This window comes from Esox lucius, chromosome 6 (assembly GCF_011004845.1).
Source record: "Esox lucius isolate fEsoLuc1 chromosome 6, fEsoLuc1.pri, whole genome shotgun sequence".
In the NCBI taxonomy this organism is placed as follows: domain Eukaryota; kingdom Metazoa; phylum Chordata; class Actinopteri; order Esociformes; family Esocidae; genus Esox; species Esox lucius.
Genome location: NC_047574.1, coordinates 13,674,992 through 13,731,453, shown reverse-complemented (window position 1 = coordinate 13,731,453; position 56,462 = coordinate 13,674,992). Strand labels below are relative to the sequence as shown.

Here is a 56,462-nt window from a genome sequence, read left to right as displayed (position 1 = left end):
CTCAAGTCTTTTACTTTCTTGACAATGTATGAATCTTGATCATGAGCCATACTGAATGCATGTGGCATCTAGCTTTGATCTTAAACATGATCCGTACAGGACAGAATTCACAGGTTGCGACCTATTCACTTTCCTCCAGAAGATTCTTTATTTAGTAGGTATTGAAAAAAAGTTCCTGAAAGACTGTGATACAGGACAATCTTTACATTTGTAGTAAATACTGAAGTATCTGCAGTAGGTGATTCAATGTTGCAAGCAAATCTTGCTAAATGGAGCACTAGCAACTCAATTCAAGTGCAAACAAGAGCAACTTAAGTACATTCTGCTACATGTACATACTGTCAAGTGTACTATCAGCCCAGCCCTGCATAAACAAAGTTACAACATGTGTGTTACATTGTCCAGTAATTTTCCCCCCCTTTCTTTATACATAGGAAACACCCTGTTTGACTTTAATATACAAGGCATATCAACAAATAGGCCTAGAAGACTGTGGCAGTTTTGATGTGATTTTCATTTGGTTTTATAAGTGTGAGAGAACGTACAAAGAATGGTAAACATTTTATTCTTCTTCTGACTTTTTCACATTAATTGTGTGACTGAAATAGATTGTTTGGATCAACAATGTCCACAAAATGTTTTAATGTAAAAGTGTATCAAAAACATTATTTAAAAACATTAAAACATCTTTGTAACCTTGCAATAACTTTTCCTTTATCATTTAGGCTCTATCAAGGTGTTAGACAGGGTTAGACAGCAATTTTTTTATGTTGTGCAATTTATATTCGTACAAATTAAAATTAACTCTATTGATGTGGCCTTGCACTGTTGGTTATTGTCCTGCTCGAAGGAGAGTTCCAGTATCTGATGAAAAGCAGAATAAAGCAGCTTTTTCCCTAGGATGTTGTCTCTGCTCATGCATTACATTTTTTTTCATTAGAAAAACTTTCCAGTCTTGGCAGATGATAAGCATACCCTTACCATGATGCAATCACCACCATAAAGAGGCAGTTACTCAGTAATGGTTTGTTGTTCTGTACCAAACATAAGGCTTAGTATTTAAAACCAAAAGTACTCCTTGTACATGTTTTCCAGTATTAATTTGGAGCCTTCTTTCAAAATTCTTGCTTGTTTTGGAGGAAGTGATTTGTTAAACTGGGCTACATTAATCATTGAGTTTAGCTAAAACATGAGTCCCCCAAAAAAACATTTTATAAGGTGTATTTACATATTTTAAATGATGACTGTTTTTATGTATATATCCTATTCATTCAAGGGAATTTCTTTAGTTTTACTATTTTCCACCTTGTACAATAATAAAGAAGACATCGAAACAGCACAACCAAAAAAGTGCTGCTACCTAAACATAAAAAGAAGTGTTGCTACATCAAAAAAGTGTTGCTACAACAGCTCAGGGTGTGAGTGTGTGTTGGTGTAAATAATTAATTTAAACTTTCCACACAGGAGAATTAGAGGTGAAGGACAAAAACAACACTTGAGTATTGGATGACTAAATAAGCTCTCAACACGTGAATGGAAAAACATATTTAAAACTTGGTCAAGCTCAAAAACATTACACCAATGAATCAAACTAATGGGATGTTCACAAGAATAATGAGATGAGAGAGTTTCATGAGTGCTTTATATATTGTTGGTACTGTTTGCTAAGTAACCTGTTCAAAAACTTGAATCCACTTCTCTAGGGCTTCTCTAGTCATATCAGACTGCATTCATAATTTCCTCCGGTGTTAATATCCTTTGACTTGAATTTGCATTACATGTCCCTGCCAGAGTTCTCTCAATGCTTGGTTAAATGAAACAGGAAGTAGCACCTGCTATCTTATCACTGGCTCAGTGACTGCTATTAAAAACAGGACAAGTGACACTATTGCAGTGGCTTTGGGATTCTTGGTGGACTAGCACAGCTGTGTCAGACAGGCTGACACCATCAGTCTTACTGCATATCAGTCATGTCAGGCGGGCTATGCTTGTACAGGAGAATGAAATAAATATGGCTTACTAAACTGCCCCTTAAGTACATCTTTATGAGTCTGGGCTTGTTTCAATGCATGCCCTCTGCTGTGTTTTTCCTAGTAGCAGCTTCCTATTTTGGAGGTGTTGAGTCATGAGAGAGCAGCAACAACAGTTTGCATTCAAAGCCACTTTCCACTGTTTCCCACTCACGCTAGTGTTTATATTTAACTTCTGATTGAGCAGCTTAACCACAAGCTAAACAATATTTGATGTTTTAATGATATTTCATAGTTACTGTATTTAGATGGCACAATGTTTCCCTATTATATTGAGTGCTTGGTTTCTCATATAAAGCAGGGAGAACAAGTATTTGATACACTGCTTATTTTGCAGGTTTTCCCACAAGTCTGTAATTTTTAGCACACCCTTCAACTGTGAGTGATGGAATCTAAAACAATAATCCAGAAAATCCCATTGTATGATTTTTAAGTAATTAATTAGCATTTTATTGCATGACAAAGTATTGCAAGTATAGTATAGTATAGTAAAAAGTCTAGTAATAGTTAATTGGCCATTTGTAAATGACATAGATAGAGTTAAACTGACTAAAGTTTCTTACTAAGTTTACCTCCACCACAAATAGCATCCAAGTATGTCGTTTGCCACTGGCCGTTTTAACAGCGTATTAGCCAGTAATATGTTTTACCGGTATCTACTCGCTTGCTGGAATAGTCATAAGCATTGAGCAATTGCTAGCGAGTCTGTCAAAGCTACAGTGGGGAGAATAAGTATTTGATCAGGTTTTCCCACTTACAAAGCATGTAGAAGTCTGTAATTTTTATCATAGGTACTCTTCAACTGTGAGTGACAGAATCTAAAACAAAAATCCAGAAAATCACATTGTATTATTTTAAAGTAATTAATTTGCATTTTATTGCATGACATTAGTATTTGATACATCAGAAAAGCAGAACTTAATATTTGGTACAGAAACCTTTGTTTGCATTTACAGAGATCATATGTTTCCTGTAGTTCTTGACCAGGTTTGCACACACTGCAGCAGGGATTTTGGCCCACTCCTCCATACAGAACTTCTCCAGATCCTTCAGGTTTCGGGGCTGTCGCTGGGCAATATGGACTTTCAGCTCCTTCCAAAGATTTTCTATTGGGTTCAGGTCTGGAGACTGGCTAGGCCACTCCAGGACCTTGAGATGCTTCTTACGGAGCCACTCCTTAGTTGCCCTGGCTGTGTGTTTCGGGTCGTTGTCATGCTGGAAGACCCAGCCACGACCCATCTTCAATGCTCTTACTGAGGGAAGGAAGTTGTTGGCCAAGATCTCGCAATACATGGCCCCATCCATCCTCCCCTCAATATTGTGCAGTTGTCCTGTCCCCTTTGCAGAAAAGCATCCCCAAAGATTGATGTTTCCACCTCCAAGCTTCACGGTTGGGATGGTGTTCTTGGGGTTGTACTCATCCTTCTTCTTCCTCCAAACACGGCGAGTGGAGTTTAGACCAAAAAGCTCTATTTTTGTGTCATCAGACCACATGACCTTCTCCTATTCCTCCTCTGGATCATCCAGATGGTCATTGGCAAACATCAGACGGGTCTGGACATGCGCTGGCTTGAGCAGGGGGATCTTGCATGCGCTGCAGGATTTTAATCCATGACGGCATAGTGTGTTACTAATGGTTTTCTTTGAGACTGTGGTCCCAGCTCTCCTCAGGTCATTGATCAGGTCCTGCCGTGTAGTTCTGGGCTGATCCCTCACCTTCCTCATGATCATTGATGCCCCACGAGGAGAGATCTTGCATGGAGTCCAAGACTGAGGGAGATTGACCGTCATCTTGAACTTCTTCCATTTTCTTATAATTGTGCCAACAGTTGTTGCCTTCTCACCAAGCTTCTTGTCTATTGTCCTGTAGCCCATCCCAGCCTTGAGCAGGTCTACAATTATATCCCTTATGTCCTTACACAGCTCTCAGGTCTTGGCCATTGTGGAGAGGTTGGAGTCTGTTTGATTGAATGTGTGGACAGGTGTCTTTTATACAGGTAACGAGTTCAAACAGGTGCAGTTAATACAGGTAATGAGTGGAGAACAGGAGGGCTTCTTAAAGAATTACTAACAGGTCAGTGAGAGCCGGAATTCTTACTGGTTGGTAGGTGATCAAATACTTATGTAATTCAATAAAATGCATATTCATTATTTAAAAATCATACAATGTGATTTTCTGGATTATTATTTTAGATTCCGTCTCTCACAGCTGAAGTGCACCTAAGATAAAAATGACAGACCTCTACATGCTTTGTAAGTAGGAAAACCTGCTAAATTGGCAGTGTATCTAATGCTTGTTTTCCCCACTGTATACAGAAAAATTGCTCCTTTAATTCTCATTTTCACATTTTCACTTGCCAAGAACTTTCCACTATTTGGCTCTGAAAAACTCCATAGAGTTTGCTATAGCGGTAAGTTTGGGTTCACTGTCTTCCGGTGGGATGAAGCACCATCCTGTGAGCTTGGAGGGATGTGCTGGTACTTTAGCAGACAAGATGTTTCTATACAGATTTGTTCTTCTGCGATCATCAATTAAGTGAGCCAGTTCCAATGGCAGCCATACATGCCCAAGCCATGACACCTCCTCCATCATGTTTCACAATTGAGGCAGTAGGCTCTGGGCAGTGCCAGCTCTAACCTTTTGGGGGCCCTAAGCAAAATTTCATTTGAGGCCTCCTCTCCGCTACGGTCAGGGGCTCCCTAGCAGTCAGAGGCCCCCTTGTAGTCGGGGGCCCTTAAGCGGCTGCTGCAGGCCCTGGCTGTGGGTTTTGGTCAGTTCCTACATTTCTCCACCCTCCACTTGTCATCTTTCTGGTACATTTCCCATCTGATTCAGCTGGCACGCATACCTGTTGGTTGTTCCTGATATGTCATTATGGTGAGATTTCTTTGGTAAAAGCTGAGCTCATAATTCTCTCATAAGATATTTCAAACTTTTCTTTTTGGTAAGCTTATGTTTTGGTTGACTAATCAGATGCTTATTACACTTTTAAATAAGAAAAAACATAAAAAAACAAGGGTCTCAAAGGAAAAATAAATACAAACATAAATATATTTATTAAATACATCAATATATTTAATATATTTAAATATATTAACACGGGCATTTTTGTAATAGACATGTTACATTTAAATATAGTCCCCTAATTATGACTTGAATGTCAATGCCTGCGCAGCCAATCACCACCACCGTCACGGCCTTCAAAACGAAAGCAGACCAGTCTCACAGTTTTTTTGTTGTTGAATGAGTTCACCAGCGGTTAACAAACAACTGTAGGGGGTTTGGAACAACATGTGCCAGCAGCTTCCCAACACGTTTATGACAATGTAAGTCAATATGTAGCCTACTCCTTTTACGACCTCTGACAAAATATAATTGTAGCTTGTTTTGCTGAGTTGTACGCTTACTTAAAAATATTTTAGATGCACAGGTTTTGGGATTTCATGTAACAAATCAGTTCACCCAAAAGCAGTACATTGATCGTATAAATCAGACAGCAGGTTTTATTGCTGAGGGTCGAATGGTCTCAATGGGCTACCTCGAAATGACAGGTGCACGGCTGTTGTCGTTGAAGTACGGCCAGAACACATTATTAACTGACAGACCGTCAATTTTGTTTCCGTAAATCATTGTTTGTGTGCAGCTGTGTGTGTGTGTGTGTGTGTGTGTGTGTGTGGGTGGGTGTGTGAAAGAGGGAGAGAGAGAAACCAGGAAGAATGTTTGTTTAGGATGTGGTTGTGGGGTTCTTATAAACAAAACTTTGTACAGGGTCTGTGTCCAGTAGTAGGCGACAGGGTCTGTGTCCAGTAGTAGGCGACACAACCCAATACCATAACCCCATACTGTGTGCGTTGGACTTTGAAGCCTGAGACCTCTCCAAATAGACCCTTTTGAAAACATACCCAGTCTTCCTACCTAGTAGGAAGACTGTAAATACTAAGTCAGTCTAGGGACCCCCAATGGTGTCTCATGTAACTCACTGTTGGTTTGATTCCCATGGGGGTCCAGTATGAAAATGTATGGCTAAATGCTGTTGGTTTGGATAGATATTTATTTTTTAATAACAAAAATCACTCAGTGTAATGTTTCAATTCAGTAGGGTGTAGGTCTTTTTACGTTTTTTCACATGACTGTAGCAAAGTCAAATGTGAATAAACTATATTCATTTTTAGACAGGTAGAAACATAAATGAAACAGTCACAGACATTAAGTAGCTGTTGCTAGCACATTTGACTCAGTTAAATATTGGCTCCCATTTTTTTTAAACCTGAAATGCATATTCCTTTTTCATACTGGATCTTTGTGGACTGTTGACATGGAGTAATAATTAATCATGTGTTACTCTACTCCGAGGATTAACCACAAATAAAAGGTGAGACAAATACTGTTTTTTAATGAATATCTTCGAATAATCCCTCTTTATTCATCCTTCAGCAAATGGAATTGAATGCTTGTGTCAACCAATGAGAGTGGGACATCCTGTGCATCAACCGTCTCAAATAGAACCTGATTGCACATTCCATGGTTAAGCTATGCAGTCGTCAGCTGAGGCAATACCCTGCTGAGAAAGCTGCCAACTGCCGAATGCTTCACGAAATGTCCCCATTATCAAAACCACGCTGCCAGGATGTATCTGCTGAGTTGTTTGAGTGTTTACTTTACAGATGGTTAAACGTCACGGACCTCTTAAATGTGTTGTGGTGGATAGCCATGGGATTCAAGGTTAACCTATAATATTATTTTCTAATTCCTAAGGAATTGTTTTGTCCCGCGCCCCACCTGACACTGCAGGTTCACTGAGTCTGATAGTGGTTGGAGAGCAATGTCAGCAACCCCAGCTAAATCCTCAGGGTCCAGTTTTTCAAATGTTATCTCACTGAATTTTGGTTGTAACACACAGTGGTTTAAGTATTCAGACCTCTTAACAGAACAAGAAAGATCTGTGATGTAGTGAATGTGTTTGTTTATCCTGACCCAAAACGCATGCACGGATGCGTACTTCAATAATCCAGCAGAAACAGTCGCAATATAACTGTAAACTGTTTTATTTCAGGCTTAGTACAATGTTGATACTGAAATCGATACGGAATCATTCATAATCCGTACTTCGCTTTGCTTGTGAAGAGATATGAACGCGGGATCTATATCTATATCCGCTTCTCTAACCACTATGCTATTTAACAAGGGGGACTTGTCACTCACTCACTCAGACATTCGCTCTTCTTGGCTGGCTAGCCTTACGCGGTCCAACAAAAACACACTTGCTTAATTAAAGCACAGAACTACCACACCCATTAACTAGCCAACTAACTTTAGCCAGTTTCTAGCCTACAAGTCAACAACAAACTGTTATACATGGATTTAATTACGAATGTCCAAATTGGCACAACAATTAGCTAGCCAGCTATTGTAAAAGAGCCAACACTATGAGGTTGTCACTTTTAGTTGATAGTTTTTGCATCGGCACAACTTAATGATAATTACATTATATTCACAATGCTTGCTTCCAAGGAGGCCCCCAGGCATGTGGCCCATTTGTCCATTCTGTTATCTGATCCTGTTTTGTCAAGGCAAATGAAATACCATGACATACAGTATGTTTTACATTAAACAGTTGGGGCATAACTTTTCTATTGCCATTGAGAGAAGTTGTATGAAAGACTTTGAAGTGACTTCTTTGTCACTGCCTTTAAAATGACAGGATTCATGTAGTATCGTGTTTCTGTTGCCCTTTAGAATCAGAGAGAGACGAGAACAGTCTGTCATGATACCACTCAGTCCTTAGGCTAACAATGCAGATTGGCTATGTGGATACCTTAGAGAGATGAGGTAGTTGTAGTGGTACTCATAAAGTACTGTGTTTCTGTTGTCCTTCTGACTAAAAGAGAGACCCAGAACATTGTCAGGATACCACCTTTAGTCCTAAATTTAGCAATGCAGATTGACTTTGTGAATCACACAGGCTGGATGAAATTAGATTTTGTGTTTTTAACTGTTACAAGGCAGAACAGATATTGCACAGAGGATCAAATTGCTCCCATCGGCTCCGCTTGATGCGTTACATTCACACCATCCCAGCCGTGTTAGTGTCTGTGACGCAAATCGGTAGCGCTAATTAGCGGACACCGCAGATCTCGTCAGAGAATGCTGAGCTTACACTGGGAAAATAATACATATATTTTCCCCTTAGGAATTCCAATGTATGAGATTCCTTCAAGGGTCTGAAGCCATCTGCTGCCTCTGTTCAGAATGATGGCACACTGCACCCTCCCTATTACAGATAGAACACTTGAAATTGTCTTTCATGCTATTGCTCCATGCTTATCTTCCGTCTTTTGTCTTGATTACTTGAGCAGATGCTTTCTAGGACCAATGTGAACAATTACAAAATGGTTACAAACAACTAAAGCTAATGGAATATCATTGTGCTTTGGCAATTCCCTTGTTTTCTTTCGTGCCAGAACACGAAAATGATAGGAAAATAACAATTGTGTAATTACTTCGGAACAAGGTAACAGGATGTAAAGCCTGTTGACCCCTGAGTTTTTTTGTGTCCTTGATTAATACAGCCACAGATGTAGCTTTCAGCAAGGAGTGTGGCTATAGAATTCAGACCATAATAAATGTTATTATGGCTTCATTCCTCTGCCAGTTGTGTCACAAAAAGCACAATCATGACAAATATACTGTCAGTGTTTACAGGGGCAATCAACAGTTGCTGAATTCATGTTGGACTTAATAATTAATTAAATGTAGCCATTGATTCTTGACATATATAACCTTGTATCTCTTGAACTTAATTCACTGGTTGACCGCCATCAGAAGCTAAAATATAGGCTACTGATGAATTACTTGTTTGAATGTTTGTAAATAAATAACATTTAATCAAACACTATATAGGTTGAACATGGTTCAATCTATAAAATGTGTATCATGAATAGTCGCTAGACAGTGTCTTCAGCTCTATTTCTCCAGCTCTATCTAGTATAATTTGACTGAAACAATTTTGGGAAATAAAACTGGCGGCCACACAGTTTAAACAACCACTCTGTGGATTTTAGTTGGAAGCAGATTTTGGAATGCTATGATAATCGTCAAGGGGATTTTCCTCTTTTCAACCCCCTGGTGCTGTCTTTTTCATTTATGCTTTTTTAGCAGTTCAGAGGTTAATCCACGGAGTTACTGACAGTGTTTTGTTCCCAGCAAACCTCTTAATCCAGAATCGGGTTTAGGTCCCTCTCAAACTTAACAGTGTATAATGGAATGTGTTTCTGCCTTGTCAATCTTAAATCACTGTATGTGGTCAGAATCACCACTCCCATTCCTATTTGTGAATGTGTTATTTCTTCGTTTTCTATGACACAAAATCAACAGGATGTTCTAGAACAGCCTGCTGGTACTCAAATGGCTGGATGACATCAGCCCGAATTTGAACCCATTTTAGCAAATACATACACAAAATTGAAAAGAGCTGAATTTTACATCTGATATTGAGTATAAGCTGGTGTTACTAAGCAGAATACAATTTGCTGACTTGTCCAGTTGCTGGAGAAATGGAAGTACTATACAAAGGAGTGGGATGAAAGTCTGTTCAAAACTAGACAGACCAAACAGGTCTTACTCTGTCCTTTCCAGTGCTGTTTTGTTCTGTGGGCTGAAAATGTTTTCCCTTCTGGAGGAAGCCCAAAAGTAACGCAGCCATGCATCTAGAGGTAGTTACAAACATTTTAGTTTTTAGGCTAGATTCAGATATGTAATAAATTCTACTACTTTAAAGAATAATATAGAGTTGGACTAAAAGCATATAATAGTTTAAGTTGCCAGACTTTAAACCCTATGACGGTCTCTGTCCCAACCACAAGAGTCTAATTTTAGACCAGACAGGGTGTGAGTGAATATAGTTGAACCATAAGAGCAAACAGCAGTCTCACAATTAATGTATCCAGACATATACTTTCAAAGCCAAACATAAACACCCAATATCATTCCAAATGAACAATTTTACAGCCTCAGCCAGCAAGTGTTTGGAAAATAACTCGGTAGTGTTGTACAAAGAAAAGGGAAGTCATTGTGCTGCGTTTAGACTTAAGCTATGTCACTTGACTTGCTGGTCTCGTGATCCAGTGACAGATGTAATGCTTACAATCAGATCATTCAAACATGAAGTGTACACACACACACAAACATACATAGGACATAGCACCAACATACTGATCCACTTTAACACAAATTACATGATATCTGGATACAACTATGAGACTACATATAAAAACTGTATTAGTAATGTTGTTGGACATACTCTGCACATAGTTCTACATAAATAATTTACAGGATACAACTGGAGACCACATAAAAACTGTGTTTGTAATGTTATTGGACATACCCCGAACGTAGTTCTATATAAACTGAGCCAGTGGGAGGTTTCCATCATGATTTAACATCTGACAGTTGTTTGATTGTTGGATAATGGCCAATAAATAAACATCCACTATTAAGACACAAAATGTAGTGTTTTTGTGCACCCTCCTTTTGCCAAGATACTGCTAATCCTCTGAGTAGTGTCCTATAATGTTGGTGAGTCAGAAGAACACATAGGAAAAGATTTGAGAACATCCCTCCATTCAGAGACCCTCTAGATCCTTTAGAGTCCTTGGTCCTTGCTTGTGGACTCTCCACTTTAACCTTCCCCACAAGCTTTCTATAGGATTTCAGTTTGGTGACAGCAGAGACTAACTTGTTGGCATCTGGGTGAACCCAAGATGGAGATGTGTATGCTCACTTGAACCATACTTCTCTTCAATCAAATAACAGACCAATCAAATGCCTGCTTACTTGACGCACACCACTTTGTGGGCTGACGTTTCTTCCCCAGATGCAAAACACATATTTTTTTTAGTTTTCCTACTGGACAAGGATTGTACTGACTTCAATAATTACTTGAAACTCAAGTTTTTCAGTAATATTGTTGGAAGTGGAAAGATGCGATTGTATCCTGGCAACTTTTGAGAGGAATACACATGCCCTTCCGGTTAACTCAAAGTCAAATTAAACTGAATTTTTAAAAAATGATACTGTCGTTGAAATGCAAACGTGGCCCTGAGAGGGTGCTGGTCAAAATTGGCTGAGCTCAATTGTGATACTGCTATTTCACACAAGTTGAAAAGACTATGAGCTTGTTTACCTTATGCTACATTTTCCAAGACCTATTGAAGAAGAACCAAGGTGCTAGATTATTTTGTTGTGTAAACTTGCCATTATTGATAGCTCAAGACACCACATTTTCGACTGGGCCCCCTGGAATATTGCATGTGTGCAAGTTAGTGTGCAGTGTGCACACATTGTTAGATTTTTCCACATTTGACGGCCACAATCCTGCTTGGTACATATCGAACATGCTGGTGCAAACTAGGATAAGTATATGTAGTATGTTATTCTCTATAAGATAAGTCTATCTAGCGTTTATTCTCACTCTAGCAATATAAAACAAGCCCTATTGGACCAAACAGGAATACTCTGTGACGGGACTAGGATTCCTGATGGAGTGACTGGGTAGGGCCTGTGGTACCATTAGTGACCAGACATTCTAGTAGGTGATACCATTTACACTCACCTAAAGGATTATTAGGAACACCATACTAATACTGTGTTTGACCCCCTTTCGCCTTCAGAACAGCTTTAATTCTACTTGGCATTGATTCAACAAGGTCCTGTTAGCATTCTTTAGAAATGTTGGCCCATATTGATAGGATAGCATCTTGCATTTGATGGAGATTTGTGGGATGCACATCCAGGGCACGAAGCTCCCGTTCCACCACATCCCAAAGATGCTCTATTGGGTTGCGATATGGTGACTGCCATTTCAGTACAGTGAACTCATTGTCATGTTCAAGAAACCAATTTGAAATGATTCGAGCTTTGTGACATGGTGCATTATCCTGCTGGAAGTAGCCTTCAGAGGATGGGTACATGGTGGTCATAAAGGGATGGACGTGGTCATAAACAATGCTCAGGTAGGCCGTGGCATTTAAACGATGCCCAATTGGCACTAAGGGGCCTAAAGTGTCCCAAGAAAACAACATCCCCCACACCATTACACCACCACCACCAGCCTGCATAGTGGTAACAAGGCATGATGGATCCATGTTCTCATTCTGTTTACGCCAAATTCTGACTCAACAGAAATCGAGACTCATCAGACCAGGCAACATTCTTCCAGTCTTCAACTGTCCAATTTTGGTGAGCTTGTGCAAATTGTAGCCTCTTTTTCCTATTTGTAGTGGAGATGAGGTGGGATCTTCTGCTGTTGTAGCCCATCCGCCTCAAGGTTGTGCATGTTGTGGCTTCACAAATGCTTTGCTGCATACCTCGGTTGTAACGAGTGGTTATTTCAGTCAAAGTTGCTCTTCTATCAGCTTGAATCAGTCGGCCCATTCTCCTCTGACCTCTAGCATCAACAAGGCATTTTCGCCCACAGGACTGCCGCATACTGGATGTTTTTCCCTTTTCACACCATTCTTTGTGAACCCTAGAAATGGTTGTGCGTGAAAATCCCAGTAACTAAGCAGATTGTGAAATACTCAGACCGGCCCATCTGGCACCAACAACCATGCCACACTCAAAATTGCTTAAATCACCTTTCTTTCCCATTCTGACATTCAGTTTGGAGTTCAGGAGATTGTCTTGACCAGGACCACACCCCTAAATGCATTGAAGCAACTGCCATGTGATTGATTGATTAGATAATTGCATTAATGAGAAATTGAACAGGTGTTCCTAATAATCCTTTAGGTGAGTGTATTGTAAACACTTTTTTGTAGACCACAATGATTTCAGAGAAAAAGTTTTACAAAGAAAGAAAATAGAAATAAATATTCTCTGTACTACTGTGTCCAGATAGCAAACCTCTTTGTAGTCTCGAAGATGTAGTATTGACAACATCTGCACATCAAAACCACATTTTATTAGACATCTTGAAGGTTAATAATTCATCTTCAAGTTAATAATTCAAGTTCTACAATATTCTACATTCTACATCATTGTCTGGCATACATAAATAGTTCTAACCAGGGCCATTAATATTCTGTGGTGGTGTAAAAGCAATGTCTTGTTGACAGGTAAACAGCTTTGAGCTTACTTTGAAAGCCTATAGTCCTGATTTATAAAAGCCACTGCTGTGTTCTTGTTTTTTTATGAAAATATCCCATTTAAAGGCACAAACGTAAGCCTTACGCCTTCGCCAGACCAGATCCACCATTTATGAATGCATCGTTTTTTGCCAGACATATGTCTTGGCCAGACCTTTTTGGGGTAATATAGGCTAGATCACAACCTCTTGGGCAGAAAAAGAGGAGGGGTTTCCAAGATTCTCTCATCTTTTCACTTGATGAAAAAGTCAGTTATCATCACCTATATTGATAGTTATTGTATCAATGTCATTCACGAATAAAAGAAAAACGAGCATTGTTGTGCGATGAAATGAAATAGTTTTGACAGTGTAAAGTTTATCTTCAGTCTCGCTAGCAATTGCACATTTCTTATGACTAAGTTCTAAGTTAGTAGATAATAGTAAGCCTATTACTGGCTAATAAGCTGTTAAAACGGCCAGTGGCAAAAGCCATGCAGTTCATAAATGCTATTTGTGGTGGAAGTAGGCCTATACTTAATAAGAAACATTAGTCAGTTTAAAGCAATGCTTAATGGTTTCTAGCGAAATATTCAAACTTGGTGTGATGTTAATGCATTAATGATCCAATGTTGAGACGATATACCGTCACTCAGCATTCATCCCTTCTAATGGTGGGCCGGCCGAACTAGGCTTGTCGGGTTCCTTTTCTTGTTTGATTTACGACACATCGGTAGAGGCTTATTTCTGTGGTCGCAGGTTATCTTGCCCTTTTCGATTTGTCAGACCGCACCGCATATCAACCACTTTATAGATGCATCGTAAATCAAAAAATAATACAAAGCGAAATGGAAAGGGTTTGCAACAAAACAATGCATTTACAACACAGTTGGCTGATCTGGTCTGGCCATAGCGTTAGTGGGCGGTAGGTGTATACCCATTAGCTGCTCAGCTACTAGCTTTCAAACATAGCTATGTAACGTGATTTGTAGGAAGGCTATTTTGATTTGTGATTTGTAGGATTGCGATATTGGAGTTTTTTTTTTTATCTCATAAACATCAGGAAAAACCTGTCTGCCAATTATGCTGAAAAGTAGTACAGACAAAGACTGACGATACGAACAAACTTTGTCATCTCAAAAAAAATTATCCGCTTGGGCAAGCCTAGTTCAGCCGGCCCGCAATAGAAAGAGATTCAAACCCGAGTCACCCGCGGGAAAGGTTGTGTCGTTAACCACTGTACTACAGAGATGTACATTTGCTGGCTGTCAGTATTGGCAAGAGGCTTTGGTATCTCCTGAACAAATTCTCTTTTGCCACTGGCCGTTTTAAAAGTTAATTGGCCATTTGTGAATTACATTGATACAGTTAAACTGACATTGATACAGTTAATACATGACATAAGTATTTGATACATCAGAAAAGCAGAACTTAATATTTGGTACAGAAACCTTTGTTTGCAATTACAGAGATCATACGTTTCCTGTAGTTCTTGACCAGGTTTGCACACACTGCAGCAGGGATTTTGGCCCTCTCCTCCATACAGACCTTCTCCAGATCCTTCAGGTTTCGGGGCTGTCACTGGGCAAAACAGACTTTCAGCTCCCACCGAAGATTTTCTATTGTGTTCAGGTCTGGAGACCACTCCAGGACCTTGAGATGCTTCTTACGGAGCCACTCCTTAGTTGCCCTGACTGTGTGTTTCGTGTCATTGTCATGCTGGAAGACCCAGCCACGACCCATCTTTAATGCTCTTACTGAGGGAAGGCCAAGATCTCGCGATACATGGCCCCATTCATCCTCCCCTCAATACGGTGGAGAACAGGAGGGCTTCTTAAAGAAAAACTAACAGTCCTGTGAGAGCCGGAATTCTTATTGTTTGATAGGTGATCAAATACTTATGTCATGAAATGCTAATTAATTATTTAAAAATTTCAGACCTCTACATGCTTTGTAAGTAGGAAAACCTGCAAAATCAGCAGTGTATCAAATACTTGTTCTCCCCACTGTATTTCATTTCATGGCATAAGAACGTATGTTTTTCTTTCATGGCAAAACAACATACTTTTTTCTTTCATTTGTGAATTACATTTAAACAGTAACTATCAATAAAGGTGAAGATAACTAACTTTTTCATCAAGTGAAAAGACGAGAGAATCGAGGAATTTACCAGAAATAATTAATAAATACTGTTGCTCTCAATAGATTTGAATTTAGGTCTTCCACGTGAAAGGCACTGTCTTTTACCACACGACAGCATTACACGTTTCAGCAGTCGCTAGGCTCCACTGAGGATTGTGTTAAACTTACTAAAGTTTCTTATTAAGTTCACCTCCACCACAAAAAGCGTTTATGAACTGTATTGCTTTATAAGTTTTTCATAAAGCGTACATCTCTTCGCCTTGAGGAGATACGAACTCGGGACCTATAGTTCACAAGTCTGCTTCTCTAACCACTACGCTATTTAACATGGGCCAGCCGCTCACTCAATCACAAAAATACTGTCATTAAAAATAGGTTTTTTGGTCAAATATATTTTATGATAATAAAAATACATATATACACATAAATATATAGTCATTAATACAGTTTCGACAAAAAATCTTGAATATATCGTCATGTAAATTTTGGGCCATATGGCTTTATGTCCTCAGTGGGCGTGGCATGACTTTTGGAATAAGTTTTTGTAAACCGTAAACATTTGGAGTGTGCACAAGGTTGAGTGAAGTCGATCTCTCTTTTCTGGCTGAGGTAGGCTACTGTCACAGCAGACAATATAATTGAATTGTTTTACATTTTGATGAAAACTATTTATATATTTATAGATGGTTCAATTGTAGAATTTTTCATAGCTTTTCATATTTTTTCCCACCTTGGTGGAAATTCTGTTGATTACATTATTGTCTTGGAGTACATCTAACGCCTAACACTACGCGGTACTTTAGTACGGCAGAACAGGGCACACTCGGGTCGTGTTTGTTGGCGATACGTTCTGTCCAGTTGTTGTGTATTTGTTTAGTTGTTGTGAAGGGAAACAGTACCTATAACTACTATGTGGGAATATTGTTTCAAAAGTAGTTTCTTTCCGAGTGAGCACGAGTAAGCACGTGCGAATGTGTTGAGGGCTAACTCCCGCTGACCAGTCATTTAAATTCTGACTTTTCAGCTTACTAGCTTGGCAACACTAAAAATGGAATATGGTTTAAAGAAAGGTTTATGTTATTAATCCTTGTCATATCTGTGTTTCGATCAAAGCTCTGTGATATTAAGATATAGTCTCTTAAAGATCATGTTATTTATGTACAGGGTTCTCCGGGTAATGAGATGGCAATGGGGGAAATGTACTCGTTACGGTCTCAGATTTATTTATTATTTAGACTGAACCAGTTGAATATTTCGATACTTTCTAAATCCTGCCAGTGATGTTGTTGTAGGAATAATTGCTGCCAGCTGTTCAAACGAACCACAAGACGCTCAAAAAACATCTGTCGCGTCAGTAAACAGAGTAATCCAAAGTTGACTCTTTTATGAACTTCATATCACTAAAATAACAGCTAAAATTACATCCACCTAAAGTGGCAAAATATATATTACAACACATACTGTCAAAACTCGAAAAATATGACAGGCTTCAGGTTTAGTGACGATAAAATGAATCGCACTGATAATAATTACAAGTTTTTAATGGAAAGTGTGCACTATAGGAAAGAATAAGATAAGAAATGTGTACAACCAGCCCTGGCTTTCAGATAATTTTTTAGACCTTCAAAAAGAATGCTCAGCATGTGGGTCATTGAACCAATACAGTTTGTAGACTGCCACTAATCAACATAACCATTGCATCATGTTTTCTGGCACTGTTCATCAGATGCACTTTCTGGAATGAAATGAAGCAATGATTATAAAATTATAATATCACCCCAAACATTGGACCTGCAGTGTGTACTGTTGGGAGACAACTGGTAGGCAACAGAAAACATGTACATGCTCTTGGGAATTTTTATTTAGTTTTGGACAGTATCAGCCAATAGGTAGGTTCAAGATCCTAGGTTCAATGACATTATAAAATGCTTGGAACAATGGGTTGATTTGTGGAGAGTTACATTTGAAATAAATTGGGTTAACTAATACTATTACAGTGAATAGCTAGGGGGTTTGTCATCCAGATGGGTGGGGTGGGACTGGATGTTTGGAAGGAGGGATAATCATTGAGGAGAGAAGAAAAGAAAGGGGAATCTTTTTACAACCCTGTTTCCCATGTTGGGATGCTGCGTAAAATGCCAATTAAACCAGAATGCACTGATGTGCAAGTCATTCATCCCTATATTTAATTGAAAATAATACAAAGACAAGATCTCTAATGTTGGAACTTTGATATTGTTTTTGGAAAAATACACGCCCATTTAGAATTTTGTGCCAAATGTGTTCAATGGTTGACAGGTCTGGAAAGCAGGCAGGCCAATTTAGCACCCAGACTCTTTCTACGGAAGACGCCATGCTGTTGTAGTATGTGCAGAAGGTGATTTGGTATTGTCTTGCTGAAAAAAGCAAGACCTGCCCTGTAAAAGACGTAGTCTGGATGGCAGCATTTGTTGCTCCAAAATCTGTACATATTGTTCAGCATTTGTGGTGCCTTCACAGATGTGCAAGTCACTCATGTCATGTGAACTAATGCACCCCCATACCATCACACATGCTGGCTTTTGAAATGTGTGCTGATAACAAGACGGATTGTTAACAAATAGTGCTAGGCGAAACAGTGTCACTATTTTATATAATCATTAAATATCAATAAATATCATGATTTTGGAATAGAGAGAGTTGAAATAGATATTTTCAGTAATTTTTAGCTTGAACTCTAGAGTATCAAAAAAAATATTGAGTGCAATGCAATTGGGTAATGTACTGCAAGTTTTTCAGGTAGAGAAAAAAAAATATTGACACGTTAATAAATCGCATTACACACAGTGAACAAATAAAGGTAAACACAGAGTGGAGCGCATTTCTATAAAGAAATCCAGCCTTATCTAAATCCTTGTCTTCACATTTCCACGTCATGTATTGTAATTTTAACATCTTTTATGATTCATGAGATTAGTTGGAAAATTTAAACAGTCAGCTTTCATTAATCTAAGTAGCAATGACTTGTCACCTACCGATGGCTAAGGCGCCTGAACCACTGCTGTCTGATCTACTGGTATGATATTTACATGAGTTTGTTTGCGAAGATGTGCTTCCTTTTTTTGACAATTTATTTTTCCTTGCGGTCAACTTTTCCCAAATGTCTGTTGCTTTTGCTGTCAGGTTGTGTTTTATACTTGTTGTTTCAAGGAAGCTAAACACTACATGAAACTATGACTTTAATGAAAATTAATGGAAGAAGTGTGTCACTTATGTTGTATTGTTTTATCATGATCTATATTGATGTCGTTTTATCACCCAATTTTGATAACAAAATGTATGTGTGTGTTTGATGCTTGTTCCGTTTGTTATGGCTGTGCTAGAACTGGTGAAAATGTTCTTTGAGAACTGTTTTACAAGCTTTTCATAAGTGGGACGCAAGATACTGGTAGTTAATGGTAGCTTGTGAGTGACCTGTTGGACACCACTGCTATGGAAGCGTGCCTGGCCCAGTTTTTCTCCACTATGTGCTATATCATTCATATACACGTGTTAGTGCTATTTCTGTGTGATCCTCCTGACTGGACTCGTTGTGGAGCACGAGAAAGGCTTCTTTGTTGTATCATGAACTGCCAATGGACAGCTGATGACCAGCAAACTGAGCTGCTAGTTAAAACCCTGCCAAGAGAGAAACGCAAGTGTTTTACTCCAGTATGTAACCAATTGACAGAAAAAAAGAATCTCACGTTTTATTAGTTGCTGATGTCTGTCTTCAGAAAGAGCCATGTTCAGTTGGTATCTTTTGTGGCGGGTAATAGTTGGTCTCCAAAATGAAAGGTCATCGATAACAATGCCTTTGCTGACCCTGGTAGTCCCTTTCTGTAAGCAGCTTTTTTCTTCTTTGACCAAAGGAGAGGACATCTGCTTTGGCTGTGCACTGACTGAACTGCCACGGTTCAGACTCGGCTAACAGCAAAGCTTGAAGTGGTTTTAATAATAAACTATTAGGCCTAATGTGTGGGGAGTTAATATGAAATACAAATAAGGTTACATTCTTTAATTGTTATCTAGTGTCGGCTGAAGAAATGTGTTTACCGTGGTTGTGAACTCCTGGTTTCAAACGCTTGCCATCACATTTCATCACATCAGTCCTAAACACTTCTTTAAAAAAAATTCACACTACTTAAACAATGCTTTCATATGCATTTAGGATCAGTCCTAAATGCTTGTGAGAGGAATGTTTGAATTGTACAGCTTCAGAGTAGGATGGGCTTCAGTGTGTCTGTTGTCCTTCCCATCTAGGACAGTCGAATGCCTCTTTATTATCTTCACAGAAGTACCACTGTGCGCTCTGGCAACACCCTTGCACACACCAACGTTTGTACATGCACTCCTTCGAACTGGCTTTCACGTAAGATTCCTACGCTTTTCTCTTTGTTCTGTCAGCCAAGGGTTTTTGGTTGATCTCCATGCCTTTGTCTGTCAAAGAAAGCGTCAAACACCACCAAATGTGTTTTCTAGGCCTGCTGTGCAGAACTAATGCTACTGCAGCCAGGTGGAACTGATTGACTGAAAATTGATTTTGCCTGGAGCTTTTTATTTCCATATTACCCCCATCTGAATCAGGAGAGAAACTAGCAATGGTAGGTTTACTGGACTGAATCAATAGGGTTTTTATGGTGACCACATCTGGCCAAATGTCATCGTGAGAGGGATCTATGACAGATGTGTGGTGGTGCTGTCTGCCAAGTTGTCTGGCTGTGTGTGTTGGCCTGAGAAGCCCAGAGACGTGTCATAGTGTCATGCATGCATCCCTCCTTTTAGAGGCCCGACAATGGCTGTTATACACCCGACGTCACACCCAGCCCTCTGGTTATTCCTGGCCCTCACAGCTTTGGACATGATGATCCACCACATATCCGATTCAAGATGCTGTTCCCTGAAAATGGAGGGGGAAATAGATTTGGGGTGATCACTATGAGAGAGGCCCATTCGTTTTTACACAGTCATAGAAGTTTGTAGCGTGTGCGTGTGTGCGTGTGTGCGTGTGTGTGTGCGCAGCAGTGTGTCCTTGAAGTTCAGAAATGGGCCGAAGGCAGGGTGAGCTCTTATAGTTCTACCAGATTTAGCCCCTGAGCAAAACTGCTTTAATACATTACGCAATACATTTAAGACATGACTTTGTGAAAAACGACTTGTTGCTACACTTATTTAGACTACTAGTTACCTTATATTTGCAAATAGTCCTCTTTCTTTATCCCTTCTACCTTTGTCATATGTATTTATTATACATACTTTTTGTATTGTTGATATTTACTGGTATGAGCTAATGTAGAGGTGGGCTGCTCACTCTATCAGTGCAGATGGTTGGTGCCTGTTACTTAACTATGGCCAAATAACCACAGCTAGGTCTAAAAATATGTTTGTAAAAACTATTTCAAACCTTGATTACAGACTAAATCACGTTATGATTATAACCCTATACTCATTGGATCATTTATATGTGCTGGAATACAGAGCCAAACAAAGTCAAGAAATGGGTCAACGTGCTTTTCGTTTTGGACTTAACAGTATATGAAGCTACTTTGCTCCCCAATGGAATGTTATACTAGTTTTGTATAGGAAAACGTCTCTTAGGTTCTGTATGGCTCAGTTGGTAAAGCATTAAGCTTGTGGGTTTGATTCCCACATGGAACCAGTAAGAACAACTATTTAAATAATATGCATGCACTCATTAAAGGTGAGGGTCAAATGAATGACTTACTATAGGAAATGTCCTGAGTAAAATAAGAAATAAGTAACAAAGTATTGACTTATCCCATAATATCTTAATGATGTTATCTGTCAGACCCTGTATCATAGTGATAAGAGCTCCAGTGCTATTTAAAGTCTTGAGAAATGGTAATGAGTGGTTCTTTTCACCTAGTCATATGACCCATACAGTATGGTCGGGGAACAACGGCTGGAAATGCAGGCCTCATACCACTCACATGGTTATTCCAGAACAACGACCTCACGTCCACCTTCATTTGGATTTGTTGATCTGATCAAGATAATTTTGGCCTCATTCTGTGCTAATGTAAAGAGTAAATTCTGTTTTCTCGCTGTTTGATCACTTGGGAATGTGACTGTGACAGCTTTAAATAGGGGGAACAGCGAGGATAAAGCCACTTGCTTTCAGATGAAGTTGTGATTGACTTATACCAGTTTTACAACTTGTGGAAAGGGATTATGTTGCCCATAATGTCCCATTTCCACTGCAATAGTGATAGCTTTGTTTGAGTAGCACCAATGAAGTGTCACTGGCTCAGAACAAGGTGTAGTTTTTTTTTTGTGGCTGTGAGTGGTTCAGACAGGGGGATAGGCTCCTGGCCAGTGGGGCACACCAGCCAACTGGCACGGTTTGACACATTCACCAGAGTATGAATGAACAGGAGCTCAGTATCTCTAATCCGATTATTTCTTCAGCCATGTGATACAGAGTCTGAGTAATTCTATTGGCTGTAATAATGTTGGTTTTATATCCTATGACAGTGATGCGTCGGACATCATTATTCCGAATTCATATCCATCATTTAAAAAAAGGTTTTAAGCTGTATATTTTTGCCGGACCGCGTAAGCCGGGCTAAGAAGAACGAATGACTACACCTTTTTAAATAGCGTAGTGGTTAAAGAAGCGGATTTGTGAACTATAGGTCCCGAGTTGTATCTCCTCGCAGGTGAAACGAAGTTCGCATTGTGAGTTATAACGTATAGGTGAAAACTTCACTGGCTGAAACCCGAAACTGTATACGGTTGTATTGCTACTGTTTTTGGCATGGAATAGTTCATCTTCAGTCTCGCTAGAAATTGCTCAATTCTCATGATTATTCCTAGGAAGTTAGTAGATACTAGTAAGCCTATTACTGGCTAATAAGCTGTTATAACGGCCAGTGGCAAAATCAGTACAGTTCATAGACGCTTTTTGTGGTGGAGGTAAACTTAATTAGAAAAGTTAGTCAGTTTTACACAATCCTCAGTGGAGCCTAGCGAATGCTGAAACGTGTAATGCTGTCGCGTGGTTAAAGTCGGTGCCTTTCATGTGGAAGACCCAAGTTTGAATATATTGAGAGTAACGACATTTATTATTTCTGGTAGATTCCACGATTCTCTCTTTTCACTTGATGAAAAAGTTAGTTATCGTCGCCTTTATTGATAGTAATTGTATAAATGTCATTCACGAATGAAAAAAAAAATTATGTTGTTTTGCCATGAAAGAATAAAGGATGTTCTTATGCCATGAAATGGCCTTTGACATAAGAGGATTTGTTCAGGATAGTGACAAGAGTCAAGCTGAACTTGGCTGCAGGAGTTATAGTTTAACTGACACTTAAAATAAAATCAATTAGCCATAAGGAATTTTGTTAACCAAGCCAATTCTAGGTATACCCCATTAAGAACATTTGTCAGTATTCAGACGGATACAACTTCGGAAAAAATTAAGAGACCGGTGCACCTCTTTCTTTCCTTTCCAAAAATTAGAAAATGAAGGTTTTGAGTAAGGAACAGAAGGGTTAAAATTAAAAGACCACTGCAAATTGGACGCTTCTGTTCCTCACTCAAAACTTTCCTTTTCAACTTTTAGGGAAAGGAAAGAAGAAGATGCAGTGGTCTCTTAAGTTTTTCCTGAGCTGTATTTTGCCAGCAGAAATACTCCCCCCAAATTTCAGCATGCTATAGTCATTGCACACATTGCTTTTCACATTGCCATGCATGGAATACTATTTCTGTTAAACTTAACGTCAGAAATACTTTAAACATTAAAGGTCGATTTTTCTTGTGCAATAAATCACAACTTGAATATACCCTACTTATACTTGACTTTAGAGTCAAGGTGTTGTCGGGCATATCGTAACCATGCTTTTTTGTGGCATTGGCGCAGTAAAGACTTGTTTCTGGCAGCTCGACCAGGCCAAACATTCATGGGTATGTAAACCTTTGATCAGGGCCATTTGGGAGATCTATTCTCATAACGATTTAAAAAGGAGCCAAACAACTATGGGATAATAAATGGCTTCATATGATCACTATCCTTAAATAAAAGACTGTTTTTTGCATGATCAGTCATATTTTCAAAATCAATGCCAAAACTTCATGGGAACTTATGGGAACAACTGTATACGAACACAAACATTTCAACAAGCATATACACAACAATACATTCAAATCATGGACATTTGTCCTTAAGAGAAACTTCCAGCAATGTTTTAAATATGCTAACAGACAAAAGGCATTCAAGTCTGACATTCAGCTTATTACATGTCTGGGGGACATCATTCAAGATGGTTTTAACTATTTCAGTTACCATTGGCTTATCTAGTACTATCCAATCCTGTGTGCTTGCACTCAGTTTGATCAATTTAACAGTAATAAGTGAAGCCAGAAAATTAAAGGAAGAGAGGCCTGACCCATGTTTTAAATCAAGATAGTGATACATCTTAAAGCTGTCATTAGAGATAAATGGAAGGGTAGAGTGGTAAACACCATCCAGTGGTTTAAGAGTAGATGCTGCTGTGGAACCCTATTTTACAGAGACAAAGCAAGCCTGCCTTTTGACAGTACAAAAAAGGGTTCCACAGCAGCTTCTACTCTCAAACCACTGGATGGTGTTTACCACTCTACCCTTCCATTTATCTCTAGTGGGGAAGATAGTGAAGATGTTCTTGCTGAAAGAGCAGTGGGCTGGGTCAGTAACTATGACTGTGCAGTGTATGTAAACCAGAGGTATCATCTTTTACCACTGGGTGACCCTATAGGCCACAGTCTTCAGCTTCAACATGTGTTTTTAATGACTTCTCTTCAAGCCAACTATCAAGATTCTTATAAGAATTATGTTTTTTTGAGTTTTGGATCTGTCCAGTGTAGTCATTTCAATATCATTTAAATTATAGATTTTATTTAGATTTTTATTTAGCATTATTTTTAGAGCTATTTCTGTAAGGAAAACAGGACTCTAGCCTTGTTCTGAAACCAGAAGCAGGCATCATTCCCAAATAATTAATACACTAGGCCTAGTAATATAAGAAGTCAACTTGTTCAGTAAATTGGAATGATCAACTGTTATGAAAGGCCCTGGATAGCTGTATAAACATGGCAGACCGATTCTGTTATTCATCCAAAGCACCAAGCTAGTTAAGACAGTTTAGAAATTTGGCGATAATTGTCAAGGTTGTTAGTCTCCTCACCCTTGTGGAGAGGAAACACAAAAGCAGCTTTTAGAACTGCTTTCAGTTTTTAAGCGCAGTTTTTCAGTTGATATATTGTTGTTGCTTGTTGGAGTCATTTCTTTCTGTCATTTTGTTCAGAAAGAAAACAAAGTATACTAACAATAAATAAATAGTCTTGATATGGGTGGTACTGCTTTAACTAGGTTATGTCCTTTAGGAAACTAGCTAGACAGGGAATTGGAATGTTTTGAATGATTTTCAGTTGGCGATATGCCTGTGAGATGGAAAAGAAGTTTGAATAATATCACAATGTGTAATTCTTTTACCGTTTTGTTTGATTAAAAACATATGATATACAACACTACATGTCCAATTAATTCACCTGGATTCTATCCCGTTTTGTTTGATAATAGTCTGAAAATACTAATTTAATAATACCTGTTTTCAGAAGCTGTGGCACGTCTTGACCAAACAGCTGGTTCCTGTAATACTTCAGGACAATGACTGCCATCAATGCTCCACGGGACAAGTTAGTACTGGATCTCCTGCTCCTGTCTACAGCCATTCAGTGCCATGTTGATCTGTATTTAAAACAGCTGGTATACTTAAGAATGAAGGCCTGGGGCTGTGATATATGGCCAATATAACACGGTGAATAGCCAAGGTATATTGGCAATATAGCACAGACCCCGTGATGCCGTAGTACATAAACGCAGCAAGAGCAGAAAAAATTTACGATGAAAGTGATGTTATACCTGTGGTATAAGAGATTATCAGCCAATCAGCATTTAGGATTCAAACCTCTCAGTTTGTTAATATACTTAAACCGCTGCTGGATGTGATTTTGTCAGGTATAATGCAGTGTGGATTATTTTCTTCATCCTGGGCTTGGGGACCCTCCTGCCATGGAACTTTTTCATGACTGCAACCTCGGTAACTGTTCTGCATTTGTCTACATCTTCCTGTTTCTAATAACCGTGGATAATCCAACTATGTGGGCTAGTAGTACAGCGATATGCTGTTGCACAGACCCATTCCCTGTGTTTAGATGGTAAAACACCTGGCCTGAAATGATGCAACTTCTTTAACAACAGGGTATTTTGAATGCTTCAGGAGGTCCATCGAGGGAGGACATTTTATTTGAGACCGCATTTGTAAACCGAAGCCATCTGGTTTAACCCAGAGGGAGTTGGGAATTTTCACCAGGTGTGTTACCATGGAAATGTTTCCCTAACCACTGCCCTGGCCCTTGAAAGCTAGCTACAACTTAAGTTGTCAAAGCCTGTCTCGTTTCTTTACCCCGGGCTTCTCTTTAGTACTTCACCAGCCGATTGAAGGACGATGTGAGCTCAGCCAATATGACGGCCAACGTCACAGTGTTGAATGGAGACACAAGGAATGTCCTGGAGTCCAAGTTCAACAATGTGATGACCCTGTGTGCCATGGTGCCCCTGCTCATCTTCACCTGCCTCAACTCCTTCATCCACCAGAGGTATACTTAGATCTAATTGTCTCTGCTGTACAATGTAGGACTCACAAGACATGCCTCAAATTCCAAAGCACCGCTCATCTACGTTCCACATGTTGTCCGTTGGTGACCCCCCACTCCTGTATAAACAGTCCTAGGAACACTCCGTCTGTTTTCCCTTCTCCTCCTCCAGGATTCCTCAGAACTGGCGTATCGCTGGCTGTTTGGCTGTGATCATGGTGGTGTTCCTGCTGACAGCGGTGCTGGTCAAAGTGGACATGGACCCGCTCCCCTTCTTCACTCTAACTATGATCAAAATCGTCTGCATCAATTGTGAGTGGATCTCGGGCAGCCTGTTATGTTAACATCTAACCCACCAAGCTCACACAGCTCCTTCGCCGTTTGGTCCGTCTGCCACTGAGATTGCTTCTTTTTTTTTTTAAACGGGATGTAAAACAACAGCCCCTCCCGTAACGGTCCTGTTGGTTTGACCCCTGATGCCTGATTAACAGGGTTGCTCAGCAGGTTCTGCCAGAGGGCAGGAGACTGACCCAACCGGAGGGCTTTGATGTTGTTGTCCACATCCTTCTGTGAAGACTATGAATGAAATGTTTATTATGTAAAAAAAGAAAAATGTCAATGTTGTCATTTGTTTTCCTGTATGTCTCCTGGATGCTGGGATGTGCAAACTCTCCGTCTTTTGATCTTCCTTCCTTCCAGTCCCCAGCCCTCCGTTTAACGCTCTCAGGACCCTCTCTGATTCTCTGTCCTGTGTGTCTTGATAGCGTTTGGGGCGGTACTCCAGGGCAGTTTGTTTGGCCTGGCTGGAATGCTCCCAGCCTCCTACACGGCACCCATAATGAGTGGACAGGGCCTTGCCGGGACCTTCGCCGCCTTCTCCATGATCTGTGCACTAGCCAGTACGTCTGACATATTAGACACTCCCAAGTAAACACTTCCAGGTTGTGTGTGTGTGTGTGTGTGTGTGTCAGCCATGACCTGTGCCCTGGCCACTATGTCTGACACTGTAGACAAGCTCCCAAGTAAACACTTCCAGGTTGTGTGTGTGTCAGCCATGACCTGTGCCCTGGCCACTATGTCTGACACTGTAGACAAGCTCCCAAGTAAACACTTCCAGGTCATGACCCTGTGTGTGTCTGTAGGTGGATCAGCCATACAGGACAGTGCTTTTGGCTACTTCATCACAGCCTGTGTGGTCATCTTCCTGGCCATCCTGTCCTACCTCATTCTGCCCCGTATGGTAAGACCTCAACTAGCACCCTCCAACAAACATTGACCTACCTCTAGTCAGTTATTTTTGATGCAATGATCTGCCGTCAGTGCTAATTCTATGGAGATAGGCCTGCTTCTAAATTATCGCCAATGTGCAGACAAGCCACAGATATATTTATTTTGTAAATAGAAAATACAATTCACAAATGTCTCATGATCTGCCAATATGAAACACGATCCACAAATATATTTCACTACCCATGAATAAACACCATTTTGCTTGTTCTTTATAGTTTATAGGAAACTGGGATTGCCTTGTAGTACATTGTTTTGTACTTATAAATTGTAGTGTATATTTGTGACTTGTAGATTGCACAATCGCAATATTTTAAATGCAGTTCTATCTCAATTTAGTTCAATTTGTCAGTTGAAATTGCCATTGCCTCAATAAAGGTAATGAATTTAATTATTGGTTAGTTAGGTCTGTGAGATGCAGCATTGCTCTCAGCTCCACACCCTTGTCACTGACACCTCCTAATCCCCATTCCACCTTGGGGACCTGAAAGGGTCTCTTTGTGTTATTTCACTGTTCATTACTTCTATAATGTTTTTATCTAGTGAATAAGGTCTCTGTTCTGAGTAGGCTTGCATTGCCTCTGCATTTTCATACTTGTGTTAATCTTGTCAGGACAAGCTGTCATTCTTAAATATATTTACATCAATTCACACTACCATTTTCTTCTTGGGGCGATAAATATAGGCAAAGTTGTTGATACGTTTCACCATGTCCTAGAGATGTTTACACAGTTATCAAAATGCAGAGGCAGTGTAAGCCCACATGAAACACAGACATTAGACATTAGATCAAAGTATTCCATGTAGAAGAAATTAATGGTGTAGTAATGCTAACAGCCCCTTTCAGGTTTTACATAGAGGGAATATATAAATGTGTAAAAAAAAAAAAACTCTAGATGGATTCAGTGACGTGATTGCAGTCAGGGTGAAAATGTACACTCCCTGGAAAGTTTAAAATGTGTGGATATCAGTGCTAAATTCCAACTACATTCATTGATAAAGGTTATTTAATTTTACGATTCACAAGAAAATAAACACTTTGAATGCTATTTCCATATGTAGAAACACCCCTAGATGACCCATGTCATAATGGCTGACTTTGTAATAAGGTGCACTAAAACGGCGGTTATAAAGGCATTTCCAATCAATTTGAAGCGTATCATTCCATTGTACAACGGATCATTAACAAATGGAGGAAATTCCAGACAGGCAAACTGCAAAAGAAAGATGCTCATGAAGGTCAAACTACCTTGGGTACTTGAAGCAGGCCATGAATCCAAGAAAACCATTGAACATGACACAGTTGATGCTGAAGAGTAAAGAAGTATGGGCAAAACGTCCTCCCAGTTAATGTACAAGAACAGCTGATAGTTATGAGAAATGCCTACATGGACAAGCTAGGGGTACACTTATTTTTCCTGCACTATGAAATTGTGCTCCTGTTGATTTTTGATGAATAAATAAAAGTAAAGCCTTTCTGTGTAGGTTGTTGAATTGGGTTACCTTTATCTATCAATCGTGTTGCAAACTATTTTCCAGAAGCCTGTTTATTTTTTCACATAATTGTATACTGTGTAGCTTAGCAAATTAGTTCAATTGTTAATGTCTATTTCCACAATGCAGGAGTTTTTCCAGTACTACCTAGAAAGTAATGGTTCCAACCTAGCCAGTGGAGATGAAGAGAACAAGATGGACTTGTTGAAAAAAGGTAGTGACAGTCTGCAAACGTAATGTTACATCAGGCCTATTGGGTTTATATTAGAACTACAGTTTGGTTCTTAATATAGCTATGGCATGTTTCTTGAATTATAATTCTACTTTAAAGTTGCATGTGTCTTGTATTTCTGTCTTGTGTGAAGCTAACAACAAAAGAGGATGTGAGGAATCAGACAGACTTTTGTGTTATGTGATAGACAGCCCAGGAGAGAAGAGGGCAGTGGTCAGTCTGACAGAGGAAGAAACCTGGCCCACCACTTCTGTGTTTGGCATCTTCAAACAGGTAAGGGATTATATAAACCTGCTGGATTTGGCGGTGGGGAGAGGGCAACCCCCCGCTGACGCTGAAATGTTGTGCTCCGCTCCCCGGCAGATCTGGGTGATGGCCCTCTCCGTGTGCTTCGTCTTCACAATCACCATCGGCGTGTTCCCTGCCGTCACGGTGGAAGTGAGGTCCAGCGTGGCTGAGGGAGGCACGTGGAGTAAGTGTCCTGGGAGGTTACGGCGCTTGGCAGTAGTAACCCATTACACACAGTGTCGTTATTAACTGTGTGACATCGCTTGTCATTCGACTGTCTCCACAGATAAATACTTCATCCCCGTGTCGTGTTTTCTGCTCTTCAACGTGATGGACTGGGCAGGCAGGAGTCTGACCGCCGTGTGTATGTGGGTGAGTCTGAAGCTCTGAGTAATGGTTCCTTTGACACTAAAGGGGTCCGTGGGTGTCTACCCCGGCCTAGTATCTGGGCTCCCTCACGTGGCTCCGCTCGGTCAGCCCACCGTGCCTCATGGCCAGTCTCTTTGACGTGATCAGAATGCATTGGCGTTAAGTGGAAAGGGATGTCTGGATTTAAACGTTGTCGCAACGACCTGTCAACAATGTAATTGTCCTTTTTAAAAGCTTCTGAGGTCAATTGAAGAATGCAATGTATTTGTAAGAAGGTTCTTTGTAAGACACTCCAATGTGACTCGCAGGCAGGCAGGATTGTATGCACTGAGCAAAATTCAAAGACATTAATAAATCCTACAACATTATTCCAAATGGCCAATTCAACTTTATCTTGTCATGCTAACATTTATTGCAACCGTTTTTGCCAAATCCTATGGTTAATTTTAGGTTTTTATCTGGAAAGAACTGATTTCTGACCACAGTCTAAGCTCCCCTCTTGCCGTTGGTTAAAATGTTTTTCACTCGCTCTCTTTGATTTTTCTAACATTCCAAAATATGTTAACTATTTATCAAAATATTTAAGCCAGATCTTCTCCAGACTACTCACTGGCGCTAACACAACATCATGGCGCTCAGGGCTAGTTAGCACCCTCCGTCACGCCATCAAAGCAATAGAATTAGAGTTGCAGCCACTGGTGAGTAGGAGTGAAATCTAGATGAAACATCAATGGTTGGGAGTTCTGTGGAAAATGTGGGTTAGAACAGAACACTTTGTCTAGGCCAGTTGTTATTGTTGGACAAAGCCCATGTGTTATTTGGGCAAAAAGGTTATGTGACTGGCTTATGGTGACACTGAAGGGCTACTGTTGACTTGGACCTTTTGTAATGTAAATAGGTCTCATGACTGGGGCAGTAACATCTCCCAGCTCTTGACCATGTGATTCATTGGCTGAGAGTGATCCCTATGGAGGTATAGTTAGTGTTCTGTTTAGTTCAGTGGATTTCCATTTGAAGTGTTTATTTCTGAAGTGAGAAATGCAATGTTTCACATCTGCAGTTTTCGTGTAGATGAGTGCTCGTTAGTCTGTTTTGATGTAATATTAATCAAGGCTATTATTCACAAATTATACAATATAACTGGAATGCAATGTTTATGTAGTGTACTTGACTGTGTCTTGTAAAATTAATGCATTTACTGTTAGTCGCTATAGGTAAAAGAGTCTGCTAAATGACTAAAATGTTAGACATCTCGTTGTATTTATAACACATTTTTAAATAATATATTCTTTCATTATAAATGAGTTATATGTTTAATTCATTTAAATGTAAAAAATAATTACATTTAGTAAAACTACTTCTGAGAGTGAGGTGGATGTAGGGACATTTTTGTTACGGAGGCTTTAATTCATTACAAGTTACTCATATATCTGGCTTATGATTTGGCCAGACATGCTTTATCTTAGATGTAGAGGCTAAACCATTGACTTGAGACCATTTGTGTTTCCTGGCACCAGATGACAGCAGACATTAACCCAGACAAACTCACCTAATTTAACCCAATGAGGGCTTGTTAATTAGTTGACAAGTAGAATCGGGTGTGCTTGTCAGAGGCTACAACAAAGAATTGTGGTGTTGGGGGTACTGAAGGAGTAATTGCTGACCCCAGAACTTTATGAGCCAGCTGTGAACCCTTTACTCGCCCTCTCTCCGGCCCATCTGAAGTCCTGCCCTGAACCTTCGTCAGCCACACAATCTCTTGTTTTCCTGCCCTGGCTCCTTTTTCCCGCGCTGCCATCCAATCCAATTGAAATAATCTAATCCTGTCCCATTAAGCTCAGCCTAGTGTGCAATAGTTCAGTTATTTTGCTAAGAAAATGTTTAGGTATCTCTTTCTACAACATTGTGTTTTATTAACCTAGTTATTAAACCGATTTAGTGGGGTTTAAACTATGTTACTATAAGTTTGGAATGCGAGCTGTGAAGTCTTTATTTTTCCTGTATTCTGTTACTCAAGGCTTAATTTGGGGGTCGTTGCTGAATTCCCTGATTTCACTGACTGCTTTTCTAAGCATTAAGAGCACCTAGTGTTTCAAAGCCTGTCTTATCCAGGGTTTGGCTCTGAGACAACACAACCTTGCTCTGTCTCATTCACACAGGATGTGTGTTTAGCCCCTGCTGATCCCAGTCAGTCTAAAGGGAGCTGCAATCAGGGTTGATTTCCAGAGGATGTACAATAGAAGGGTGGAGTGGATCTGAATGATTTTCTTGACGTGTACTGAAATGTGTCCTGTTATTTCCCATCAGCCCGGGAAGGACAGCATCATGCTGCCCATCATGGTGGGCCTCCGTGTGGCCTTTGTTCCCCTCTTCATGCTGTGCAACGTCCAGCCCAGACAATACATGCCCGTCATATTTGAACACGATGCCTGGTACATCGTCTTCATTATCCTCTTCTCCTTCAGCAACGGTTACTTGGCCAGCCTCTGCATGTGCTTCGGACCAAAGTAAGACCATCACCACTGACTAACACAGTACCTCTCCACCCTCTGTAACTGGGGACCAGCAACAATGGCTCATCCTCATGACACAAAAGACATTGCTTTGATTTCATTCCTGTTTTCTTCCGTAATCAGGTATGTTGTTTTTCTTGTTTTTAGGAAGGTGGCACAACACGAATCGGAGACGGCCGGTGCCATCATGGCATTCTTCCTGTCTCTGGGTTTGGCTCTGGGAGCTGCCCTGTCCTTTGTCTTCAGAGCAATCATCTAGACCTGGACTTTCACAACCAACCTGTCATAACTCTGCTCTCCTACCTGCTGTGGAATAGGGGGAGAGGGAGATTTGACAAGGAAGTGTACTTTGCCCTATGTTACCAGTTGGCAACTAGATTCAGTTGTGGGAAGATTTTTGGCTAAGCAGGTGGTCAGGGTGGGGCAGAACATAGTTAAAATATATAGAGAATTACTAATGCACCACAACTGAGCTCAAAAACACAGATAGCTTTTTTTGGCCTAACCCCATTATGTAATACCGTTTCTTTATGTATGTAATCAATGTGCACTGTTTACTCTTTCTATTGGAGCTGTGAATATGTGTAAAAGTTTTAGACCTATTTGTAATTTTTAGATTAAACCCTTAAAAATGTTAGAGCAGTATTTAGGTAGAGAACTTGGCTACTGGGGATTACTCATGTAACCATGGTTCTACCAAGACCCATTTGGAAATGACCTACATGGGGAAACCAGGTTTTAGTTAGGGAATTTTTGTTTGTTTTTAAATCCAAAAGACTAGAGAAGAAAACGAGCCCTGCTCTGTTCTAACCAATGTTAGCATCGACCCTACAATGCAGCCAGCCCCTGGGAGTCTGCTTTCCCTTCAGCCTCTGACTGATGAGACTCTCTCCTTACAAAAGGATGCAGAGTTAATCTAGTTCAGGTGTTTTTTGCTCTCGCATCGTGCTGTAGTTGCCAACATCTACCATGTCTTTCATCTTACAGACAACGTGGTAGAATGCTCAAGGGAGTTAAGCTCGTAGGTCAACGTCCTGCTGAGCCCTAAGTGATGTAGGATATATGTATTTATATGGATTGTGAAACCTCCAGGCTTCTAATGTCATTTTGGTATGTGTTCTCATTGAGTTTTATAGACATTATGGTTTTACAATAAGGATTTTGTTTGTTTTGTCATTGAATGGTATACTTTTTAGTTTTAAATAGTTTGGTGGTTTTTGACCAGTCTAAGTCAGTGTTTAAATGGCCATTATAGTATAGATTTGCCATGACATCTAAATGTATTTTTTTACCTCAGTATTTTAAGAAAAGCAACAACAAATATGTAGCTATTGATTACTTGTTCAAGTGAACAGTGAGGGAGGACAGTTTGTAAACTAACCCCATAATTTGCAATCAGTTATATGCAATTTATTGGGGTTTAACATTAAAGCATTTGTATTAGTTTTGAGTGCCATTTTAAAACCAGATTTGTACATGTGAATTTGCCTAGTTTGTAACATTCATAATGTTTTTATGAACGGACAATAATGCCTAATGTGCCTAACAATGTCTTGAGTTTTACATGGGAATGTTTGAAGTTTTCATGCTTTATTTTGTTTCCATAATATACAGTACATCATATTAACCCACTTGAAAAGTTTCTGCCATTTTGTTTTATCCTGTGTGGACTGAAATACTGACCAAATGATTTCTCTAGATAACCTCGGACAGAAATCTGTTGTGGTTAGTGTGGGAGCTGGGAACCTGAATGTAGTAATGATGGCTGCATGTGTATCACAGTTACCATTATTCTATTACATAAAACAGTCCCATTAAGTACAAACACATTGTATTTAGGATTTTGTCTCCCTCTCTAGGATTTACAAGGAAGCACATACTAAATAAAATAAATAGGTATGTCCCCAATGTTATATTGCAACACATTGTTTTTGTGTTGTCTACAAATACTGCATTGTACAGTGTAGTTTGTTGTTCAGTTTTGTTAAATAACAGAATAGTGATCCAAATGTGACCTTTTCCTATACAGTGGCAAGGTTACTCTGTTGCAGAGGATGTGCCAAGATCGTAGCACGAGCTTGGACAAGGATATCCCTTCCACTATCTTGTGACAGTGCTTCTCTGGTTTCTCTAACGGCATAGTTTTGTAGCTGTTAAAGAACGAGGCAACACAAATATATAGTGCCCTTAGCTGATGGTTGTGTTGTTGAATCTCCAACCGAAACTGAAACCATAAACGGACATGTTGCCAGATTTAATATTTAAGCGTAAGACTAATGGTTGTGGAAGTCTCAAAGCGAGAAGTAATCAGAGCTGAAATTAGGGATGACAGAAGTAATGCAACACTTCAGAATCAGTCATTTTACTATTCTACTGGAATACAGTGAAAGCAAGCACTAGACTTTCCCTTTGTTCTCACATTAAACAAAAGGAGTCTGATGAATGGTAGGTGACTGATTTTAATTGATAAACTTAACAATAGTTTATTGAAAAATAAATTACAGATGATTTAAAAAGCAGACAAACGACCCACTCAAATTCCTGAATGTTTCCACTTGGGACAAAGCTATCTTGCCTTGAGTGTGTTTACATACCAGTATAGCAGATCAAAAGATGCAATTGTAAATGTAAGACCAATTCAAAACATTCCTTTAAACCACACTAGGCAAAAAAAAAACAACTTGCCAACAACACTATAAAATGTATACAAAGTTTATTAAATATTTTTCATATACATCATGCCCTATTTGTAAAACATTTTTAAAAAATTAGACTGTACAGACTGGCGCATTCCTAGGTGTGACAGTTGTGGATGGAATTGGTACTATAGTGTTGACACGATCTCATCATTAGTGCTTTATTGAAAATAAAAATAAAAAACATGCTAGCTTTGCAATAGCTTTAATAACTTGTGGGTTTTCAAGAAAGGCAAATAAACCGTCCGAATAATGTTCCCCAGCTAATCACAATAACTTGTGCTCTAGGGCCTACTGTATTGCTATATAGATCTAACACCATGCAATGAGTTGTAATACTGGTAGGTAGACACTAAAGCAAGATTCAAGTTCAGTACTTTAAAATAGCTAGAGGCCCAATAGGCTTTCTAAATCCACCTCAGTTAACCACCAAACATTATCACAGGAGGGGTGGAACAGACTGGCTTGGGTCCAGTATGTGACCAAGCAGAAAGTTCAACTTGCATCCAATTGTACAGCGTCAAAGAGCTGTTTCCCTGAATTACCCTAGAAACCCAAGCAAGTGCAATCTGCTTAATATGTTTACAGTATTAGACACTAAATCGGAGTCAGCCAGCCTACTGGCAACCCTTCAAAATGTACAGTTGTGACAGTTGTCCGTGTGCGCGCGCGCAGTTCTTTAAGGTGGGGAGCATCTACAAATGGCACATTCAAGAAATCGGTCCGATTTTGGTAAAGGCAAGAGCAGGTCGGCAGCTCCACTTGTTAACCCGCTGATTGTCCACCGTCCAAATCCGAGAGTACTGTAGAGGTGCCACCAGTGACGTGTGTAACTACAGCAGACAGAGAGACTGACTGGCTACAGGCCAGGGGGGTGGGGGGGGGGGGACGACTTTGGTTTGCACAGGTCCACAGTTCTAGGACAGCACACTGAGTGGGTGGGCGAGCGGATGGTAGAGCAGTGGGGGGGTTGGGGGGGGGTCAGTGGGACTTAGTGTGCTGTGTGGCCTGCTCTGACAGACTGGCTCTGATGGAGTTAACCACAGTCTGTCTAACATTATCCTCCATATATTGCTCACTCAGGGGCTTCAACACCTGGAGAGCAGGAGAGAGAGCAGGAGAGAGAGAGAGAGCACAGGGGGACATCAGACTCAATGAAGACCACCAGAAATACAAGACATGAATACAAGGACACTACAGGGGAGGAAGGAAAGGTTCACCGTCAAACATGCAGACTGAACATGATTCATTAATAAGATTTCTAATAAAAATTGGGGGAAATATGATAATGGCAACTGAAAAAAAAATGTAAGAGAGATCTATGATGTGTTATGATTTAAGACTAGTCAGTAGACCCATTCCAGTTGGCCTGTTGCATTTATAAAATCAGAAGATTCAGGGGAATCACTGTGCACTACATGTGGACTGAACCAGGCACTGACACCATCTTCCCTGTAATTAAGACAATGATTGTACTGTATAACTAAACTGTGACAGCCCACACGCTATCCAAAGGGATGCTAGTGGGACAGAGGTTATAGAACCTAGGAAAGAATGCGGGCAAAGGCCAAGCACGAGCCAGTGAGATCACATCGGACAATATTGGCAAATTCTGAAAGGCTTTGGTTTGGAAATGCCTACTCTGAAGTGTGCATATGCAATACCTCAAGTCACCACTTAAATTTGGTAAAAGAAAAATGTGGTTTGTAACATTCTACTTTAGGGAACAGGACACTGTCAGCATAATGTCAGCCAGGCTTCCTCTTCCAGTGGGGAGGAGAAATTACAACCTGATGCTTCAGATTTGTACGTCCAGGGCTATTTGACTCCGTGATCAAGACCAGCCCCATGAGCCACAAGGAAGGACAAGAGCAGAATGCATATAGAAATAGAGCCAAAGCAACTAGCCAGGAAAGCAATTTAGTCAGTCTTCTTGTAATTGTTGTTTGAGGTTAGTCTCTTTCGCTGCATTGGCGCTGCTGGTAGGAAAGAGCTCCATGTGATTCGACTCCTGGCTGACTCAAAGAGTTTGGAAAGCACCTGGAGACAGGGGAAGTGAGTGTTAGCAGAGAAGAGCAATGCCAGTAAGCCAAAGACAACCAAACAACCATCCAGACAGCACAGTACACCGAATTACACCAGGAACAAAGCCACCACCTCTCACCTTTCGGGGAGTCCTCTGTCAGACAGAGAGAGGGAGCGCAAGATAAGATCAAAGAAGGAAATAGGTTAAAAAAGTTAAGTATCACCAGCTGACTAAACAGGGAAATGGCAGTGGATTTGGGTGGTAAAGAAAAGACATGGAGGTCATTTAATGGAGCCCGGAGTTGGATCGTGATTAGACTGAGTTGATGGGGAAGATCTGAAAACTGAGGGAAGATCATCAACATCACAGGAACAAACAAACAAACAGCTACACTGTCATTCTTAATATCCTTCATATAAGTGCATTTAAAAGCCACATCGGCACCCACCTGTTCCCAGAGCGTGTCTGCCAGCAGGTCGATGACGGTGCCCACGTCTCTGAACTCCCCTGAGTATTTGACATACGCCCACATGCAGAGCATCATCAGGGCCACGCCCATGACCAGGTTGGCCAGCACGGCAATAGTGTTCATTCCGATGAATCCGGTGAGCCCTGAGACGATATAGGTGGCGAACATGACGACGAAGAGCGTAGCGGGCGTGCGCGCCGCGTAGAAGATGTTCTTGCCCTCGTTGTGCTTGTGGAAGTTGGAGTAGGCCTCGTCCAGCTCGCCCTCCAGCTGCTCCTGGTATCTCTTGCAGAAGTCCTCCCCGCCCATCTTCTTCACCGCACGGAACTGACGCACGGAACCCTCCTTGAACTCCTCGTGGCAACGCTCCAGGTCCGCGGGGGCGATGTAGGGTTTGTCCCCGCCACACACCTACCAGAGACACACCACGGTTCAGAAATCAAAAGCACCATTACCTCCAGAGTTACTTTCAGTGTTGACTGTATCTTGCCAATAAACAGTAAATGATCTGCTTGAAACGTTGTAGAGTTCTGAACAAACCATTTCCATGCTTTTGCTGTAAGTGTCTTTCGCTCCTGCAACTGCTGTAAGATTATTGGCTTCAGCGGTTGCCTACGTTAAAGAGGGGAGAATGTCAGCACAGTCAAACAGGAAGGTTTCTTCAGAATAAGACACTGCACAGGACCGCTCCGAACCCTTCTCATTACATCAGTACAGACCTGCAACATGGATTTGGGATGAGGAAGCTCTTCTCCTTGGTAGATCTTTATGTAAGCCTGGAAAACACGCATGTGGAGAAATGTTCTGTAGGATTCTATCAGATGTAAAGACATTTTCAGACCACTTACCGGCATTTCACAGGAGAGAGTCGGATCGCTCGCTCACCTTAAAGTACTCTACTAAATCCCTGCAGGTCACTTTAGCACCTCCAATCTCCTTCTCCACCAGGTTCTCAGGAGCAAGCAGTAAGGGCACCAGATTACCCAAGGCCTCCTTGAAGTCACCGTCAATATCTACAGGAAGATAACAAAACCACAGTAAAGCACTATAACAGAGCTCTAGGGTTTAACCATTTAACCAATGGTTAAACAGACAAGGGAGTCACTGAGGATGAGATCACGTAGGTGGGATATAGAAGTGAGAAAGGTCGCACCTTTTAACCTGCCGTCAAACATTGGGTTGGTGGCCACCTTGAGCCCAGGGTGTGGTAACAGGAAGCAGCCGATGTTAGAGAAGCATGAGTGGATGTGTTTCCTCACAGTCTGCAGCTCCTCGTGCTGATTCTGTTTCACCTGTGGGAAACACGTCTATTACATACAATCCAAGAAAGACACAGATCTTCTGTCCAGGGCTACCTGGCACGACAGTGCAGCCGTTACATGCCACCATAAACTATACAGGGCTATATGTAAGGCACCGGGGACTGTGGTGTATGGCCAATATACCACGGCTAAGAGCTGTTCTTAGGCACTACGCATTGCGGGTATATTGGCAATGTATCACACAACCCCCAAGATGGCTTATGTGAATCCTGATTGCTATGGTATACGAGACCGTATACCAAGGCTATGACATCACATCCCTTTTTTCTGCTCTGTGTGGGAATTGGGTAACCGGTTTATAAAATAATCACAAAATAATTTGGCTGAGACACATTAGTCTAAGTACTCAGTGTTAAGTGTGGAGCAGCCAATTTTCACATTGTCCCCAGACCTCAAGTCTCTTCTCAAGAAAGCGTTTTCCTCCCTCCAGCCCGTAGTTGTGTTCATATGGATAACTCCAGTCTCGGATCAGGAACATGAGTGACTGGAAAACAACAAACACAGGGTTCCTGAAAGAGTCTGCGCTCAGAGAAGACACGTGCAAATAGAAATATTACATTTTGAATGCTGAGCAAAAATAATCATATCAGGGCAATAACACACCTGGAAGGGTTTAAGATAGATTTCCTCCAAAGCCAGCCGGCCATATTCTGTAAAGAGCTAAACAGATGGAGTAGACAATGAGTTGACACACCAACAAATGTGTAACATCTATTAAGATGGGGAAACATTCTGTATGTACCTGGAGATGCTGAAGGTCATCCTCCTGAATATTCTGGGACAGGTTATATACCTGAAAACACAGAATTATACAATTAAATATGTTTTTTAAATTTTCAGGAGACAAATAAACCATGTCTATCAAGTACAGACTAGGAACTCTACGGGCACAATGAGCATTCTAGATTCCTGTCTATTTTTGGAAGCTGCACCCCCCAGCCTGGTTAACACAGATCTACCAAGGACAGAATCTGTTCCACAACTCGACCCAGCTACTTTTAGTGCTCAGAGACCCAAACTGCGGCCTGCCAAATAACATCAACATACTCCATTTAGGACTTCAGAGTAACAGACTATTACTTTCTTTCCCTGGATGCCTAATCCACATTTGAATGAAAGGAAACTAGTTATACATGTTCGGTCAACGTGTTAAGGAATGCAAGTTATTTAAATCTTGCCATATATTTTCCAACAGATTCAAATCAAACTAACTTAGCCTGTATTCCTGGCAAGCAACTCCAGTGCAGATTTATGGTTGGTTAGTTCGATGGTTATTGTCCTGTAAAGTATTGTGTTGGATAGGTCTGAAACGGGAAGATTTGCATTAAGGCCAAAACAGTGTAGTCCTTTGACAGACGTGTGTGCAGTATTATGTCCCTATAGGATGTAGGGATTGAAATGTTAGTATGTTAATAGTTGTATTCATTTTTATATTATATTATTGTGGAGTCACTAAACAATGTAGCGGACTGTTTCGTATGTCCATGGGTATCCAACACAACGCAAGATCTTGTGTTTGAGCCCATGAATATTCTACTGGCCATGGGCGCACAAGAGAATACCCAATCAGACCAACGGCACAAACTCACCTGTACAGAGCTGGTCATGGTGCTCAGGGCGAACACAGTTGCGCAGTCCTTGATGGTGGACTGGCTGTCGAAGGCACCCTGCGTGTCCACCAACAGAACAGCAACCTATCGAGGGTTAGGACACGGCTGGTCACCTCTAGTTCATAAAGACATGATTGAAATCCACTTAAAGAAATTTACCACTAATGAGGTTTTGGGATGGACGTAAGATCATACATAAACACAGAGGGAAGGGCTTCTGTAGTGTCCCTCTTGATGTAAGGCGCGTGCCAGCGCAAGACTCACCTTGCTCCCGTCCGGCTTGTCGACCACAAACACCTTACTCCAGACCTGGATCCCTGTGGTCTCCCTCTCACAGCCTCCTCTCCAGCTGAACCCGGTCAGGGGCTCATCATCTTCCCCCAACCACCAGTCTGCCTGCTGCTGGATTAACACACACAAGGAATTCATTCCCGCGGGCCAGTGCGCATCTCATCTAGGCAATGAGGATGAAATAAAGCCCAACGGGAAACAAAGAGGACAAAATAATCACATTCATTTTATGATGGTCTTCATCAGCAGTAGTTCCACAGTGTTTTTTACAGATACTCAGCCTGAAAACCCAAGGAACATGCAACAAGAAGGGGTGTACCAGTTTAATACAGCGTGCACTGGCAACCTCCTACCACTAGAGATCACTGTGGTATCATTCAAACGACAGATCAGCTTTGCCAAACAAGTCACATCAGACCAGGCAGGTCAGTCTGGGACAGCGGTAACGAAAGCCTGGGTTCCAAATTCCACTTCATTTGAATTATATATTAATTGATTTTTTTAACCCATGCATCTAGTTTGAAGGTCAGAGATTGCATTGGTTTACAAAACTAGGTAGCATTAGAACCGTGATGAAGTATACAGAAACAGATGACATACCAACACTTGTAATCAATATGTTTACACCAGTTGACTTCATTCAAACTGATGAGAAACATTTTCACTCAAATAAGTCTGCAGGACAGATGGTCATTGCAAAAGGTTGTGGCTAGTTGATTTTGGTGAGAGCTTGGGATAGGCGTCTTGTTCAAAGATTACATTGACAGCTTTCAGGCTGAAGAAACCAGATACTTCACAAAAATAGTACGTAAGAAAAATCCTTAATTTTAACATCTCTAAAGTTACTCTTATTTTTTTATTTTTTACAAATGTTCAATTAGTCTAAAATAATTTCAAATATATTTTTTTTTGGTGCTACAATATATCTTAGTGTTTGAATGGTTGTTTTATACAGTCCTTTTTGTTAATCTTCATCAATGGCGTGAACATTTTCTTACATGACTGACTGACTGACTGACTGACTGACTGACTGACTGACTGACTGACTGACTATCTACAACCCCTACCATACTTTAAGAGATAATGAAAAGACAAACAAGGATATAAGTGCGTGCAAGGCATTCTTCAGATAACACGTTTTTCGTATACCGTCTGTCTCCTCCCTCAGAAAAACCAAACAGTCCAGTCAGGGAAGAGCAGTCAAACCTCTACAAACAAGAAAATGCTTCTTCCTCTCTAACAGAAAATGTGACTGGAATGTGGTGTTCCTGACCATAAAAAGAGAGTGTAGACGTCAGTAGGAAATGAGACTGACCAGACAGGTACCAAAGAGGCCTCCGCTTGGGTTGAAATAACAAATACATCTAAATGTTATGACCTTCTGGAGAATAGCATGGACACTAAACAATCTCTGAAGTTCTTTTTCTTTATTTTTGTCTGGAGTTCAATGCGGCAGATGAACACAGAGCCATCCTGAGAACCTGACCCTGGATCAGACTGGGTGCATTTTAATCTCAGAGTTTACAATGACAAGCAACCACTGCTCTTCCACCGGTAACATGTTTATTAGACTTTCTCAGATCCTCGCCTCACACAATAAGAACAACAGAGACACAAAAGCAGCCGGACACATGGAAACAGACGGTCAGTCTGAGGCAGACCCTTTCCCAAGGTTCCTGGCCTATTATTACACAGCCTCGGTAAAGTACTGATCCTGCAGTCATTCCCTGCTGCTTGGCTTGTGCTTAGTATGGAAGGGCATAACTGGCCGTTTTCATTCTTGCCTCGTCTCCAGTTCAAACTCTGATTCAACTTAAACAAGATGCATGTTTACTCACCTACTAAGATCCCACTGGCCAACTTAAAATCCCAGCCTATAGTTGCAGAATCCTAATCTAGTTCAGAAGCAGGCAAAGTCACACAGGCCCTAAACGCTTGGTTATAACTGAACTGCCCTTTCCTGAGGACTGTTGCTCAGCTGTCCGGAACTAGATTAGAAATACCATTCCTGTACAAATCCTCCAGGACCCTCACACCCAAGTGAGCCCTTTTCCTGTGTCAACTGCTAATGGGCACATGAACATTTGTCTTAACGTTAGTTTGGCGCTGCCAGAGATCTCCACCTACAAGTCTTGAGTCATCCATTTTGAAGAGCGGCAACAACCCTACACCCAGTGCTCTGGAAAGCCATGCTACAGGTTGGATGGGTTCTGCAATGCATGGCTTCTCTGTGCCCTCACAACTTTAACAACAAACGCAATGGAGTGAAAACATTACACATACCTATAATGATTATACCCATAAGGAATTCACACTGGTAATACTCGTCCCAGTGATGTGCCTTCGGGAACCACTTGTCCCAGAAACTAGCAGATAGATGCATATTTAAAAAATTATAATTCTAATGAGACAAACTGGTTTAAAATGTTGGAATTACCTGAAGACAATCATAATTAGTTCACAAATGAAAACGCCTTTGGAGGAAATAAACAGCCTGAAGTAAATTGACACAGAAAAAAGCTAATGAAGATCCATGTAGATGCGTTAGCCTACTTCCAGTTTAGTCACTTTAAAAACCTTTACATGGAGAACGTAATGCATCAGTCAGACAGATCTAGTGTCTCATTAACCTGGTAATCGAGGACTCTAATAAATGGTGTAACAGCAGCAAACCACAAAGAGTTACTTTGAAAAGGATAGCAGTACCTAAATATTCACCCTCTAGCCTAAAAGTATAATGATGCTGCAATCTACTGCATTTAACAACACTGACTTCCAATGCCATCAGACCAAGTTTGAGCACAGCAGAAACATTGCATTTGGCCACTGGGCTTTATAAATGGGCTTGCTTTTTCCTGGTCAGGCGGTGTGAGATCCGTCAGTATTCTGTGCTTGTTTAAAGCACGGGTATCCCACCATATCCTGGGATGTTTAGAAATAGCTATGGGAAGGTTGTTTTTAGACTACCTGTAGACAACGAATTGGCTTTTTGCATTTATACTGTAAACCTTTGAACAGGAGGACGGAAGAAAACATGAAACATTGGACACCTCCCAACCCTAGCATTCGGCAATGTATCATCCCGTCTCACCTGGTTGTGCATGTAGCGGAGCATGAAGTCCAGCAGGAAGGACTTCCCTTTGCGGAAAGCCCCGGCCACCGACACCACCACCACATTCAGGTCTCGGACCTCCTCCTGCAGCAGGAGCTTCTCCAGGGCCTCCGTGTCCAGCTCAAACTTGTGATTGTCCTCGTCAGCTAAGACAATCTGGATGGGTCGAGGAGAATCCACAAGAGGCTCCTCCGTTACAGGCCGCTCATTGACTGGGCTCGTCTCTGGAGCCTGTTCCCACTTGTCTGTCTCACCATCTGCCTCTGCCCGAGATCCCATGTGGGGATGAGGCCTCGGATCGGGCAGGGACAGAGGAACGTCCTCCACGCCACTCACACCTGACAGAGAACAAGACACAGGTTTCATGCTGTTTGGATCAGGGAGAGACTATGTATAGAGTATTGCGGCCACCGCTCCTTGATCTTTTGGCTAGGTTTTAGAACACAGACAGGAGCACAATTTAACCTATGAACATTCTTAGTGAATTTGGTTCTATGTATATTAAACATTCTGTCAAAAACACCACAAATTTGGAGAAATGTGCAGTCTGGATCTTTTCACAAATAACAAAATGTATATGACCCATTTTGGCCTGGATGTGTAATATATGTGCATAGTCTAAGTAGAATCAATACAATACTTCAGCGAGCTGTGAGATTTTAAGTTTGGAATCAAGGGTTTTTGATGAAATCACAAATATGACATTGTGGAATCTTCGCTAAATCCTTACAACATGGTATACCATTTTTGGGGATTAGTGCATCAAAACTGCGTTTGAGACAAAACAAAGCATATATAACCCTCAAAAGTATAAGAAGATCAAATGGCCTATAGGTCAAACCTTTCTGGTTTCACTTCTGCACTCCTTAAATAATTTTAGATCAATCAAAATCTTAACAAGCATTCTATTAACAAAGCATTCTGTCAGAAGTTGACTTTACTCCTGTGAAGTTTCTCTCAAGGTGAACTGGTAGCAAGAATATCATCAAGCAAAATATTAGGAAATGAAGTTGATTCTTGTCTTATGTTTACTGTAAATATAGTAGAACCATTTGGATTGTCATTTTTTTTTTTTTTTAACTTTTGCAAAAGTTGCACTACAGTTCTGAAGATGCTTATTACAAATGTTCACCATTTTAGTGATGGCTGGACTGGAAAAACATGTTTCAAGAGTGAGTCATTGGTCTTTTGGAAATCACAGATTCTACACTGGCCGCTTAACCCAGCCACAAAATCAAGATACCATTTTGAAAATAATGCTGGAGTGAGAAATCAACACGGAAATATCAATGCAAATAGTACCAGCAGCCGGATACTTACTGTGAAACACCATCTCAGGATACACTGCGCCTACAGAAAGTCTACACCCATTGAACTATTGACAGTGGGAGGATTCTACAACCCTTTTTTAAACCTAAAAATATCTAGTAAAATATGTTACTGAAATTATCTAGTGGTCAACAACAACATATCTAGAACCTAGTGGTCAGACAGAACTTATACTGTATTCTGGGTTTTATGGTGGGCTTGTCAAACAGAACTGATCCTGTATTCAGGGTTTTAGAGTGGGCTTGTCAAACAGAACTGATCCTGTATTCTGGGTGTTTGGGTAAGCTTATCAAACAGAACTGATCCTGTATTCAGGGCATTAGGGGGTGGGCTTATCAAACAACTGATCCTGTATTCAGGGCATTAGGGGGTGGGCTTATCAAACAACTGATCCTGTATTCAGGGCATTAGGGGGTGGGCTTATCAAACAACTGATCCTGTATTCAGGGCATTAGGGGGTGGGCTTATCAAACAACTGATCCTGTATTCAGGGCATTAGGGGGTGGGCTTATCAAACAACTGATCCTGTATTCAGGGCATTAGGGGGTGGGCTTATCAAACAACTGATCCTGTATTCAGGGCATTAGGGGGTGGGCTTATCAAACAACTGATCCTGTATTCAGGGCATTAGGGGGTGGGCTTATCAAACAACTGATCCTGTATTCAGGGCATTAGGGGGTGGGCTTATCAAACAACTGATCCTGTATTCAGGGCATTAGGGGATGGGCTTATCAAACAACTGATCCTGTATTCAGGGCATTAGGGGGTGGGCTTATCAAACAACTGATCCTGTATTCAGGGCATTAGGGGGTGGGCTTATCAAACAACTGATCCTGTATTCAGGGCATTAGGGGGTGGGCTTATCAAACAACTGATCCTGTATTCAGGGCATTAGGGGGTGGGCTTATCAAACAACTGATCCTGTATTCAGGGCATTAGGGGGTGGGCTTATCAAACAACTGATCCTGTATTCAGGGCATTAGGGGGTGGGCTTATCAAACAACTGATACTGTAGACTAGGCATTAGGGTGGGCTTGGTGTGGGGTAACCATGTTTTCAATCCTTCCATGTTATGCAGAGTGCAAGGAAAAAGTTAGATCCAAACCAGATATTGTGTACTACATTTATTAAACATGAATCCAATTAATTAAAAATGGCCAATTTGTTTGCATTCAATTACCATAATGTCTCAGATCAAACACTATGCAAACAATTTCAGAAAATTCTGGAGACGATTAAGGACTTTCTTCTTCATCAGAGATTTCACTGCCAATCACAGACCAGCACCAAGATTAAAAAACACTGTACAAAAACAGAAAAATAAATCTCACCAAAAAAATTGCCCAAATAGAAAGTTGTTTTACAAATGTATTCTACAGCAGGATATTCATGGTTGCAGTGAAAAAAAATCAAGCAACATTTAAAAAGAAAAAAAAAGAAACGCCTGAGATCCTGACATGTCATGATTAAATGTATGCAAAGACATTTAGGCCTGATGTATAGACTAACCACAGCCATAAGCCCTATTGCTTTTATAAAGTAGTTACCAACGCAATTAGTGCAGTCGAACGTTGTGTCACACCTGTGTTTTACGGTTTTATACGGCACCACGCCTAAGCACAAGGAAGCACCACGACCTGAAGCACAAGGTTCATAACTGTCTTTTTAATCCAATGGAAGGGGAGAGTACTCCATACAACATACTTGAAATGAATAATTAGGAATAAACAGGAGCAGGAACCATTTTGTCTAAAAAAACAACAAAGAAACTATTTGTAAGGTGTAGTCACGATTACATTCTTAAAACAACCAATAACAGACCTAATCATAATGTAGCCAAAACTAAAAGGAGCGCATCTAATAAAATGTATTATTTATTCTTTATATAACAAAGCAGCATTTAGGCTGCAAGTTCAATCTCTCTGCCCCTAAAGCAACAGTCCCATCCAAAATGGGCAAGCTCATCATTACTCTTACCATGCCCATAGGTCTCTCCTGTTGCAGACCATGTCTATAGCAGACCATGTATGGAGGTATCTATATCTCAGCTCTCTATCTGAACCAGCTGTGTGTTTACTCTCCCTCTCTCATCTCCTAACCAATATCAAGCATGAGAAGTCAACACAATACACAGAGACAGGTGCACAGAGACAAATGGGACTTCCCCTGTACTTCGCCACAATACCAACATTCTACAGCAGGGACCTGCACAGCAAGGATGAAGTTCAACAGCGTGTTAACTAAACCACCAGTCTTTAACAACAATAGAAAAGCTAGCAAATGGATTAGAAAAACAACTTGGCTTCTTGTGAAATTATAAGCACTGAATTTGCTGATAGCTACTTTGGAGTAATACGTAGTATGACCGAGTTGTGGTTATACGACGAAGCCATCTAAAGTTGAACGCACTGACCATATGACTAAAACATAAACAGACTAGAAAACTGGGAAAATGTAGGCTATAAAATGCAGGCCTACTTTCCTAGCAGCTAACATGGAGGGTTCCTGTTACACTGCAGTAAGACTAATAGAAAGCACTAGCTATTTCAAGAGAGGAATGTTTCTTACGAAGAAAGGCCTGCAAAGTTCCTAGCCAACTTCACAAAAATAAAAGTTATCCTTGTTGTCAAAAAAAGAACTTGTGCCAAGCAAGTTGAAAGGGGTCTGGCTGCAATAGAACCGTTACAGTCAGCTTGTTTGATAAGAAAATGTTTGGTACAGAATCTGAATTACAAGTACATTACACAGCCAAAGGTGTTGTGTACACACTATGAGCCACCTTATTGGCGGTGTCAAAAACCACAGGCATCCAGTTCCAGGAAGCAGACAGGCATCCAGTTTAAAGGAATGGCAGCAATTTTGATTAAAGGAATGAATCAGCCCGGTTCAGTTCGATTAAAGGAATGAATCAGCCCGGTTCAGTTCGATTAAAGGAATGAATCAGCCCGGTTCAGTTCGATTAAAGGAATGAATCAGCTCGGTTCAGTTGGATGCAGTACACTAACATTTGTCACAAACACTTCATTTTTCACTTAATAAAATATATTCCTGAGAGAGCTCATCGTGGGCTTCGAAGATGGATATGTCTCAAGTTGTCCTAACCTGGTGGGAACCAGAAAAGCTCAAATAGGTAGTAAGAAAAATGTACCTTTCAATGGTCCAAGCAAGGACAAGTGCCAGTACCGTCTTAGGTTTAGAGTAAAAATTACAATCAGGGTTAGATCGGTGAGGTTAAGGGAAAACCGTGGACTTATTACTGAGGCTACGAGCTCCACAACCAATAGCGTCAGGCCAGTGGTTCTGAAACCAGTCGCACGTCTAGACCAGCCATTAGCACTGACCTGCATAACAAGCTGCATAAAGCTCACTTTCAGCTAAAAACACAGGCAAAAAAACTATTGTACAACAATATCAGGAGGGTAATAGCAGTCTGAAGGGTCAGGTCTTGCTATAGTGATACATTTAGGAGATTAGGCGAGGCTATAGGCACATGAGGTTTGCGTCTCTAGTAGTTTAGGTTACTGTAATTCCTGTATAAGACAAATTTCAATAGCACATTAGACAACCAAAATTTAACTTACATTGATAGTCACTCAGCTAATGAAGCCTAACATGGAGAAGGCATTTTAATTAAAAAATGACCATGCAGATGTGCAATTTTCATTACATGCCCATTTTGAATTACATGCCCATTTTGAATTTGATGCAAGCAAAACATTTAAAAAAGTTGGGACGGGACATGTTTACCAGTGTGTTGCATCCTCTTTTAACAACACTCTGTAAGCGTTTGGGAATTGAAAGTGAAATGTAATCCCATTCTTGCTTGATATATGAGCCGCTCAACAGTTAGGGGTCTCCTTTGTCGTATTTTTCATATCATAATGCGCCAGATGTTTTCGGGTCTGGACTGCAGGCAAGCCAGTTTAGCACCCAGACTGTTTCACTACGGAGCTGTGCTGTTGTTATACGTGAAGAACGTGGTTTGGTATTGTCTTGCTGAAAGATGTGTCCAGCATAAGCCTATAATGCCCATTATGAGTAGAGAGTACCTCTACGCACATAACGTTTCGTGTCTTGCACTTTCGGTTTTGGGACTTGTCAAACGTCTAGGAGGCAGAGCAGCCCTCATGGCAGACATTAATGTGATTGGTTGACTCAGAGGGCGGAGCTTACTTTCCGTTTCTGAAATCACTCAATTGCAGTTTCTTTCTAAAACGGTTAGCATAAGGGTTAGGTAAGGATCGGGGTCAAGCACTAACACTTAATGTCAACTCAGATCCTCCCGATTTTCAAAGGCAAGCTCCGCCCTCTCAATTGAGTCAACAAATCATATTCATTTTTGACTTCAGGGCACATTTACTACCAAGATGTTTGTATAAGTAAAACACCAACGTGCTGTCACTTTTGCGCCAACATTTGAACATCGGTGTTAAATATCGGCCATCGGCCTGCTTGACAGTACAAAATCAGTATTTACAGACTATCTGTCACTAGCTACCCATGTTAATATCATCAACAGCATCTTAAACATTACCTGTACAGATTGGGGAAAAAAAGAGTAAACCTAGCAGGAGACAAGCGTAGCTAAGCATGGTGTGGTTGAGATGCGAACTCCGCTACATTAAGCAACAACAGCTGCTTAACCAAGCAGGTGTGTCAATACCCACAGAGTACTGTAGCATAGGTAGATCCACCATAGCGAAGAATAGTGCCAGTAAACTAACTGACTAGATAGTATTGGCTGACTAACCACCTAAAACAGCACAATAACAGTACTGTACTGTACACCTTTCATTGGCTGGGTGCCTGTAAGTAAAAACAGCTCCAGCTAGCGTGGCTACTGGAGGTTATTAAATTCAGGAGAAAGCACCAAACGAGGTACGTTTCAGTTGGTCACAGTCATTGTCAAGTTCATATTCTCTATAGCTAGATTTTAAAAAAGTTACCTTCGTCAAAGACATGTCTTTTACGGGTTTGGTTTTGTTCGAAATGATTACGTTTCCTCAGCCCGCTCAGTCCCACCTCCGCCATCTTGCTCAGTTTAAAATAATCACACGTAGCTGACGTCAAAGAACCCAGATTCGACTTCTGCCTTCATCAAGTTCACGTTGACTGATTATATCGCTGGGTCCTAAAGAGGATGGTAGCCATCCGTCCTCCTGTTCGTAGCCATGCATGCATTAGTGAGCTGATGCAAGCTGTACAAAAATGTGAAGTGTTGGTTCCATGTTTTGTTTATTTCAAAAACGTTATTTTAATATCCTAGAATTATCTACCCTTCTGAAAGGTGTGGCATATTGCACACCAATGAGCTGATGATATTGCATGAACGTTGCACAGGTGCACCTTGTGCTGGATATATATAAGTTTTGTCACACACAATAACATATATATTTTACATTTTAATGGTAGCCTGCAATTTAATTTTAAGGGGTATATCACGCTCTACCAACTGCTTGTGGAGGCCTGGGCACTTAAGGCTCAATGAAGGCCGATCAGAATCTTTGGCACATGCCTTGGTGATGAGGGACTGGAATGTAAAGAGACTGGGTATTCGGGGTAGGCTGAAATGGTGTTTGTGTACCTTTTTTCTACATTCTAATTATATAGTAAATTATATTAATATATTTGTTATTTAATCTTTAAATGATAACATAACATGATATTTCTCTATTTCATTTATTGATTTAGCCATATAAGCTATAGAAATGATAATGTCTATTGACCTACAATGAAATGCCTCTAACTCAAAAAACTCATCTGGCTGATATTATCTATTTACAGATTTGCTAGCTACCAGTTATCTGACTACCAACCTAGTGTTTCATTTGCAATAGGCCCTTCTCTATTATAAATAATTGTCTTGATTAGAAGGCAAACTTTTAAATGTCAGGCAAAATTGTGCATCATCATTGTTATTGATATTTAATTATTGCCACTATTACACAAATGTCAATGGAGTGACGTTGGTGTTATTCTGACTGCGAGTGACTGTGTTTTATTCATGTTTTATTCATTAATGTCAACCAAGTCAATTGTGAATACTGTCATTTTTAGAATTATTTCCTTTCCATTCTTATTTATTTTTTAATGCATACAATCACAAAAAAATCTCACACAAAAAACAAAATGCAAACAGACAGGCACAATACCATCTAAGTAGTGCGACGTCCCTTGCTTTTATACCACTATCAAAGTTGCGTTGAAAATATAATTATACTTGTAAATGCCTTAGCTAAAAAAAGAGCTCTGCAAACAGACTTGCAATGACTGCCCATTATTTCCAACGTAATATTTATCTTTTCCTTATATGCGTATTGTTGGAATACTGAATGCTGGTTTGCTGAAAGCAGTGGTATATGAGATATCACAGATATGACTTAAAATATATTTGTTAAAGGCAGGGAAGATAGAAGAATTGAATAATGAAGTTGTCTTTACATTAAATATACACATATTCTTTATTTTATTGTCAGAGGCAGAATGGTTTATGTTAAGGTGGAGAGAGAAACCTGAGAGAAAAGTAGCTCAAGACTTGCCACTACCCACTGTGCATTCAAAGAAAATGATAAATCTACTTTCCACACTACCTCTGCCCATACAACAAGCTAGACAATTTTAGGAGAAAATTATGTCAGGGAGGGTGAGATGGGAATTTGAGTGCACATTAACAACTGCAGACCTTCCACAGAGAAGGAAATTACATTATTTAATAAGAAATGTGAATATATCCCATCGAACTGACTGGATTCTCTGTCCACTTATTTTACCCATTATGGTAAGTATGTAATCATTGTGGTATATAAATAACATTCTGGTATTTACATAACATCATGTCATCTGGTGCCTGCTATCACTATTTGGATAAGAGCAATAAACAAATAGTTGTGTTGACTGAGGAAATGGTCTCCTTGTGGAACAGAACAAACACAATAAAACTGGAGCTGGTCCTCAGGGTTTTGATACTTCCGACTAGTTTAGATAGTTAATGTCTTCACCAAATGTTACTGGAAGGTCAACCAAGTCTTTGAATTGAATGAGAATTAAAATGTGTGGAATGATTGCTGTTTGTGTTCATGCTTGATTTCCTCTCCTGTGAAAAACGGCAAGGACAAAGGTCCACCGTAAATCCATTCTGAATTGAAGGGCTTGCAAAATTTGGATCAGTTACTATATGGTAAGGGGTATATCCATCAATGTAATAAATAACTGCGTGTTTGGCAGCTGCCTTTGATCGGCAAAATCTGGAACTTAGTATTAGTATTAATTGTAGCTCTTCACAATGATCCAATAAAAAGAACAAGCATACGATTTGAGATAGTCAAATTTCCACAAACTTGGTTTTGTAACCTGCTTTCTCAATGTTTGCATTAGCAGAAGTCAAACTTTGCTCTCCCTCCAGGGTCCGCATCAGTTGCATACTATTAGGCTGGGGGTTATTAGGAAGTGATTATAATAATGTTAGTTAGTGGAATAGCTTTCTTTTTAAGACATTTCATGAAGGGTAATTCATTCACCTTAATGTGGTGATTGCACTTAAATAGAAATACAAGAAATAGTCAGCTGAAGTTTCCCTTAACATAACAAAACAATCAATATATAATTAATGCATACATGATAAATTACCCATGAGCCCTCAAATGGTGCAGTCTTAAAGTCAAGTTGAGGATAGGGGGTTTAAATCCTGGAGTTGTTGTCGGACAAGGGTAGTCTTGTCTTGCTCAAGCAACTCCTTTTGTTAGGTTGGGTAGTAGGTTGGGCAATTCTGGTTGCCAGTCAATGTATTGTCCTTTGAGGGGCATAGGTGTTGGCAAGTACCTTCTGGTTGAGCAACTAGTGGGACAATAAGTATAACAGCTTGGCGAGATGTGCTTGGAGGACACGTCTCGATCTTCAACTCTCCCAGAGGATGAGGCAGAGCCAAAAGCAAGAATTGAACTTCAGGAGATTGTGAGGGGAGTAAACCAAGGAACAACTAAATACAACTTACATATGAGGAGTTTCCATCCCCATATAATTTTTTCTAATGTCCCAATGAGATAGGAGAGAATTATACAGTAGCACACCGGTCAAGTTACTGTAACGTCTACATATGTTTCCACCGCTTCACACACTGTACATAGACACTGTACCTACACACTGTACATACACACTGTACATACTCACTGTACCTACACGCTGTACATACACACTGTACCTACACGCTGTACATACACACTGTACCTACACACTGTACCTACACACTGTACCTACACACTGTACCTACACGCTGTACCTACATGCTGTACCTACACACTGTACCTACACGCTGTAAATACACGCTGTACCTACACACTGTACCTGCACACTGTACATACCCACTGTACCTACACACTGTACCTACACGCTGTACCTACACACTGTACCTACACACTGTACATATACACTGTACCTACACGCTGTACCTACACGCTGTACCTACATACTGTACCTACACACTGTACATATACACTGTACATATACACTGTACCTACACACTGTACCTACACACTGTACCTACACGCTGTACCCACACACTGTACCTACACAATGTACCTACACACTGTACCTACACGCTGTACCTACACACTGTACCTACACACTGTACATATACACTGTACCTACACGCTGTACCTACATACTGTACCTACACACTGTACATATACACTGTACATATACACTGTACCTACACACTGTACCTACACACTGTACCTACACACTGTACATATACACTGTACATATACACTGTACCTACACACTGTACCTACACACTGTACCTACACGCTGTACCTACACACTGTACCTACACAATGTACCTACACACTGTACCTACACGCTGTACATACACACTGTACCTACACACTGTACCTACACACTGTACCTACACGCTGTACCCACACACTGTACCTACACAATGTACCTACACACTGTACCTACACGCTGTACCTACACACTGTACCTACACACTGTACATATACACTGTACCTACATGCTGTACCTACATACTGTACCTACACACTGTACATATACACTGTACATATACACTGTACCTACACACTGTACCTACACACTGTACCTACACACTGTACCTACATACTGTACCTACACACTGTACATATACACTGTACATATACACTGTACCTACACACTGTACCTACACACTGTAACTACACGCTGTACCTACACACTGTACCTACACAATGTACCTACACACTGTACCTACACGCTGTACATACACACTGTACCTACACGCTGTACCTACACAATGTACCTACACACTGTACCTACACACTGTACCTACACACTGTACCTACACGCTGTACCTACACAATGTACCTACACACTGTACCTACACACTGTACCTACACACTGTACCTACACGCTGTACCTACACAATGTACCTACACAATGTACCTATACACTGTACCTACACACTGTACCTACACACTGTACCTACACACTGTACCTACACGCTGTACCTACACAATGTACCTACACAATGTACCTACACACTGTACCTATACACTGTACCTATACACTGTACATATACACTGTACATACACGCTGTACCTACACACTGTAAATACACACTGTACCTACACACTGTACCTACACGCTGTACCTACACAATGTACCTACACACTGTACCTATACACTGTACCTATACACTGTACCTATACACTGTACATATACACTGTACATACACGCTGTACCTACACACTGTAAATACACACTGTACCTACACACTGTACCTACACACTGTACCTACACACTGTACCTACACACTGTACCTACACGCTGTACCTACACACTGTACCTACACACTGTACATATACACTGTACCTACACGCTGTACCTACATACTGTACCTACACACTGTACCTACACACTGTACATATACACTGTACCTACACACTGTACCTACACACTGTACCTACACACTGTACATATACACTGTACCTACACACTGTACCTACACACTGTACATATACACTGTACCTACACGCTGTACCTACATACTGTACCTACACACTGTACATATACACTGTACATATACACTGTACCTACACACTGTACCTACACACTGTACCTACACACTGTACATATACACTGTACCTACACGCTGTACCTACACACTGTACCTACACAATGTACCTACACACTGTACCTACACGCTGTACATACACACTGTACCTACTCACTGTACCTACACACTGTACCTACACGCTGTACCCACACACTGTACCTACACAATGTACCTACACACTGTACCTACACGCTGTACCTACACACTGTACCTACACACTGTACATATACACTGTACCTACATGCTGTACCTACATACTGTACCTACACACTGTACATATACACTGTACATATACACTGTACCTACACACTGTACCTACACACTGTACCTACATACTGTACCTACACACTGTACATATACACTGTACATATACACTGTACCTACACACTGTACCTACACACTGTAACTACACGCTGTACCTACACACTGTACCTACACAATGTACCTACACACTGTACCTACACGCTGTACATACACACTGTACCTACACGCTGTACCTACACAATGTACCTACACACTGTACCTACACACTGTACCTACACACTGTACCTACACGCTGTACCTACACAATGTACCTACACACTGTACCTACACACTGTACCTACACACTGTACCTACACGCTGTACCTACACAATGTACCTACACAATGTACCTACACACTGTACCTACACACTGTACCTACACACTGTACCTACACGCTGTACCTACACAATGTACCTACACAATGTACCTACACACTGTACCTATACACTGTACCTATACACTGTACATATACACTGTACATACACGCTGTACCTACACACTGTACCTACACGCTGTACATACACACTGTACCTACACACTGTACCTACACACTGTACCTACACGCTGTACCCACACACTGTACCTACACAATGTACCTACACACTGTACCTACACAATGTACCTACACACTGTACCTATACACTGTACCTATACACTGTACCTATACACTGTACATATACACTGTACCTACACACTGTACATATACACTGTACATATACACTGTACCTACACACTGTACCTACACACTGTACCTACACACTGTACCTACATACTGTACCTACACACTGTACATATACACTGTACATATACACTGTACCTACACGCTGTACCTACACACTGTACCTACACAATGTACCTACACACTGTACCTACACGCTGTACATACACACTGTACCTACACGCTGTACCTACACAATGTACCTACACACTGTACCTACACACTGTACCTACACACTGTACCTACACGCTGTACCTACACAATGTACCTACACACTGTACCTACACACTGTACCTACACGCTGTACCTATATACTGTACCTATACAC

General features: G+C 40.6%; 2 protein-coding genes across 11 annotated transcripts; one reads left to right on the top strand and one right to left on the bottom strand.

Annotated features, from left to right (window-relative positions):
* Positions 1-5,281: 5,281 nt before the first annotated feature.
* slc29a1a (solute carrier family 29 member 1a) lies at positions 5,282-34,055 on the top strand. 5 transcript variants are annotated; one of them, XM_010869630.5, is made up of 13 exons: positions 5,282-5,357; positions 24,929-25,009; positions 25,332-25,413; positions 25,797-25,972; positions 26,142-26,281; positions 26,734-26,868; positions 27,112-27,209; positions 28,880-28,964; positions 29,116-29,255; positions 29,346-29,454; positions 29,557-29,642; positions 31,947-32,146; positions 32,300-34,055. In XM_010869630.5, exons 2-13 carry the CDS (start codon positions 24,981-24,983, stop codon positions 32,409-32,411), a joined length of 1,392 nt encoding a protein of 463 aa, XP_010867932.1. In that variant the 5' UTR covers positions 5,282-5,357; positions 24,929-24,980; the 3' UTR covers positions 32,412-34,055. The 5 variants fall into 5 exon arrangements, with proteins under 5 accessions (XP_010867932.1, XP_010867938.1, XP_010867945.1 ...); XM_010869636.4 differs by having other exon boundaries at positions 5,336-5,357; positions 24,932-25,009; XM_010869643.4 differs by lacking the exon at positions 5,282-5,357 and adding an exon at positions 15,837-15,904 and having other exon boundaries at positions 29,170-29,255.
* A 538-nt stretch (positions 34,056-34,593) lies between these two features.
* On the bottom strand, positions 34,594-50,095 carry atl2 (atlastin GTPase 2). 6 transcript variants are annotated; one of them, XM_010869610.4, is made up of 14 exons: positions 49,954-50,095; positions 43,658-44,016; positions 40,540-40,677; positions 40,255-40,359; positions 39,408-39,458; positions 39,269-39,325; positions 39,057-39,149; positions 38,497-38,635; positions 38,229-38,356; positions 38,063-38,119; positions 37,884-37,955; positions 37,323-37,754; positions 37,013-37,027; positions 35,842-36,888 (listed from the first exon to the last, which is right to left on the bottom strand). In XM_010869610.4, the coding sequence occupies exons 1-14, from the start codon at positions 50,036-50,038 to the stop codon at positions 36,769-36,771; spliced, it is 1,851 nt and encodes a 616-aa protein (XP_010867912.2). In that variant the 5' UTR covers positions 50,039-50,095; the 3' UTR covers positions 35,842-36,768. The 6 variants fall into 6 exon arrangements, with proteins under 6 accessions (XP_010867899.2, XP_019903001.2, XP_010867912.2 ...); XM_020047439.3 differs by having other exon boundaries at positions 40,540-40,674; XM_010869597.5 differs by lacking the exon at positions 37,013-37,027 and having other exon boundaries at positions 34,594-35,943.
* Positions 50,096-56,462: the final 6,367 nt, after the last annotated feature.

Coding starts and splice junctions, on each gene's coding strand:
- slc29a1a (XM_010869630.5), top strand. CDS start 24,981: ATGACTGCCATCAATGCTCCACGGGACAA. Junction 28,965..29,115: donor GATGGACTTGTTGAAAAAAG/GTAGTGACAGTC, acceptor TCTTGTGTGAAG/CTAACAACAAAAGAGGATGT. Junction 29,643..31,946: donor TGACCGCCGTGTGTATGTGG/GTGAGTCTGAAG, acceptor ATTTCCCATCAG/CCCGGGAAGGACAGCATCAT.
- atl2 (XM_010869610.4), bottom strand. CDS start 50,038: ATGGCGGAGGTGGGACTGAGCGGGCTGAGGAAACGTAATCATTTCGAA. Junction 39,150..39,268: donor TCTATCTTAAACCCTTCCAG/GTGTGTTATTGC, acceptor GTTGTTTTCCAG/TCACTCATGTTCCTGATCCG. Junction 37,956..38,062: donor ATCCCAAATCCATGTTGCAG/GTCTGTACTGAT, acceptor TCTTTAACGTAG/GCAACCGCTGAAGCCAATAA.